The sequence below is a fragment of the Rutidosis leptorrhynchoides genome, chromosome 2 (genome assembly GCF_046630445.1).
Source record: "Rutidosis leptorrhynchoides isolate AG116_Rl617_1_P2 chromosome 2, CSIRO_AGI_Rlap_v1, whole genome shotgun sequence".
Taxonomy (NCBI): Eukaryota; Viridiplantae; Streptophyta; class Magnoliopsida; order Asterales; family Asteraceae; genus Rutidosis; species Rutidosis leptorrhynchoides.
In genome coordinates, this window is record NC_092334.1 from 595,074,494 (window position 1) to 595,146,582 (window position 72,089).

Consider the following 72,089-nt stretch of genomic DNA (forward strand, 5'->3'; position numbering starts at 1 on the left):
ATGGAACCCGAATGGTCTTTCCCTAGCAGACCCTAAAGAACTAGTCTTCTCCCCCCATTCTGAATTTTTATTTTTTTTTAGGAAATGAAGACTGCCTGTGAATTAAACCATGGTCTAATGCTACACGCTTTGATCACTAAACGTAATAATGACACACTACCGAGTGAAATAGTATCAGTAATCAGAGAAAGATTGGACGGAGTAAGAAAAGAATCCAGATGCGAAGATAATAAGTTACAATTTGGTAAAGGAAAATCAAAATCCGCAGTGAAAAGAAGAGCACGACACCTAGAACGATGTCACAAATGCGGAAAATGGTCACATGGAGGTAAATGTTCATATAATCAAACCTATTCAAATACCGAATTTGTTACTTTATGCAGAGACGGACCGTTCATATGTTTAGAAGAAAAGACACTGAATGCTCGAGGTTACGCCTATGTAGCTATGGAAAACCAATTAAATCGACTATCTTATGAATGTGATAGATCATATAACTAAGAATACTATCTCACAGGTAAGTCTGTACAGTTTTTATTTTTTATTTATTTTTATTTTTAACCTTTTGATAATAAACACTAATTTGTTCGCTATAAAGTATTAAATTGGTATTAAATAAAATTAGGTTTGGCGACCGAAATTATTGATATCGTTCAAAAATTTATTACATCACTGCGAAATTTAACGTTTATTCTTAAGGTATAAATATCTTTAATCAATCAACACAAAATATTTCAAAAATTCGTCATGAGTTAAATTAGGTCTTGGAACCGGAATTACTTTACCGAAAAGAGTGGCGTATATTTTTGATAATATTTGATTGATTAAAGTGGGATAAAAAGCCAAAAAGATTTTTAATTTTATTTTTACCATGTTTTTAAAATTAATATATAAATCTTAGATTAATATTGTAAACTTTGTAAAAACAATATATTTAAAATTGTAAATATTTGGAAAATATAATATAAGTTTGGTGTGAATTTTTAATATTAATTTTGAATTTTATGTATTTTTATTTTAAGTTTGGTGTGAATTTAAAAACAAAAATTTACTTTATCTCATTAAGTTAAAAATATGATTTTTAAAAATTCGTCGTAAGTTGAAGACTAGGTCTTTGAACCGAAATTGCTTTACCCGAGGGAGGGACGAGAACTTTTATTATCATTATTTTTAATCTTATTGAATTAAAGTATGCCAAAAACATTAAAAAAAAAAAAAAAAAAAACATGAAATTACTGTAGCCGGCACCCCATGCGATCGCATGGGGTTTGCACTTGGAACCCATGCGATCGCATGGGGACCAAGTGCAGGCCTGATACATACAGCAGCCTGTTCTGTTTCTTCTCCACAAAACACACACATTCACGAAACTCACCCAAAAATTCACCAATTTTCGCCATTTTTCCACCGTAATTCGTCATTTTTCTTGCTCTAATCATGCCTAGATTCTCATTCTTCGGCAAATTGGTAAAAATTACACCCCCAAACTCTATAAATTCCTAGTTTTTGTGATAATTACCAATTTTTTACCTAATGCAATTTTGTTAATTTCTAGTGTAATTAGTGTTAAATTGTTAGTATTTTATGTATGTATAACCTAGATTGATGCTATTTAACATGATTTGAAGCCAAAAACTTCAAAAATTTTAGAAATCTAGGGTTTGTGTTCTTGAGCAATTTGGGGCTTTTTGATATAAACAGGTTATGGCCGATTTTTGTCATGAATTATTGCTAAATTGAGTAGTGTAACATGTTTAGATAGTTAAATGATCCAAACATTGATCCTAAACATGATTTTTGGAGATTAAAGTGGACTTTTTAAGTACAAAATTCATGAACTTGATTAATTTGATATATTTGCCAGTTGAGACTTGTTTAATTATTAGTAATGAATATTTTGACATGTTATTTAAGTAAAATGCTTATGAATTTTGTATACATTTTCATATGTGCTTATTTAAAAAGTGTAGAATTGTGAAAAATTGTGAAAAATTGTGAAAAATTGTGAAAATGTGTATAAGTTTAATTTTGATTTAACATGTTATAGTGATTGTTTTAAGTTGTTATTTTGCTAACACTAATGCATATTTGGATGCACAAATTTTGTGTTTAATGTGTTTTGCAGAAAGCCGATACTGGAGGTTCAGGAGCATCATCATCTAGACGACCAGCACCAGCACCAGAACCAGAACCAGAAATGCAACACGAACAAGAACCACAACAGGAACAACAACAGCCTGATCAGCACATACCTTATTATGATCCGGTACAGTTTGTTGATGAATTCATAGTATTCCCAATGAGGCCGCCAGTAGAATTCCCAACGATTCCTGAGCACACTCTGCATCCTAATCTGAGATTTGATAGGAGATGGAGAGATTACGAGACATATCAAAGGAACAAATTCAAATTGGTAACAAAAAATGTAGAGGTGCCAAGAGTAATCGATTGGGCCCCTTTGGAAACGGTCCATCTAGCTGACCGTGTTAGACAGCTTTTAGTTCAAAGGTATGGCAGTTCTTCTTTTACAGATTGGGAACGTCTTTTCACCATTCGTAGACCTGTATATAAGGAATGGTGTGTTGAGTTGATGAGTACTGTATCACTTGATACAAATATAGTTAGAATACATGATAGAAGATTTCTTAGGTTTATCCTTGGCGGTAGGATGTACAGAATGTCCATGCTGGACATGGCCAGGGCATTACAGATATATACTCCTGGTGAGTTGCTATTACCCGATTGTACAAATTTGATTCATTATGGTGAAAGGGTAGATAGTAACTTTGACACTGACGCCATTTGGAGGCGTATGTCACATTTTGATGTTTTTACACGAGCAGGAGGACACTCCTATACACATATTGACAGAGCCGAGCTTCGTATTATTCATAGATTTTTGGCTAACTCGATTACACAGAGAGGTCATAATAAAGAAAAAATTACCTTACATGATTTATTCTACCTAAAGTGTATTCGGGATCCTAGAAGCTTTGTCAATATCCCTTACTGTGTTGCTTTTTATTTATCTAAAATGGTAGAGGGAATGCAGGACGGGAGTATAATAGGATGAGGTATTTTTGTGACTCTCATTGGAGAGTATTTAGGTGTTGATAGGAACCAAGGGGGTCCATTACAGCTTTGTAGAGAACAGGTTGAGCCCTTAGGATTGAAAATTTATGTGGGTGCTAAGGTATTGAAAAGTAGACGTAACCAGGCAGTACCCTATGAGGGATCTCATCCTCAGGTAGAGAGAGGCTCAGACGAGGAAATGGAGGAGGCGGAAGACATTAGGGATGTCTTTTGAGATGCTATTCTTGACGTCCACGTTCGTATAGATGAGGAAGCAATGACGAACGCGGCCAGACATAGTATGTATGAGCAGTGGAACTCCGAGCGAGTATACGAGGATTATAGGCGACGCCAACACGATAGCTGGTTAGTTCATCAGCACCAAATCATGAGCCAGCTATCATATCAGGTACCAAATAACTATGTACCTACTCGACCTGCTCATTTTCCGCCACATAACCCCGATATCCGACCACCCTTTAACCGATATGACTATAACCAAGCCTATCAAAACACCGATAACCAACAATGGAACCCACCTAACGAGATGAACTGGAACCCATATCCAGACTGATTTAGTTCCATTTGGTTATTTTTATGATTTTTATGTTTTTATCTTTTGACTTTTTCATGTTTAAACTTATGTTATTGGATATATTTGTGTAATTTTTATTATTATTGTGTACTAATATTTCATATTTAGAATTTGAAAGTGGGATATTAAGTCCCATTTCAAATTGCCATGCATGATTATATTTGTATGTATGTATATTGTCGATTGTACAAAACAGGGTAAAACAGCGCATTTTCAAAGACTGACATTAAGTTCAGCAAAAGCTACTAATTTTGACGACAAGATGACAAATAAATGTGATGTAACAACAGACGAAATGAACAAATGATATGCACCATTTATCATTCAGCAACCAAACGCCAATATGTTTGGAAACTTTGGTAAAATTTAATCATTTTTACGCTAATCACCCTCAATAATTTAAATTGTTACTGATTTCTTGCAATTGAGGGCATTGCAAGATCTTAAGTGTGGGAAGGGGTTAAATTCTTTCGGATTTTTTAAAATTTTTATCTTAAACACTTGGTTACCATTAAAAATACTAGTAACGTAGTAGTTGTATTAGAATCTAGTGCTCTCTGATGATAAAGAACAGCCCTAGTCTTATATACTGACTACCCAAATCTAGTAAAAATTTTCAAAATTTTCAATTAAATGAACTCAAAATCATGTTTATACATATTTATGAACGATAAAACTAGGTGTTAACACCGAAATTATTGTTAGCTCAGAAAGGACATAAATTGATAAACAAACCAAAATGTTAAAATTCATTTAAAATGGAATAGAGGACAATAAAAAAAAGAAAATAAAAGCCAAGTGTGGGAAAAATTACCAAGTTATCTTAAAACATATGTCACATATTTCTGTAACAAATAACTGAAAATACTTTTGCTTTGGACTAAACTAAACTATTTTACCCGATGAAAGAAAAGAAGAGATGGATCTACACGATGAATCAATTCCATCATTAAAAGGAAGTAAAGTCTTATGAAAAAGAAACGCGCTTCTTGATTTAGGTCAAGAAGTTGTCGTCCAGACCAGCTATAGGTTGACGAAAAACCTAGAAAAGTCATCACTAAAATCAGCAGGAAATCCACGGACCTCAGCATTAAACAGGGTTGCCAAGTGGTCAGATTTATCCTAACCATGAGAAGGATTTATCTCGTAAAATGGGGGGCACCATGCAAATTAGCTGGATAAGACTAATGAATCAGATCCCCATAAAGGATAATCTCCTTAAAAGATCAAAAATCAGCTTTTAAGCCTGATATTACTCAATCCTTGAGATTGACCTTAAAGATTGAGAATTACAAACTCATGTAATTCAATGATATCTAAACTCGAGCCTGAACGAGAAAATATTTTGATCAAAATTACAAACCGATTTGTTTTCTAAAAACCTATTTTCAATGCGTTCATTACCATTGAACGTAAAATCCTAGGAATTCACCTGGAATTCATTAGGTCACCTGAACCAAATCGGGTGTCAACCGTAAGAACGGTGGTTGCATAGCATGGTCAAAGACAGGACTTTGTGCCAGACCAAAAAAAAAAATCATAAGGGTGAGCTTTACTATTGCTCCTACCAAGGATAGTAATTGCGTCTGACACGTTATAGACCATAATTAAAAGCATGTCAGGGACATTGCCTTAACAGTTGCTTGTTCAACGCTTTCCTTTACAACCGGACGGTAGTTTACCGAAAGGTAATATACGGGACAAGTAAACTGGACGTGTTGCTTTCCAAATACAAGGTTAGCAAGTGGGTGACACAAAACTATAAGTTTTGAGCTAAAATTTTCAAATCTGAAACCCACCAAACCCACAAAAATATTTTGCAAACACCGGTGAAGGGTTATTCTGGAAAACTTATCTAGGGTAAAAACTAGATTTAATTTTCAAAAGATCAAATGTTTTCATAAAGATCCAATTTCCTTAATGGATCTAAATTTTTATAGTCATGTGGGACTGTAAACCATATCGTTACTACCATTGTATATACCGCCGTATAGAAATCACTGATGTACAAAGTGTGAAGAATAAAGAAGTGATTCTAGTATTTCAAGACGATATTGCTTGAGGACAAGCAACGCTCAAGTGTGGGAATATTTGATAATGCTAAAAACGAACATATATTTCATAGCATTATTCCTCAAGAAAGACAAGCTTTTAGTTGCAATTGTTCTATTTAAAAGTGATATTCGTTTAAATAATAAAAGGTGAAGACAAAAGACAGATTCGACGAATTGAAGACGCAAACGACCAAAAAGCTCAAAAGTACAAAAGACAATCAAAGAGGTTCCAATTATTGATAAGAAACGTCTCGAAATTACAAAAGTACAAGATTCAAAACGCAAAATACAAGATATTAAATTATACGCAAGGACGTTCAAAAATCCGGAACCGGGACCAGAGTCAACTCTCAACGCTTGACGCAACGGACTAAAAATTACAAGTCAACTATGCATATGAATATAATATAATATATAATTAATTCTTAAAATTAATATATATATTATATTATATTTATAAAACGTCGGCACAAGGAAACAAGCAACATGTGAGCTCTCCCAGCTGGCCATGCGAACGCATGGCCAGGAAGAAGAAAGTCCATGCGATCGCATGGCATGAAAAGTCAGGCCACATCTCCTATAAATTCGCAGTTTGGTGAACGCAAAAACATATATCCATCAATCTCTCTATCTATATACGTAATATTTATATTTATAATTTATATTTTAATTTTAATTTTAATTATAATTCTAATAATAAGGGTATGTTAGCAAATGTTGTAAGGGTGTAAGTCGAAATTCTGTCCGTGTAACGCTACGCTATTTTTAATCATTGTAAGTTATGTTCAACCTTTTTAATTTAATGTCTCGTAGCTAAGTTATTATTATGCTTATTTAATCCGAAGTAATCATGATGTTGGGCTAATTACTAAAATTGGGTAATTGGGCTTTGTACCATAATTGGGGTTTGGACAAAAGAACGACACTTGTGGAAATTAGACTATGGGCTATTAATGGGCTTTATATTTGTTTAATTAAATGATAGTTTGTTAATGTTAATATAAAGATTTACAATTGGGCGTCCCTATAAATTACCATATACACTCGATCGGACACGATGGGCGGGGTATTTATATGTACGAATAATCGTTCATTTAACTGGACACGGGAATGGATTAATAGCCACTAGAATAATTAAAACAGGGGTGAAATTATGTACAAGGACACTTGGTATAATTGATAACAAAATATTAAAACCTTGGGTTATACTCAGTCGACATCCTGGTGTAATTATTAAACAAAGTATTAAAATCTTGTTACAGTTTAAGTCCCCAATTAGTTGGAATATTTAACTTCGGGTATAAGGATAATTTGACGAGGACACTCGCACTTTATATTTATGACTGATGGACTGTTATGGACAAAAACCAGACGGACATATTAAATAATCCAGGACAAAGGACAATTAACCCATGGGCATAAAACTAAAATCAACACGTCAAACATCATGGTTACGAAAGTTTAAATAAGCATAATTCTTTTATTTCATATTTAATTTCCTTTATTTTATATTTAATTGCACTTCTAATTATCGCATTTTTATTTATTGTTATTGTATTTAATTGCACTTTTAATTATCGTACTTTTTAATTATCGCAAGTTTATTTTATCGTACTTTTATTATTCGTAATTTCATTATCGTTATTTACTTTACGCTTTAAATTAAGTCTTGTATTTATTTATTATTTTACATTTGGTTTTAACTGCGACTAAAGTTTTAAAATCGATAAACCGGTCATTAAACGGTAAAAACCCCCCTTTATAATAATAATATTACTTATATATATTTGTATTTTTATAAAAATAAACTAATATAGCGTTAAGCTTTGTTTAAAGATTTTCCCTGTGGAACGAACCGGACTTACTAAAAACTACACTACTGTACGATTAGGTACACTGCCTATAAGTGTTGTAGCAAGGTTTAAGTATATCCATTCTCTAAATAAATAAATATCTTGTGTAAAATTGTATCGTATTTAATAGTATTTTCTGCTAAAATATAAAGCTATTTTATATACACCTCGCATAACATCACTTAGAAAACTGAAACTAGCTAGGTACCAGCTCGCGTGTAATGCCGTGGCGCGACCAGCCTTTGTCGCGGCGCGACATAAGGCGTGTCCAGCCTCTGACCTACTTGTCAATTATATGAAAAATGTTTGGCCCGCTATGGACTTCCGATTCACATGAGACTTGTTCTAACATGCTTATATATGAATAAGTAGCACAGAAAAATAGTTCAGGACCCGACCCGAACGTGTTGACTTTTTTGTTGACTTTGACTTGACTGAGTTTGACTTTTAGTTGAACTTAATCAAACACTTATGCAATCGTTCAAATCTTATTTTATACTTGATTCTTGCATGAAAAATTGATAACGTGATTCACATGCTATATTTAATCGAGTCGCAACGAGCCATAGGACTAATTGAACACATTTCGCCCGACCTTGTGTCGTAACCGGTTAATTGATACAACTTATTTGTTTAGGTCAAGGCTAAGCAACTATCATGCACACATTTACTTTGTGAAGTACTTTTATACTCGTGCACTCGAGGTGCGATCATAGTCCCATCTTTCAACAACTTTTATGCTTTAAACTATGGGATGAGAAACATATACGTATCATACTTTTACACTTGAACACAAGTATGAAAATGAACATTCCACGTACGGGTTTGAACAAAAAGCCTCAATTCAATTATCATTAGTTACACTTGCAGGGTGTAAACGTGAACTTATATTATGTGATCACATGGGCTTGACGAGCCTCATTCGGACGGTTCGCTACCGTTAGCGGATGAAATATATTTTCGGGTCTAGTGTATGTTCTAACACTACGCAAAGGGTGCAAAACAGTTAAGTTTGATAATTGGGTGCCCGCGATACAAACAACAACTTTGGAATGCAAATGATTTTGATAATCATCTTATACTAAATCTTGTGGTTCAAAACAACATTTACAAACACCTATGATTTCACCAACATTTTTCGTTGACAGTTTTCTATATGTTTTTCAGGTTCATACATGGCTATTTGATACATGCTTCTGCATACACTCATACTTGCTTGGGGTCAAGCATACATACATGCATACGCAAGTGATAGCACCTTTGGATTCAAACAAATGTTTACGTACTTACGCTATTTATAGAAACCGTGATTTTCAACTTATTATGTCACAAGTTATTTCATTAATGCTTTATAACTTTGTAAACTTAAATGTGTTGTCGAACCGTTTGTAAACTAAACCTTGCAAGTCTTGTACTTTTCAAATGAATGCGACATAATTTTGGTCAAACGAGTCTCACATAGGGACTATGACTACGTAACGGGACCTAAGTTAGCGGCGCCGTCAATGACGATTTTGTTGGGTCGCTACAGATGGTATCAGTGCGTTGGTTGTAGGGAACTAGGATGTGCATTAGTGTGTCTGACAGAGTCGTTAGGACGCATTAATGAATCTAGACTACAACCGGATAGTTAATCATTACATTCTGACATACATTTGCTATAGATAGCACTTACTTGACTACTTGTGCATTATACTTGAATCATTCTTAGGCAAACTTCTTACTGGTACCAAACTTTCGTCATACTAATCCGTATTCTGCCACTTTCTGGTAACACACGTAAATTCAAGATTCATACGCATAAGGATGACGACGACTTCATTAGTCACCCTTGTTCGGGAACTCTGTCTCCCAGATTGTTATTCGCCACCGTTTTAACTTACTATCGGTGTCACACCGGTGTTCCTTACTATCTACCATATCGTGTTACTACCATCACTACTCCAGGTGAGTATCGTCATCAATACTTAACACTACGGTTGTGTACTATTCGTTATCATGATTCGTTACACTTCTCGCACTGAAATACATTATCGTTTGACTTAAACCGCATTAATGTGAACCATCATTTATACACTTCCCTCAGGAAACGCACCTTCAGAGTTGCACTAATTCTTTCGATTAAATACGAGTCACGTTGGTGATGTCGCTAAGCTTTGTTCATTTTAAAACTTCACGATTACACGAACCTGAATCTATGGAGTGATGTGGGGATGGAGGTATGAGTTAGCGTAATATAACGACACTCGATCAAGGTGGTTATATTATGGTAAGTCATACCAAAGTTCTAATGACACGTGATGGTGGTTGGACTCGATCAACCTAATCACCACCATGTGCCATGTACATGACTTCATTTCTTCTTGTTTGAATATCCGAAAACTCCGAGAACACTGATAACAACCATACCCAGGACACATCGTTGATTATTGTCGAACCATATTTATGCTTCCGAATGAATGACGAATTCTTTCAACTTCAGAACCTATATTACACGTATACACTATCTCGTCTTCGCACAGTTTTATCGACGAACTACAATATACTTGTTATTCTCACATCGAGGCGGAAACTTCTCTCGCATTACACTCGTACTTCTGTATATGAAAATCTTTTATCTAAATTCTCAATGGAGAGAGAGACTCTTCACGTTATACTAGTATTCACCACGAGGGTGAATGGTCCTAACAAACGTTTTCAGAAATCGATAAGAAACTTGCTCTAACGAACGTTTTCGGAAATCGATAAATCTTCCGCGGCGCGAATTTCTTAAGAAAATTGTTCTAACTAACGTTTTCAAGTCCTAACAAACTTGTTCAAATATACCTTAAAGAAATGTACCTCGTTTCGGATCGAGATCCTCGTTTCACTTCTAAATTTCGGAGTGCCTTACAAAAAGCCTCGGGACCACGTTTAGACATGAGCACCGTGTATCACCCACAAACCGACGAACAAAGAAAATGTACGATTCAAACCTTGGAAACCATAAAACGAATTCGTGTTATCGACTTCAAAATTTCTTGAGAAAAGTCTTTGCCTTTAACTAAATTCTCTTACAACGATGGTTATCATTCAAGTCTTAACGTCACACCTTTTGAAATCTTATATGACCAGAAACGTCATTCTCCTTTTGTAGAACCAAGTAAATGATAATCAAGTCACCGAACCCGGACTCATTCATGGAGTAACCGTTAAGATCGTTCCAATCCGAGAAAGGCTCGAGACGGCCCGTAGTCGCCAAAGGAGCTATGCCAATGTTAGACGTAAACCTTTCGAATTCCATGTGGGAAACCGCGTAACGTTAAAATTCGCACCTTGAAAAGGTGTAGTCCATTTTGGAAACGTAGACAGCTAAATCAGCGATATTTTTAATCCTTTTGAAATCTTGGGGCGTGTTGTGCCCGTTGCTTACCGTTTCGAACTTCCGACTCAAACAAATTCCGTTCATCCTACATTTTGTGTATCAAACTTAAAGGCGTGTCTTGCGAAACAAGAACTTGTTATCCTCTTCTATGAACTTACTATCAACGATAAACTTCACTTCCCAGGAGAACCGGTTGAAACTATAAATCATGAAACCAAATTTTAAACCAATGTAAAAATCCCGACTGCCAAAGTTCATTGAAATGCCCAAGGAAGTAACTTCACTTATCCGTAGAATTGACAACGCAAGATCTCGAGGGAGAAACAACAACTACTACTTCCAACTAAATTTCGGGACGAAATTTCTTTTAAAGTGTAGGTAATGTAACATCCCACGTTTTTCCGTTAAATTTATTTTAACACTATCTTTTTTTTTGAATAATATCTTTCGTTATTTATATTCGTAGATTCCATTGACAAACGTTCATAATATTCTCGTTATTTAATTATAACATCACTCGTTTACTTGAGCATTTTTTTAAAATATTTGTTTGGTTAATTCTCGCAACTGCTTTGAAACTTGAGGGACCGAGGTTGCCAAGTGGGCAAACTAGTTGACTAGGTCAACTAGTCAACCCACCTCATCCACCCATTCACTTCCACTCACCTCCTCATCTCTTCCTCTCCTTTCTCATCTTCCATTTTTGAACTTAAACACCCAACTCACAAAAATCATCATCTAAATCTGGATCAAGAGGCAAACATCAAAACAAATTACATATTCGTGATCCTCTCTTCATCCTCTACATTTTGGTACCAATTTCATCTCGTTTGGGTAACTTTCTAAAAACACTAGATTTTCTCTAAATTCATTTTATATGCTTGAAATGGTGTTAGTTAGTGTCTATGGCTCGTGTATAACATGAATATATGAATTGTTTGCTCGATTTGTTGTTTTGAGTAACTAGTTTGAACATTTGAAATGTGTTTGCTTAATCTTGCATTTTGGAAGATTAAATGTTGTTTAAATACTAAAGTTCATGCTTTAATTGTGTTACTAGTATCACTAGCTTCGTTTTGATGCGTAGGTTGAGTAAGAAAACTTCAAGAACATGATTAATGAGTTTGTGAAGTTTGGTTAGGGTTTGATAGCTTTAAAACGAACTTTTGATGCATTGAATGCTTGTTAATGTTATTGATAAGTGTTTAGTTGTAATGTATGTTTCATTACCTTCAAAACGGCATATCATATGTGTGAATTGGATTCCCGAATTTTAAAATGCATTTTGTGAACTTGAAACTTTAAAAATAAACCTTTAATGATCACTTGACGAGATTTCGGTTATTGCAATTGATGTTTTTTTGATGAAAAGTGGTTAGTCGTATTTCTTGTCAAAAGAGCTTTCCAACGATATAAGATACGTATTCTAAGTGTTTGCGGTTTGTGTTTTATGCATAAAAAGGTTTTGGGTTGAGACTTAGAAACTGAAACTGGCTAGGTACCAGCTCGCGTGTAATGCCGCGGCGCGGCCAGCCTTTGTCACGGCGCGACATAAGGCGTGTCCAGTCTCTGACCTACTTGTCAATTATATGAAAAATGTTTGGCCTGCTATGGACCTCCGATTCACATGAGACTTGTTCTAACATGCTTATATATGAATAAGTAGCACAGAAAAATGGTTCGGGACCCGAACCGAACGTGTTGACTTTTTTGTTGACATTGACTTGATCGAGTTTGACTTTTAGTTAAACTTAACCAAACACTTATGCAATCATTCAAATCTTATTTTATACTTGATTCTTGCATGAAAACTTGACAACGTGATTCACATGCTATATTTAATCGAGTCGCAACGAGCCATAGGACTAATTGAACACATTTCGCCCGACCTTGTGTCGTAACCGGTTAATTGATACAACTTATTTGTTTAGGTCAAGGCTAAGCAACTATCATGCACACGTTTACTTTGTGAATTACTTTTATACTCTTGCACTCGAGGTGAGATCATAGTCCCATCTTTTAACAACTTTTATGCTTTAAACTATGGGATGAGAAACATATACGTATCATACTTTTACACTTGAACACAAGTACGAAAACGAACATTCCACGTATAGGTTTGAACAAAAAGCCTCAATTCAATTATCATTAGTTACACTTGCAGGGTGTAAACGTAAACTTATATTATGTGATCACATGGGCTTGACGAGCCTCATTCGGACGGTTCGCTACCGTTAGCGGATGAAATATATTTTCGGGTCTAGTATATGTTCTAACACTACACAAAGGGTGCAAAACAGTTAAGTTTGATAATTGGGTGCCCGCGATACAAACAACAACTTTGGAATGCAAATGATTTTGATAATCATCTTATACTAAATCTTGTGGTTCAAAACAACATTTACAAACACCTATGATTTCACCAACGTTTTTCGTTGACAGTTTTCTATATGTTTCTCAGGTTCATACATGGCTATTTGATACATGCTTCCGCGTACACTCATACTTGCTTGGGGTCAAGCATACATACATGCATACGCTAGTGATAGCACCTTTGGATTCAAACAAATGTTTACGTACTTACGCTATTTATAGCAACCGTGATTTTCAACTTATTATGTTGCAAGTTATTTCATTAATGCTTTATAACTTTGTAAACTTAAACGTGTTGTCGAACCGTTTGTAAACTAAACCTTGCAAGTCTTGTACTTTTCAAATGAATGCGACATAATTTTGGTCAAACGAGTCTCATATAGGGACTATGACCACGTAACGGGACCTAAGTTAGCGGCGCCGTCAATGACGATTTTGTCGGGTCGCTGCAATATGTTGAAGCAAGGTGATGCACTAAGCAACCCTCTTTGTTGACGGACTCAAATTTGAGTGGTCCTTCACTCAGTGTTTCAAGAACACATTCTTTTTCTAACCATTCCGGAAACTCATCAAATGATTTTGGGTTAAGGAAAAATTTTATCCCGTTACTTGGAACATCCATGATGTTTCCAAATTCTTCAAGTGTCAAGGAGTAGCTTTTGCCATAGAGAGTGAATGATATCTTCATATCATCATGGAATTGGAAGTTTGCATAGAACTCATTCACATGAAGAGGATATAGAGGTCCTCGAAGATTGAGAAAGACATTCCAATTCACACTAGAGAAGTTGGCCATCGAATAGGTTGAGAGTTGATGGGTTGACACTTCTCTTCCTTCGGCAATTTGTCTCATGATTTGATTGTGGGTTTTTAGGGATTGTGATGGTGGGTATGAGTTTTAGTTGAGTGTGCTAGTTTTTATAGAGACCTACTAGGAACTACTTTTATTTTTTCGCAAGAGAGGTAGGTTAAATGAGTAAAGTCTTTTGGTTGACAAGTCAATTTTCACTTGAGAGAAGTTATTGAGCCTAATAGGACAAAATGATTTATTAGTTTATGCAAGGTTTATTTTGCAGTTGAGCTGCGGTCGTCCGTGATGTAAGCCGTGGATTAACCGTTTTGGAAAAATTTAAACTCACTGTTGGTACAGGACACACACGGTTAGGCTCACGGTCGACCGTAGTTCAGCCGTATATAAATCTGACATGCTTGGTATTTTGATTAAAAGCATGTAATAAGCACACACAAATACTTCATTAAACATACATATTAAAGTTCTCCAAACATTTTGTCTTAAACATTCAACCATTCAACCATAGAAAGTTTTCAAGAGAGTTTGTTAGAATTCTTCACTTGAATCATCATCCTCCTAATTTCCTGACCTACAGGTCAAGCTTCTGATCACTCCTTTAAGTAATTTCTTCACTTTTGATTCCTTTTTCAGACTTTTGATTTGATTCTGATAGATCTTATCCATCTTGGTATTGACCCCAAAATCCCTCACTGGTTCATTTTCTTCTTCATTTTCACTGTCTGATATCTCAATAGCTCCTTTGCTCGTTCTTGCCTCATTGGTAGTTCTTCTTCTTGGTAGTTCTTCTTCGTTTGGAGGTTGATCCTCCTGATGTTTTTGGTGGTAGGATTGGTTTATGAGTGAGTGGAAGAGAGTCATCACTTGTGATTTTGAGGTGCCTAAACAGTTTGTTTAGATGCATTCCATAAGGCAATCCTCGAGTTATTTCGGTGATGAGTCCACTCATCCTGGTTGCCATCAAATAGGCAATATTTACTTTGATTCCACTTTCCAAGCACCACAAGAGAGCAACTTGAGTAGCATGAATGTTTGAGTGATTTTCTGATCTGCAGTAGATGTTGTAGTCAATGACTTTGTTCCAAACTTCATACTCAGATGAAAGATGTCTTCCCAGTACTCCATACATCTCGAACTCATCTCGAGGAGCACTTTCGTTGCATAGTGTATCTATCACTGCCATTTTGTTGGAGATAAATTTGGGAGATATGCCAGTCCATGATGTGAACTGAAGAATTCTTCACCATCCGTTGGAACTTGGAGAATGCGACCGAAATCTATAAGAGAGTAGCGATAATTTGTCCCTTGAAGACTAAAGGAGACTACATTATTCACGAAGTTGAAATTAGCATAAAATTCGCGAATGAGAGATGAATAAATGGGACCATCAAGAGTGAGAAATGCTTCCCATTGAAGAGTTTGAAGTTGTCTCACAAGTTCTGGCATTTGATCGTGGGCAACTTTTCTTCCTTCAGTGATAGGACGTCTAGAGAGAAACCAAGCGTTGTACTTAATTCTCTCTGTAGGATCCGACGGTGGGTCGTATGAGTCCTTTCTTTTTGGTTCGTTTCCTCTTGCCATTTTCTACACAATGATACTTCGGATTAGTTCAAGGTGTATAATTCAATTGTATGCAACAAGTTTTGCAAACTTTAATCATCATCAATACTTAGACGTTTTGATGTTAATGTTCTTCACATTTTCACTCTTCATTAGTGTCAATGAGTTTGCAACTAGATTAAGATTTTCACAAAGTTCATATGTGTTCTAGACTTTTGAAATCATCATCAACACATGTTTTGACATTCAACATTATTACACTCAATTTGCAACAATGTCATTCACATCATATGAACAATGCTTCTATGAAAATCTAACCTAGATGTATAATGAACCCTAGAATTATCCAAAGTTAAATCAATACATAGATATACAATAATCATTACTACAATCGTTTCTAAATTGTTCTTCAAGAACAATTTCAATTGTTTGCATCAATTTAGGTTTTGATTCATTCTAGTTAGGGTTTCTTCATAACCCTAATTCATCATACAAACACAATTGAATGTTAGGAAAGCAAGGATTAATCATACAGAAAGTAGGAATTGAAATTGAAGGAATGAGCGTTCTTCTCCGTGCGGTCGATCTTCTCAGCCGTTTGTAGGTGTGTGTGTTTTGAAGTGGGTTGAAAAGAAATAAAAGTGAGGGTTTAGTTTAATTTAAAGCAGAATCAGACCACGCACGGTCGAAGCACCCACGACGGTGGTGTTAGCCGTGCAGATATTTTCACACATACAGGACAGGGGTCTGCGGTCGTGTATACCGTCAGCTGTGGTGCTGCCGTGGATCCTTCTGATCACTTGTTTATTCACTTCTTCTTTCTTCGAATGCGTTTTGACGATTCTTAGCTTCTATAGAATACTTGAGGACAAGTTTTCTTTTCCTAACATTGAATGATTACATCCTCCCGATGTTTTATCATCAATGACACGTAATATACTATATATATGTGTATATATATATATATATATATATATATACATAATATATATATATATATATACATATATATATATATATATATATATATATATATATTCATATTTAATCATTCATATAGTATACACAAAACGCATTAATCTAGTATTTATCATGCAATACGTATTTTCACATAAACACACAATTCTAAGGCAAGTAAGCTTCCTACACTAATCTTTTGAAATCATTTTTCAAAAACAATTTTGCATTTGTAAAAAAAACCTTTCATTAATACAAAGTCTTTTTGAGAAGGTTATTCTCATTAGTATTTTGATCATTGATTTTGATTGATTTTAAGATTACCCAATCCTTGACTTATCCCTACCATGGAATTGCTTGCTTGGTCCATTTTTCCCATATTCTCAATTTTCCTAATAATGGACAATGGACTTTGATTACAAGATTTGTGTTTGCTGGAGTCGTGACATATATTCATTTCATGTTTATCTCTTGATAAATCACAAATAGTTATCCTTTCAAGTTTTCTTTTCAAGGTGTTATTTTCATCAATTAAAACTTTGTTAATTTGTCTAACTTTGTGTAATTCTTTCTCCAAAAGTTTTACTTTTTCACGACTATTATCATACACAAATTTAATAGTCTTGTAATCATCTAACAATTCTTCATAATTAGAAGGATAGAATACATGTACCTCATTGCAATCCATGCATGAGACGTCATCTTCTTTGAATGGAGATTCAACCTCTTCTTCACTTTGACCATCTTGATCCAAATCATTCAAAGAACTCATGAGGTAAAAGTCTTCATTTCCATCCAACCCTTTTGCTTGAGAATCACCAACCTTTTCCAAATCCTTCCCAATTCCTTTACCCTTTAAACTTCTAGAGTTTAAATTTTCTTGAGAACATAGTGAATCCCAATATTCTTTAGCACATTCACATGAAATTATCTTTAACCTTTCTTCACTAGGAAGAATTCCATGAAGTAGTGAAATAGCATCAAATTGTTTCAAAACATCATTGTTTTGAAATGTTGACTTCACTAGCCTTGAACTAGCTTGTGGTACAAAGTCTCCTACTGTGATTATTCTCCACAAGTAGTAATCCTTGGATTTGAAATAAGACTCAAATCTTAATTTCCACACATTAATATTCATCTTATTAAAGATTGGTGCTTCTTTCACCAATTCTTCCAAGTATCCCATAGTTTGAGTTGATCCGAGAATCGTTGACTCAAGTTTTTGCACAAAACGAATTTTGACGCTTTCGCGATCGTTTATAGCGCAATGATTTGAGCAACCGCTCTGATACCAATTGTAAGTAACTAGAAGGGAGGTGAATAGTTACTTAATATGTTTTTAACACTTTTTCGATTGATAACCAAATTCGATTTAACTTTGATCAACCAACTCAACTCAAACTTGATGTGTGTAGTGCATAATGTAAAGAACATAGACACAAGGATTTATAGTGGTTCGGGTGGATGTTAACTAATTCACCTTAATCCACTCCCCGATTACACTAATCGGGATTTGTTGTTTCACTAAGCACTTTTCTCCAAACCCGGTGAAGATCCGATTTACAAGTCCTCAACTTCTTTGGTAGATAACAAACATAATCTTTCTATCCCTTTGAAAGATCAACTCTAACCTAGATCAACTTGTCTTCACCTTGGACAAGTATTAATCTCCAAATAAGATTAATCAACTTCCTAAGTCCCTTTAAGGAAGTGGATCACTAAGCTAGCCTATGCTTCTACTAATTGAAGTTACAAGACTTATACACTTTGTAATGATGATCCTAACACAATACTAGGACATACATTACATTAAGTAAACTCACAAGATAAATGATTTTGATTAGTAAATTTACAACAACCCAATTCTATATCTATGAGATCATAGAATCTTCTCTTGCTTGATCACATTTGAGTAGTAATTGATGCACTTGTGATCACTGGAGATAAGCCTTTGAAATATGCAAGAGGGTCAACTTCAAATGCTCTTAAATGTTTGCCTTTTATAGTGAGATTCAAAAAATAGCCTTTGACACACGGTTGCCTGCACGGTCGACCGTGGTGTGACCGTGCGTGCTCCAGTCCAAATTAGGTATCTGTTGTATAGCCGTTTGACTCAAATTTGAACACCACATTTTGACACCTTTACTCCTTCTAGCACATGTAAAAGAAACCAAACATCCTATACAAGTACTATATGCATTAAGTGTGTGAGATTTGGTCTTAATGCATGAAAGTGACTAATCATTCCAAAAGTGGCAAACCCAACATTCTTGGAGAAGTGTCTTGATTGATATTTAGGGAAATTTCAGTTTGGTGAAGACTTAGTTAGTCACATTAATGTTTTTGATTCAATTCTAAAGACTAGTCACTATGTCATTAACTTCCTAGTTTCAATTAATCACAAGTCATGTTCTTTTTAAGTTTACTTAGAGATTAATTGAACAATGTCTCTATAAGATAATCATGAAGCATGTAGAGACATCAAAGTTAAGTCATAAGCAATCACCCTTAGTTACTTAGACTAGATTAAATAGACAATTGACTATACTTTCATTGTGAACCATTTTACACTTAATCTATTGGAGTAGGTTAGTTACTTGAATCCTAACTAATGAGCACATAGCAAACATATTAATCAAGTTGACAAGTTTATGAGTATTAAGCATATTGGCAAGTAGCAAGTAATACTCACATAGCAAAAGATAGTTATTCTAGGATCAATCATATAGATACTTGCATAACTTATAATTTAAGCACTTAATAAGTTTAATGTGCAATATGACACATTACATGATTAATGTGTAAGCACACATTAATGTTCAACACATGCACAAAGGAAGAGCAATCTCTAGTTGGGACTTGGTGACCATCCTAAATGTATCTAAGTGTGTTTTAGGACTACAAGTCATTACTAGTTAATCTTGAGAGCATTGTTCCTCATTTAGTCTTAATTAATCACTAAGTCATTTTTAATAGCAATCATTGTTCTAGTGACATTGGCTTAAGTGTGTTGGTACTTGATGATCATACTAAGGATATCTAGATAAGAATTAAGATCACAAGTTGTTGATTAACACTTATGTGTTATGCCTAATCTTGGTTAATTTGTCATTAAGATGTCATTAGGCGCAATTAATCACAATTAGTATTTTTATGACCAAACCTCGGTTGAGTATGAAGAAGGCATCTATTCTAAGCATGTTGAGAAAGGTTTCATGAATTATAGATGTCGGGAACTAGTCAAAATTTATTTGGTCGAAAATGGTAACAGAGAAAACTGCGGTCGCACTGCGGTTGACCGTGGTGGCGACCGTGCAACTTGTTTTTACAAAACTGCGTTGCAATTCAGTTTGGGTTTTCACAGTTGACTATGCGGTCGACCGTACCTCGACCGTGTGTTTAGCTGAAGTTTTAATTTCATTCTTTAACTTATGTTTAACTTGGTCGTTTGCAAGATAAAGTATGGATTAGTGACCTTGCGTGTTTTATGTTAAGATGTCAGTCATCACTTATGTATATGTATGTGTCATCATCAAAACATATTCTTTGGTTAATCACACTTTGGTTAATCATACTTAAGTTTATCGTTTAGTGCATTAATCCACATTCAACCAACATACCTGTTTTTCATAAACGAACTCTGCTCGACCCCGCAACCTTGTGAATTACCTGAGCAAGACGGTTCGATAAGACTTTTGAAATCAGTTTGTATTGGTTGCTAATCAACGATATCGACCTGAATTCGTTTAGATGAATCGGTTGTTGTTTTTTGGTAAAAGCGTGATGAAGGTGGTGTTACAACCTTTGGATATTTCTATATACTTCCAAAACCAATCGAAAACTTTCATGATTTCTTCGTTTATCAACCACCAATACTTCTTGTAAAACTTCATGTTAAAACTGCCGGGTCCTGGAGCTTTAAAGCTTCCGCAATTTTTTAAAGCATTCCAAATTTCACCCTCGCTGAATTTATCTTCAAGAATAGCATTGTCTTCACTTGTGATTCGGTTAAAATTAAGGTCAAGGCAGCAGTAAATATCAGAAACATTAGCTCTAAATATGTTTGAAAAATATCGAAAGACCTCTTCTTTGATTTCATTCGGTTCCTCAGACCATATTCCATCAATGACAATACCTCTGATCGCGTTTTTGTTTCTTCTCCTGTTGATGTAGTTGTGAAAAAATCGTGAATTTTCGTCTCCTTCAAGCGTCCATATAACCCTTGATTTTTGTTTTAACATGTTGGTTTTTATTTTCTCTTTTTCGATCCATAATTTCTTCTTATCATTGGATCAGGAAAAAGTTTTTTAAGAAAGTTTTCTATTAAAAAAATGTTCTAAAAAAATTATAAAAAGAAGAAATAGCTGACGTCATGCTGACATTAGCAAAACATTACTATTTGTGTGGAACATTTTGATAATTAAACATTCCCCATTAATATTATATTATTATTATTATTATTATTATTATTATTATATTACTACGTATTACGTATGTATCTATATTTATAATATAGATATAGAATGTGTATAATTATTATATTATATTATATTATTATTATACCTACATACCAAATGGCATGGCGGATTCCGTCACCTACATACCAAATGGCTTTGCGGATTCCGTCGTTTCTGTTATATCGGATTATCTCTTTAAGTTTGCGTTCACACTACAACTAGTCCATCAACTTCGACCTAATTTACATAACGACCCCTCGAGTTTACACTTTTTTCAGGGGTAGAAAGCGTAAATATATAATTTTATTAAAATAAAAGAAACTAATTCCACCCGAATTTTAAACGGGCCCTATCTTCTCGCTCGATTCGAGTTAAATTTTTTCGAGACCACCGTTCAACTCGAAAAAAACTCACGAACACAACGGGACTAACTATGCGCAAAACGGACATCGTTAAAAAAATACTAAATATTTCAGGCTATATTTCATATCGCTCGGTGCGAGTTAAATTTTTTCGAAATCATCGTTCAACTCGAAAAAATCTAACGAACACAACGGGACTAACTACGCGCGAAACGGACATCGTTAAAAAAAACACTAAACATTTCGGGTGGTATTTCATACATATACATACACGTTCAACAAACAACTCAACCTATTAGATATATTAGGTACCAAACAACATATCCAAATTCGACCGTGCGTTGAATACAACCGCAGCAACGCGCGATCGAATTTTTTTTCTTGTTTCTATCATCGGTTGAATTATTATTTTCTCTATTAACCTCATACTATTGATTATTCACATCTACCACTCACATTTTTAAGTTTAGATTTGAATCTACAAATTTATATATCCACATTATTATAAAATTTGTTCAGTGTACTATTAGGCCTATATGGGTATGTTTTTAATTTAGTGAGCTGGCCTATAAAAAAGATAACCTTTTAAATTAGACCTACTGATTATTCACATCTATCCACTCCAAGGTTGAAAAAGACGTGAAACGGGATTGAGAGTTGGGAACTTAAAACGTCAAGACGGGGTCGAGACGGGGGTCGAGAGGAGGGTCGAGACTGACGTTGTCTGACGTTGATATACATATATATATATATATATATATATATATATATATATATATATATATATATATATATATATATATATATATATATATATATATATATATTGACACACACACACACACACATATTTAAAGTAGAAAAAACTTTGTTGACCAGTTTGTACATATAATCGCTAATTGTCGTTAATATAATATAAAAAAGTAACATTAGACTACGTCAATTTTGATCGATTTGACTGACTTTTGACCGATACGAATTTTTGACTTTCGACGGCGTTGACCTGATATTTCCCGCATTTGACACGACTTTTTACCGTTGACCGACTTATTAAAAGACGGGACAGGGTCCAGGCGGACTAGTGACCAAAACGCTACAATGGGTGTCGCAAGGGGCGACACAGACGTAGTTTACAACAATGACCCACTCTGTGCCAAATCTTAATAAAAACCCACCTTAACACCCGGTTCATCGACATAATCTTCTTCACGAACCGATAACAAATCTACGCCCATTGAATATCAGTCGGGAGAGAGCTAGATCAAAAAGTCAATGAACAATAGACATGTAACAACATGCTTAGATTTCGAAATATCAAAACATAAAGCATATAACGTATAATAAAACATCCTTATCACAAAATTTACAGCTCAACAACCTTATTAGTCTCACTAATAATCCATTCCCCCTCTAATTAAACACTAAACGTTAAAAATCCAACATCATAGGAAAAGTAGCACCCAATTTCCTCAAATGTATAATCATAACAGCATTAATTTATTTCAAGGTCATGAAGTTTGACTTTCAACATCTTTAACCATCTCTGAAACCACCACATTTTTGTCATTAGAAGTCTCGAATTTAAGGTAGTGTTCGATGTCATTTTCGGTACTCCCACTCCTCCTACGGAACCATTTCCGAACAGTATGAGTTGGTGGCTTTCGATCACTGATGGCAATCGCAATGTCGTTAGGGAAAAGATCTCTCATCACAAATGCGTGTAACATCGTGGTTATGAGCAAGGCAAACACAGTTAAGGTTGAGATAGCTGAAAGGATAACCGACAATGATTTAGTGAATATGTTTGAGACTTCAGTTGCGTATCTGGTCGTTGCCATTGCAGCTCCGGTCATTGGAAAAGTATATGCCCACCATGCCAACGAGAACTTGAATCCTCGAAAAAAGTTTACTCTAACCGCCTATACAAATAACGAGAAATGATTTTTTTTATAATTGAACTCACAAACCCTAAACTTTTTTCACAAATATATACAAATGTACACCCATGGACTTGAACCCATACCACTATTTATAATAGAAAATGATATTTTGGTTAAAGTATGAAACTGTGTAATTAGAGTATGGAGTCGGATTATTCATGTTGGGCTGCATACATCAGGGTGCGAATTACTCGCCTTCACGGATAGCCCGAACATGAAAAAACCTTTTACCCTTTTTGTTGAAACTGTGCTATTAGCCTTAACGTATTGCTATTAGCCTTAACATATTGAAAGCGAACAATTCTAATATTGTGAACGAACCAACGAGAAGTAGAGAAACATGGCAATGAAGTAAGTGATTCGAGATATGTTATCATACGATCCATTAATCTTAGCCCAAGCCAATGAAGCAACACTTGGACCAGCAACAAACAGAAAGAAAACAGGATGAAGATCTTTGGGTAAAGTTTCATTAGTTGGAAGCCTTTGATAAAGCGTTACAAACAACACGGTGTAATGAACCACTCCAACCGCAAAAAAAAAGATCGGGCCTTCTTTCAACTCCATCGATGCACCCAACAACGCTCCCACAAAATTTCCAACAATGGATAAATGGTTAACCGGGTTAGCCACTTTCGACAACCTCCTCTGCCCACCAGACATCCATTGTCCGTAAATCTTGAGTTCCAGTATAAAAATTGGCGTCATAAGAACATACCATAAAAAATGTGGTAAATTTGTGGTAACCGAAGATGGAATACCAATTGCTAATAATAGTAGTGCGCCCCATGGTGCGAAGAAGAAGTTGACTCGAACTGGGTGGTAGTATTCGCATCGAACAGCTTCAAAGTAAAAGATTACTTTTAGAAGATAAGTTGATGCTACAACTGTAAAAAGCAAAACCGAAATGCACCATAGAATTAGGTTCAAATTTGAGCTAATGTGCGTCAAATTCTTCCACATAATCGCTTGACTGCTTACTCCTAGACATATACCGAATGATGAGATTGGATACCGAAGAAGAAACGGCCATGTTTTGTCTTCTGGGAGAATTATCTTCTCTAATGACTGTCATACAAAGAAAATCAAAATATTATAATTTAACACAATAAATAATATGAAATTTTGAAAACCTTCTCAAGATAGTCTAGTGATTGGTGTCCTGATATCCTCATAAGAGATCTAGATTCAACCCCACTTACAACATATTTTGGAATGGCTAGGGAAAGGGTTGAAAACTGTCACGGGATAACCCATTTGGATCGCGTGTATATGAGTAGAATACTAGAAAATACTCTCTTCACCGGTAACTTAGAACAAAGAAAAACGTACTTTTGAAGGTTTGTAATACAAAACAGATTTACAAAGTAAAGTTTTAATGTGTTGAGGATTTTAGATAAGTGTTGATCAACAAACATATGATAAACGAAAGGGCTTCTGGCCTAGCGGTATCAAGGGAACTCGTTAACCTTAAGGGTGTGAACTCAAGTCCCATCGTGGGTAAAAGGGTGGGTGTGTGTGTGTGTGTGTGTGGGGGGGGTGTTTAAAAAACAAACATATGATACAAAAATTGTAAAAGTTTTCCTTACTCTGAGAGTTTCAAGCTCGGGTCCTTCTAACGCATCAAAATACCGTGCGACTGGCAAATTCTCTCTTCGCGGGATGATGACAGGTGACTCGCTTGGTGGTTTTCCTTGTAAAGTCGAGATTTGTCTCTCAAATTTACCCGACCATGTTTTAAACGAGTTATACCTTTCCTCTTTTAGACTACTCGTACTTGGGGTTCTGAAGGCCCGGCTCGGGGAGTTAGTGTTGTCGTCTTCGAATGCAACTCTTTTGGCTTCAGTTTCCATTGGTGACGCCGGCATACTGATGGAGACCGATGTTGTCCTCTCAACATTCGAGCTTTCGCCTTGAATTTTGCTTCCTTCAATTTCCTAAACATATCAAAAGATTAAATCTTCAAGACCATAGACAAACTTTACGACTCGATTAAATCCTCATAGTCTACAACTTTGGGCCTTACCCTAAAAGAATTGAATAACACACCTCTAACTCATACAATACTCTAGTCCTCTTAAGATCATCATCATCATCAAATCCCATAACTTCATTATCATCAATAGATCTAATCAAAGATGGGATCACATCCTTTTTCTTTCCAAGATCATGGGGGACTTCCATTGCACAAATTCAGAATAATTTCTGCTACAGAAACAAAACAAGATCATTATAAATATCAAGATCCAACTTTACATATTTCTGTTTTCAATCTAGTCCAGTAATAACAGGAAATGGGGCTTATATATATATATATATATATATATATATATATATATATATATATATATATATATATATATATATATATATATATATATATATATATATATATATAGGGGCAGGATCAATGGGGAAGTAACCAATCGGGGGGAAGCGGGGGAAGCAAAAAAAAAAAAAAAATTCGTTTTTTTTTAAATTTTTTTTTTCCGGCATCAAGATCACACGAAAATATGAACATTTAGAAGAGACACTTCATGATGAATGTTATTATTTAGGCGGGAAAACGATCGACAAAAATAACATTCAAGATAATATTGTTCGTGAAGAATATGAACGTTTTTTTTTTTTTCATATTTTGTGAAGTAAAATTTAGCCCGATTTAAAGTTTAAGGTTTAGGGTTTAGGGTTTGGTGTTTTGGGTTTATTCCATAAACCCTAAACACCAAACCCTAAACCCTAAACTCTAAACCGTTCGTGTTAAAAACTCAATCTAAATCCTAAATCTAAACCCTAAATCTAAACCCTAAACCCTAAATTTCTAAACCCTAATATCTAAACCCTATAAACCCTAATATCTAAACCCCAATAGCTAAAACCTCAAAATACGCTCGAAAAACGCGATAATTGTTATATATTACTTCTTCGAGCGTTTTCCCGCCAAAATAAAAACATTTATCACAAAGTGTCTCTACTAAATGTTCATATTTTCATCTCATCTATAATGTTCGTGAACAAAGTTTTTTCAAAAAATGAAAAAAAAAAAAAAAAAAAGTTTTTGCTTCCCCCGCTTCTCCCCGAATGGTTACTTCCCTCTTGATCCTACCACTATATATATATATATATATATATATATATATATATATATATATATATATATATATATATATATATATATATATATATATATATATATATATATACATGTCATGTTTTGTTTTCTTATTCATTCATAACGATTGAATACTGTCTTGCTGCAAAACCAAACTAGATTGGTCTGATACTTTAAGACCTAAGTTCTGTAACAATCTATGAAGCAAAATTTGAAACATGGAGTTGCACATTTAGCTATCACCAAATAACACTTGAAATATGTTTTAGACTTGCAATTGCAAGAAAAGGAGTCAAAGAACTGACCTTTAAATAATAATGTAGACTACAAGTTTTTAAAAAAAAAAAAAAAAAAAAAAAATTAAACTAAGGCATTTACTTTACACTTAATAATCTGTTTATGTATAGCTCTTAATTTGGTACCTTAATTCGGTATGTAAAATTCTTGTTTCTTTGTTACTTAATCTGAAATATAGTCTTTTTTATGAGACATAAAATCGGACACCCTTTCATTAAGAGCCAAATGAAAACATTGGCAAATTCATAAAAGGAAAAGAAAAGAAAAAAAAAGTATTCGGGGAATGATGCTTGTATTTTGTTATAATCTAAGACAATCTGCTTTGGAGATAAAAAAAAAAAATTATGAAAATGCAATCGCTCAATCACACTATGACAGGCTGTGAACTATTTAATTAACATTATTAAACATTGTGTTTGATAATAATCAAATGCAATTTAATTGATGTGATTATGATTATTAACCTTATTTCATTTCAGCCTGAATAATTTTGCTTGACTCAATTATCCTATTTTAAATCTTAAATTGAGGTTGTGTTACAGATCACCATAATATCTTTTATGAGAATGCTTATACCGCTGATATCACTTTGCAAATAACGCCGTCCTCATTCGTTCTCGGCGAAGGCGCCGATATTAGTGTGGTCGCCCTCGGTGTCTCCCCATCGAATTCGCCCTGGCCATCACGATTTGGATCACGCGTTCTGTATTGTTTTGAAGGGTTTTTTTGTGGGCGGGTGTTTTTTGGTCGCAGTCTGTTATAAAGTTTCATCGAATAAAAGACAAAATGCAAAATTGAAGAAATGGTGGAATGGAAAATTGGAGAAGACCCTGTTAAAAAAATGGTGGGTCCACTTACAAATAAATTTACACAGTTTTAATAAATAATAACGCGAGTAAATAATAAGTTGGTTCAATTTTTTTTTTTTTTTTTATTTGTTTACCCTTATATATAAGAGCTACCAGAGTTTTGGTCGTTCTGGCCAACACCCGCCCAAATCTTGGCCAAAACGAACCAACCACACCCTTCAACTTTGATCAATTTTCAAGTTCAACCCCCAAACCAGGAGTGCAAAATGTAAACTTATTATTTTAATTAAAAATTCTTAAACACACTTCACCTATATTTTCAACCGGACATATCTTTCCGCTCGACTCGCGTAAATTTTTTTTTAACCCACCGTTCAACTTAAAAAAATCTTACGAACACAACGGAACTAACTATACCCGAAACGGACACTTCTAAAAAACGCTCAATACCTCGGACTATATTCAATACATATACACACCTATAATACGCTATAATAAGCAATCAAAACGCCCCGCGGCAACGCGCGGCCCGCGCGGGCCAATGTTGCTGGTTAAAAATAAAGCATACCGTGAATAACCGGACTTTCATTCATTCAATAATGAAGATCCCAAACAAATACTGACGACCGGGCCGGCTATTGCTTCATGTGACCTACTCTACTAAGTAATTATAGTACTAGCTTTTTCTTTTTGAAATTACATTCATCATCCCTCACATTTAACAAAATACACAACGTTAGTCCTTGATGCTAACGACAGTTACAATAGCCAGTTATGACATGTGCAGATCATATCAGTGGCATTTTAGTCATTCTAAGTTTTATCCATCTATGTGCGGTTCCACTTCATCCAAAATTAAACCACCAAAATACATCCTCCTCTCCTAATTTACGTCGGTGCTCATCAAATAAACTTTTTGAAACGTTCCCCTTTATACGCCAATTATTAAGAATAAGGTTGATTTGGTATGCAAACCCACCATCAGGATTCTGATATTCCGTAACTCTATATTTAAGTTTTTTTCTATCACAGTCGAACAAGAATAAGGCCATACTCCTCTGTATTATGAGTTGTCGTGACTCGTGACTCTCCTTTACTTTCCTATGGCTATCCCTTATGCTACTTGGTGCGAAGGGCTATCTCCGTAACTTTTGTAAACAATGAGGACTATCCACCCGAAAAAAAACTAAGGAGTAAATCAACAATTTTTATATAAAGCATATAAAGGGAGTTAATTTTCACACATTACTTTTTAATTCATGTATACCTAATTACCTATAATACTCTTAATTATATTTAAAATAAAATTATAAGTTCACTTCCCATAAACTATCTTACGTAATTATGTGTTTTTAATTAGTGATGTGAATTTATTGCGTCGGTTGGGGGTATTAAGGACTAGGGAATGGAAATGATTATCAACCTTTTAGATTTAGAGGTTTATCAACCTTTTAGATTTAGAGGTTCTAGTTCTTTTTAACTGGTTTGATGTATTGAAGGTTATCTTATGGTCATCCATCTCAAGCTATTGTCATGGGCTCCATTATTATGTATGGGATCAAAACCCATACATGTTGTGTCTTTAGGCCTTAGTTAATTGCCTCCTTTTATAATCTTGTAATCCTGTTTTCTTTTAACCTTGATCTTCATGATCAAGTCAAGCTGCTTATTTGTTTCTTTTGTTTGATAGCCTTCATTATTTTAATGATGGTATCTAATTTATTAATAAAAGTTTCTCCTTTTTGCCCAAAAAAAAAAAAAAAAAGTTCCGTGCCGTCATATAAAAGTTTGCCGAACTTTTATCATTAAACAATTTTGCGAAATACTAATCTGTATGCTACAAATTACGTTATTTCCACTCCATATATGCGACGAAGAAACTTATGGCAGGAAATTATTCTTAAATAAAATTATTTTTTAGAAGGAATAATCCAGCAAAAAATAATTAGGTACCATCAACCATTGACATGTAACACTATAAAACATATCATATTATAAAACATCATTATCACAAAATTTACAGCTCAACAACATTATTAGACTTCACAAATCATCCATTCACACTCTAATTAAACATAAAACATCCAACATCATAGGAAAAATGGTACAATACCAAATTCCTCAATTGTAATAACCATGACAACATGAATTCATTTCAAGGTAATGAATGTTGACTCTCAACATCTTTAACCATCTCTGGAACCTCCACAGTTTTCTCATTAGAATTCGCGAATTTAAGATAGTGTTCGATGTCATTTTCGGTACTTCCTGTCCTCCTATGGAACCATTTTCGAACAGTATCATTTGTTGGCTTTCGTTCACTGATGGCTATCGCAATGTCGTTAGGGAAAAGATCTCTCATCACAAAAGCGTGTAGTATTGTTGTTATGAGCAAGGCAAACACTGTTAATGTTGCGATAACTGAGAGGATGATAGACATAGATTTAGTGAATATGTTTGAGACTTCCGTTGCGTATCTAATCGTTGCGATTGCAGCTCCGGTCATCGGAAAAGTATATGCCCACCATGCCAATGAGAACTTGAACCCTCGAAAAAAGCTTATTCTAACCGCCTGTACAAATAACGAGAAATTAATTTTTCTTTTTTAAGGCAAACCTAAAAAAACACTAAACAAACATTTTCCACGTGTATATATATATATATATATATATATATATATATATATATATATATATATATATATATATATATATACACTCTCCGTCACATTTTAATAGTCCACTTTTTCTATTTTTGAGTTGTTCAAAATTAATAGTCCACTTTCTTAAATTTGATAATAAGGTAAAGTTATTGACATTTTTTATATGTGGATTATCAAATTGGGACGGAGGGGTACACATTTTCAATCCTGAATCTGAACCCACAACTTCTTGGTCGAGGGTTATCTGGATCCCGCTAGTCTAATGACCCTTTGGTTAAAAACAAGAAATGATATCTCAATATAAGTATGAAACTACTTAATCAACTATAACATAGTGAAAGTGAACAAAATCTAAAATTGTGAACGAACCAGTGAGAAGTAGAGGAACATGGCAATGAAATAAGCGATTCGTGACGCGTTATCATACGATCCATTAATCTTAGCCCAAGCCAACGAAGCAACACTTGGACCAGCAACAAACAGAAAGAAAACAGGATGAAGTTCTTTCGGTAACGTTTCATTAGTCGGAAGTCTTTGATAAAGAGTTACAAACAACACGGTGTAATGAGCCACGCCAACCGCAAAAAAGAAGATCGGTCCTTCTTTCAAACCCATCGATGCACCCAACAACGCTCCCACAAAGTTTCCAACAACAGATAAATGGTTAACCGGGTTAGCCACTTTCGACAACCTCCTCTGCCCACCAGACATCCACTGTCCATAAATCTTGAGTTCAAGAATAAAAATGGGCGTCATAAGAATGTACCAAAGAAAATGTGGTAAATTTGTGGTAATTTTTGATGGAATTCCAATTGCTAAAAATAGTAGTGCGCCCCATGGTGCGAAGAAGAAGTTGACTCGAACTGGGTGGTAGTATTCGCGACGAACAGCTTCAAAGTAAAAAATTACTTTTAGAAGGTAGGTTAACGCTACGACAACAAACAGCATGACCGAAATGCACCATAAAACGAGGTTCACTTTTAAGCTGATGTGAAGAAAATGTGTGGGTGCGGTAGTCGCCAAATTCTTCCACATGATCGCTTGACTGCTTACGCCTAGACATATACCGAATGATGAGATTGTATACCGAAGAAGAAACGGCCATGTTTTGTCTTCTGGTAGAATTATATCCTCTGATGACTGTCATACAAAGATAACCAAAGTGTTAGAATTTAATCAATAAATATTAAGAAACTTCGGAAAATCATCTCAAGACTAGTGGTTGGTGTCCTGATATCCTCGTAAAAATAGTCGTGGGATGATTAAACAAGTCAAAAATGATCACAGATAACACGTTTGTGTACACAGAGCGTCTCCGGCACATGTGCTAAAGGTACAACCGAACTGGGATCCAAACTTTTAAGACCCAAAAATTGAAAAAAGAAACCTATATTATAACCCTTTCAATTACACTCTTATATAATTTTCACAAATCAAAATAATTCATTTATCAAATCATTTATTCACACCATTTTTTTATATTGATATTGATAACTTTTTAAATATTATTATCTTTAATATTATTTGCAAAAAAAAAAAAAAAAAAAAAGTTTAACGTTAATAAGTGCCTATTTTTTACGTTTTTCTGGTAAACTTTATCCATTTAGTACTGTGAACATGAATTTATAATACAAAAACATAATTATAATTACAAGTAATTTATTGTTAGCAGCATATTTTACATTTCCTTCAATTTTAGAAGATAAGCGCGCTCTTGTGAGGATTTTAGATAAGCAGAGATCAAAAAATATATGATACGGTTGTAAAAGATTTGCTTACTCTGAGAGTTTCGAGCTCGGGTCCTTCTAATGCATCGAAATATCGTGAGGCTGGCAAGTTCTCTCTTCGCGGAGTGATGACAGAGGGCTCGCTTTGTGGTTTTCCCTGTAAAGTCGAGATTTGTCTCTCAAGTTTACCCGACCATGTTTTGAACGAGTTATACCTTTCATCTCTTAGTCTACTCATTCTTGGGGTTCTGAGGGCCCGGTTCGGCGAGTTAGTGTTGTCGTCTTTGAATGCAACTCTTTTGGTGTGAGTTTCCATCGGTGACGCTGGCATACTGATGGAGATCGACGGTGTCCTCTGAACGCTCGAGCTTTCACATTCGATTTTAGTTCCTTCAGTTTCCTAAAGAAGTCAAATGATCAAATCTTCAAGATCATTAACTAATGGACTCAGTTCAATCCTCGTAGTCTACAACTTTAAACCTTGTCAAAAGAAGAAAAATTGAAAATTATACCTTTAATTCGTACAATACATTAGTTCTCTTAAGATCATCATCGAATCCAATAACTTCATCATCATCAATGGATCTAATTATAGATGGGATCACATCCTTTTTCTTTCCAAGATTGTGGGGGACTTCCATTGCACAAATTCAGAAAACTTCCTGCAATAAATAAAAAATAATAATAAAAAACAGAACAAGACCAATTATAAAGATTTTTATGATTTGATTTTAACATATTGAAATTGAAATGTATTAAAGGTAGTCTATGATTTAAACCTGGAAATGGGACCTATATACATGTCGATGATGTTCATGTTTTCTTATTCATTCATAATGATTTAAATTTGGTCTTTTCATTCATAAATATGATATGATACTTTAAGACCCATGTTCATAGATGAAAGCGATTAAATGTGCATAGATGAATTGTACCTCTATCAGTCACCAAATAACACTTGAAATATGTTTTAGCGTCGAAACTTGCAAGAAAATGACAGTAAAAAGTCAAAGAACTGAGGAAAGGAAAAGAAGAAAAAACAATAACAGTAGCACACATCTCATTGTGGGCATACATTAGTTGTATAAATACTAGTAATAAAATAATAATAATGTACACATCAAATACTTGAAAATATTTTAAACTAAGGTACTAATAGTCCAAGGTACAACTATATGCCACAAACATTTAAATTTAAATTACACACTATAAATTAATATAGTAATAGTAATAGTATTCGTTGAATGTTGCTTGTTTATCGTTATAAATTTAAGATTTTTGGAGTAAAGAATTTAGGAAATTGGAATCGCTTAATCACACTGTGACAGGCTGTGGGCTACTCGTATTTAACAATATTATATTGTTGTATATTAATCAAATGCAATTTATTTGATAGACTCTGATTTACCTTATTTCACGCTCAATAATATTGCTTGACATAGTTATGAAATTATCCTATTTTGAATATCATATTGTGGTTGTGTTACAGATCACCATAGTATCTTTTATGAGAATGATTATCAAAGCTTTTAAGGCTATGATTAAGTGTATGGTATATATAATCTTAAATAAATGTGATTGAATTAGTTAGAGGGTGTAAACGAGTAGAGCCAAGCTCGAGCTCGGCTTGGTTCGAGCCTTAAGCTCGAGCTCAGCTCGTATAATATTTTATAAACTCGAGTGCGACTCATTAATTACATAATATTATTTACTTTTATATTATATAATTTAGTTTAGTTTTATATTTATTTTTATGTAATTTTTATTATATTACATATACTAATATTTGGTATTATTATTTTGACAAATATTCTACGGAGTATAATTTATAATAGTAAATATAAATATGTATTATTTTATTAAAAAATTTTATATTTAGTGTATATAAAAGAAAAGCTCGTTTAGACTTGCAAATTTGTTCGAGGTCGAGATATATATAAAGCTCGAGTTAAAATCGATTGGAAACTTAATAAAAAAAGAAGTGCCAACGAACATACAACACTAACAAACAAGCTCAACCAAAAAAAATCACACCAGAGCTCACAACTAACAAGCAAAGCACAATAGGACAATGGAACACCTAGAAACCGTACTCCGTTATAATGACAAGAGGATAACCAATAAAATAATAACGAAAGATTGAGAAACCTCTAAAAAAACAAATAGCTAGGTATAGCCAACAACCAAATAGACCAAGCTTTAAGCATCTAATAAATTACAAAAACAACCTCATTTCGGCTCCTTGAATCGGAGAGATTTGTTAAAGGGTTTGTGATGAGAAAAAAATAGGGGATCATTAATTATTTTTTGTTTTTATTTTAGTGTTATATTTATTTAGGCATAAAATAAAAATTGACTAGTCAAGTTATAAGAGAGAATCATATTCATTTATGTATAGATGCGAATAGTGAACGCTCATCTTATAAATGTATGTTTCAGAAAATATTAATATACTTTTGTTTGAATATGAAACCAAAGGTTTAATTGTGTTTATTTTATTAAGTTGTTTAATAGAGTACTTTTTTCTGGGCACCAACACGTTTATGTAAGATGTGTTTTTATTTCCGAAACTTTAAATATTGCAGCTGTCGGTGTCGACCTTCCTATGTAATGAGGTAACATAAATTAGTAATAGATTTACATGTATTATCAGAATCGATCTGTATACGTAGTATATATTTATTTGTGTTATACGTCACACAAAACAAAAGTCAACGCGCTATGTATCGAATGAATTAGCAAACATATATACTCCGTAATATATTGTTCTGTAATAATACTTGGCCTGTGCATGGTACGGGACCGGACCAAACTAGTTCGGTTCGGTTCGGTTCGGTTCCGTCCTGAGTCCCAAATTATTGAAAAAAGTCGTACCGAGGACTGTATCAAATAATTTCGATTTGGTTCGGTTGGGTTCCATAAGTTTCGGTTCGGTTCCGTAGAAAGAACCGTCTCACTTCAACCTTTTTTTATTGTGATTTTTTGCTGTAACTAGTGATCATATATATGCTGTAACCATTCGTGGTTAAGCTTGTAATACATACAATATCCATATTATTTTATCGTCATATATTGTCCATCTTTATCATAATACACTACCCATATTAATTTTGTTATCATATGTACCTTTAAACTTGTAACTATTGTTCACATACTGGATATGTTATCATATATGTACACTATATAGTTTACATTATAATTATAATTATAATTATAATTATAATTATAATTATAATTATAATTATAGTTATAACTAGAAAAGCGGCTCGCGCGATGCCGCGGTGCCTTTCGAGTTACATAATCATAGTTAACGTAGCGTTATGTATTTACAAAAATAAAAACGCTTTGCTACGGGTGTTTTTTAATACACGTAGTTAGTACCTAATATACCTAATGGCATATGAATTTTTAACATCAGGAAGATTGTGTAAAAGATGGAAACATAACCATCGATATGACGTAGGTAGTTTGGGTTGTATATTATAAGTGTATGTGTATGTATTGAAGATAGTTCGAGGTGTTTAGCATTTTTTGAGAAGTGTCCTTTTCGCGTATAGTTAGTTCCGTTGAGTTCGTAAGATTTTTTCGAGTTGAATGGTGGGTGCGAAAAAAATTTAACGTGGGACTAGCAGAAAGATATGTCCCGATAGAATTTTGGGTGGGATTAGGTTTAATTTTTTAATAAATTATTAATTATACATTTGTTACCCCTGTTTGGGGGGTTGAAGTAGTGACTTGTTTATAGTTTGAGGGGGGAAATTTTTTTTTTTTAGTTGTCGTTTGGTTGCTTAGGAGGGCTAAAACGACTATTTTGGCCATGTATTATATAGGAATAATAAATAAATAGAATAATAAAATAATGTATTATATAGGAATAATAATGGTTAATTATAATAGTAAAAAGTCATTCTGCCTTTAATAAAAAAATATCGATATTATATTATACTTATATATTAAAACACACCCGGATTTTCGTCGTTTCTGTTGTTTTGAATTATTGTTTTGAGTTTGCGTTCACACTGCAAACGGTCCCTTAACTTCGGCTCAATTTACACAACGGTCCCTCAAATTTACACTTTTCCAGAGGTAAAAAGTGTAAATATATAATTTATTAAAATAAAAAAACCAATTCTACCCGAATTTATAACGGGCCATATATTCTTGCTCGGTATGAGTTAAATTTTTTCCCAGGCCACCGTTCAACTCGAAAAAATCTAACGAACCCAACGGGACTAACTATGCACGAAACGGACACTTTTCAAAAAACGCTAAACACCTCGGTTATCTTAAATACATATACATACACTTATAATAAATAACTCAAACTACCTACATCATATCGATGGTTATGTTTCCATTTTTTACACAATCTTCGTGACGTTAAAAATGCATATGTCATTAGGTATACTAGGTACTAACAACGTGTATCCAAAAACACCCGTAGCAAAGCATTTTTATTTCCGTAAATACATAACGCTACGTTAACTATGATTTTGTAACCCGAAAGACACCGCGGCATCGCGCGGGCCACTTTTCTAGTTATATAGATAGATAGATAGATAGATAGATAGATAGATAGATAGATAACTAATGTGCTGTAAAGGCATATGGTGGTTGAATTCTATAAGGAGGTTAATTAGTTCAGTAATTATTGAAGTTATATTTATTTCTATGAAAATTATATTATATTATATTATTATTATTATTATTATTATTATTATTATTATTATTATTATTATTATTATTATTATTATTCATTATTCATATATATACACTTGGATACGGAAGTGCTATTATGGGTAGAGTATATGAGTAGGCTCAATAATAAAATAAATAAAACTACATAATATAACAAAGCTTCTAAGTCCGATAAATTCCCGAACACTAAGATTTACGAACAAGACTAAACTCAATTTTAAATAATTTTTTGTCCCATAAAGATACATCCATTGCTGAACAAGATAAAGTGAACAAATTAGAGGTACATAATATAAATATTTCGGTTTGGTCCGTTTTATGTTTTTTCGGGTTCGGTCCGTCCCGTACCAAGGACCAAAAAATATGAAATTTAAGGACCATGGACCGTACCAAAACTCCGCGGTCCGGTTCGGTTGCTGCCCGGTTCGTTCCAGTCCATAGTTTTTTTCGGTTTTTTCCCGAACCTTGCACACCCCTAAATAATACTACTCTCTTCTTCTCATCTTAAGTCTCCACTATTAATTTTTCAAAGTTTTTCTTCTCATCTTAACTCCGTAAATATTTTTATTTGTATTATATAATATTTGATAAAAATTATATGAATGAATTGAGTTTTAAATGTGCTTTCATTCATATAATTTTCATCAAATATTATATAATATAATATTTACGGTCAAAGTTGACAAGAAAAGACTTTGAAAAGTCAACAATGAATACTTAAGATGACACGAAGAGAATATAATATTTAGTAGGTACCATTTCTATTATTCTTATCTTGTATTCTGTTAGTATTAGTAAAAAAATCTATGCAAAAGAAACCCTCAATATCACTAGTAAATTTACAATCAAAAATTCTAAAAGCTCAAAATTCCTTTTACAAACTACTATTCAAAATCAGTGGTTGTCATATTTAGTGGTTGAGTGCCTCCAAAATTATAATAGTATAAATAAAATGGGTTATGTAGTTAAATTTAAGGGGAGTGATTCTCACATAGCACTTTTTGATCCATGTACACTTTTGTCACATATAATCACAGTTATACCCCTAGAAAGTTTAACTTATATTATTATTATATGTATAATTAAGGTTAAAATACGTAATTAGATGTACATGGATCAAAAAATAGTGTGTGAGAATCATCTCCATAAATTTAAACGGTGTTAAAGACTATTTTATATAAAATTATTTCTATATATTAGTGTCACTAAATCCCACAAAGGATAGAATCTCCACCACTCGTAGATAGTGAAGTGGTGTACAAACTCAATCCTCTAAAATTTAAAAACTTCATCTAATCAAACTCATTCAATCTTTTTCAATATACCAAATTTCATGTAACTTGTAATCTAAGTCAACATAATCCATTGGTTAACCTATCTAATACATAACAAGAAATTGTTAAAAATGTAAACCATGTAAATGACAATATCCAGTTTTATATGAAACGACACTCAAATCGTTCTCAAGAGATAAACGAGCTGTGTGTCCGTCACAACTCGAGAGACAATCAGCCACTCACAAGCGAAAATACTGGACTAACCAGGTATCTCTAGGTTAACAAGTAAAACTATGGTAGGAGATACTAAGTAGCTACAACTTTATGCTTATAAAGGACTGAAACTTTCTTTCACTAGCCGATGTGGACAGGGTTGTTACAAACTCCCCCACTTAAATTCTTGACGTCCTCGTCAGGCCGAAACATAATCATTACCCAGAATCCATACCCCATGAGATGCACTCGCATTGTGCACGTCACACCCCGTGAGGATACCCCATAAGATGCAACAAGGTTTCCGTCACATCCCGAGAGGCCTATGGCTCTGACACCAACTGAAACGACCCTCAAAGTGTCCTGAAGAGATGTACGAGCCGCATTCCCGTCACAACTCGATGGACAATTATCCCTTCACAAGCGAAAGTAGTGGACTAACCTGGTATCTCCAGGTTAACAACTCAAATAATTGTAGAAAATACAGTTAGCCACAACTTTATGATTATAAATGACTGGAACTTTCTTTTACTAGTCAATGTGGAACATGGTTGTTACATTATACATTAATCATATTGAAAAGTCTTGGATAGAAGCTCGATATGATGTAGGCATGGATTAGTTGAGCCAGGTTCAAGTTTACTCTCTATAACCATATCAAGTATTTAGATGAAAGTAAAACATAATTGACCTTAAGCTCGCAAACGAGATTAGGTTAATTAATCTAGTATATTATTTACCCCCAACTCCAGTTTTAACGTGTAACTGTCGACAGGGTCGGTTCTAAGTTTTTTAATGCCTTGTCCAATATACAAAACGATCAAATAATACCCCTATCCTAAATCGACGTATATAATTTTTTCTTACGTTGATATTATTAATTATTAATTAATTGATGTGATCATTTGAAGAGATAAACGAGGAGTAACAGTAATGACTTAACTAAAGAGTCTAATCAAACACCCTTCGACTGACTTTTTACATGCTCATATATGATTAGACTTTTACATAAATGATACTTCTTCCCAATTTAATAATTCACATAAAAAAATGCATTTTACGTCGTTACCTTCGGTTAAACTATTCCTCAAAAGTCTATACCTAAATAAAAAGTAAAAGTAACATTTATTTAATAAATAGAGTAAAAGTAACATTATGTATTATTGTTTATATATGAAGCTCACATATTCATATATAATAAAATAATTGATTATTGAACATAGCACGATAATTTTAATTTATAAATATAAAATTGTAACACTTACCATTTTTTATAATAAATATAATCACAACGGAAACATATATTATATTAACAAACCGTAGTTAAGTAAATAACTTCAAACACAATTATTACAATAATTCATGTATTACGTTATTACATAAACTTTAATATGCAAATAGTAACGAAATATAGCCTTGAGAGTTAGCCATGTTAAACATATCTATCAAACAAGTTTCTCCTAAAATCTCAGCATTACATAGCTTAACATGCAAGGGAGGAGTTGTGTGTGTTAGCACAAGGTTAACTGAATGGAAACACCCTAAAAGTTATAGGCATCTAACATCAAGCTAAGTACAATTGCATGACATAATAATTAAACAACCAATATATTAATGATGCGGCCAAAACGGACGGTTTATTTTGTGGCGGTGTCGTTAGGTCGTCAAGCGTCTATCGAGGTTTATCAGCAGAAAATCTGGGATTTAAATTTATAATATGTGGGGCCTAAATCTACTATTCCTTCCTATGTGTGAGCACGGGAAGTATGACCCAGAGTCGTTCGTTTAAAAAGACAACAGAATCGAACATTTCGCAGTAGCAAACTATTAATAGACTTATTATTTCTAAGGAGTAGTCTGGAACAATTTTGGGTTTTCTAAATTTCAAAAGTAAACAAATAAATAAAGGAAAGCGATAAAGATAAAATTTGTAATTCAGATAAGGTTACAACAATTGCGTGTTATGATTTCATCAGTTACATAGCTGAGAATGTGCAATGTTGGCTCATGAATAGGTGATAACCTTAAACCCCTTATACTGGTCCTACCGCCCCTGCCAGATGAATGACATGTCACTGGGTAAATACGTTTGGTTTGAAGATTCTGAATAGTCAACAATGTCCCATACCCTGACGTCCGAGAAATATGAACTACATGCAAACACTGATGGCTCATCAATAGAAGCGACCCGGTGAGGTGACATATTAATCATCCTTAAGGTCTAAACTTTATTAAGCATAAACAAAGATAGAAGGCATCCCTGATTCGAGAGACATGATGTGTTTTCGATGCTTTCGTTAATGATTGGACTTATTAAATCAGATAGGCCCTTAATTAAAAGAGAAGAACTATAAAGAACACCATGGCCAAGTTACAGAGTAACCTCCATAAACACGTTCGGTTATCATAACGGTCCAATCCTTTATGGGTTTAAACAAATAGTTCCTGAATTAACTAAGAATTCCTCAAGCGGAGTGCATTGCTTGAGAAAGCGTTATGGTGCAATGTATTATATCCGCACTGAAGATTAGCTTCCATGGCCATACATGACAGAGGCATAAAGTACTACAACCTTCCTGCCTCCTCATATTCTTACAATGTTTAAATGCTAGTGACTACACAGGCATGGCTCAAGGCCAACCACGTACTAAGTATCTCAGTCAGCGTTTCCATTACGAAAGATCAACTGCTGGAATCCATAGTGCAGGTTGCCTTACTACAACCATTGTGCCTCTGAAAAACGCACTATGTATCTAACAAAAGTTTCTTACTAAGGGGTGACACAGATAGTGTACTCTGAATCGGGGTTCGCGACTTCCCAATAACAGAGTCGATAACTAAGTTTTATTAGTTGAAAAAGCGATTGTGTTTAAATTATAATCGGAAAGCATCTCTACAACATCACACTACATAGTCATTATTTCAGCATCGTAACTGGTTACGTCATAACAAACACTCAAAATAACTACTCGCAAATCATGACAATAATATCATCTATCCTAACAATAATGGGAAACATTATAACACATAAAGTAAAAGGGATAAATGTACCAGTAAATTGAACGAGTTCCGAAAGTACAAAAGTGACAACTTTAGCCTCTAAACAGCTTCTACTACAATCTTCGGCGTTCGCCTCCGGGTACTAAATTTCTCTCTCGGAGGTGAGAAGGCCTCGAAAGTATCTAACTAGGAAGAGAGAATTGAGAAGTGTGAAGTGAAGTGTGTGTTGAAATGCATTAAAAATGGACCTATTTATACTAAAAATCCTGTTGGGCAAGCCGTGTAACACGACCATGTAAATATGGGCAGACCGTGTACACGGACCGTGTAAGCAGGTCGTGTGCCAGCCAGGCTGTCATAACCCGTCCTTAACCATAAGAACGAGTTAGATAACGTATGATTTCATTGCGAGGTATTGACCTCTATATGCGACATTTTTAAAAGAACAACTGCATTTATTTTACATTACAAACCATAACTCTTATTTTAATACAAGCTTTAGATAATAAAAAGATGATTATCGTTTAGCGATAATCTTAGACTTACAAACTTTACATGTGATGATAACAATACGATTTCTAGCATATTTTACATTACAAATCCTCCGATATGCAGTTTTATTTTTGACACAAATATGCATACTCAAAATCTTGTTTAAATTCAACATGTTGCAGCGGAAGCTTCTAATTATCACCTGAGAATAGACATGTTTAAAATGTCAACATAAAGTTGGTGAGATATAGGTTTAATGCCGGCAGCAATATATATATATAGACCACAAGATTTCATATATAAACATTTTAATAAAAATATTCTAAGTGGTTGAGCACTTGGTAACCATACTTAACATTTAATCACGTCGCATATTCCCTTTATTATGAAATCTTACTACACCGTACCAAGTGTAGTCACCGAAACGAAGTACTGTGCAACCGTTGAATACTGGTCGTCCAGTCCGGTTGGGGTTGTCAGGCCCGATAGATCTATCAACAGGATTCGCGTTTACAATACCGCTGTAAATAACAGTTACCAAGCTACAGGGAAGTATGCCAGTGGTACAACTCAACGTAGAATATATTTTTCAGTTACTTGTGTCCATAACGTAAAACATAAAATACATGTATTCTCATCCCGAAATACTTAGAGTTTAAAAGTGGGACTATATACTCACTTTCGTCTTGAAGATATGTAATTTTGACTTGGTCTCCGATTGATATCACGAACCTATCCATATATAATATATCAATACCTTTTCTTTTTAAACAAACGTCACATATATATACTTATAATACTTTTAATACTTTTAATAATTCCTTAGTCCGTAGTTAGCAGTCCGATGTTAATAATTCAATTTTAAATGGTTCATTTTTAGGTGTTTAATAAACCCCCAACGAAATAAATAAAACCCCCATCGTATATGTATTGGTCGAGATTAATCTTGACCCACGGTACCGGTGTTGTCAAATGACGTGTTGCGTACATAAAGTACCGGTGTTGTCAAATGACGTGTTGCGTACAATCATGGGATCTTATGATTAATCTTCTCGTATTGTTTACGGGTGATCCTGAACCATATAAAATTGAATTATAAGTACATATATATAAAATATCATGTTATCTTAAAAAGGTGTGATTTATTTAATTTTTCCCAATTATTTTCGTGGCTAAACTAGTCTTGGATATCCGATTTTGTTTCGGTCATAGTTTCTTCGTTACAACTCCGTTTTCGTTGATTCAACTTGCCATCTCCTTGGATCGAGTCCCTCTTTAAGACTATGAACTGTAAATACCTTAGTTTGTATTCAAAATCACAGGTCATAGGTCAAACTTTAGTGAAACTTATGAAGTTAATCATTTTTGTTACAAAAATATCATTTAATGACCATTTTTCTAAAAATACTTATACTTTGAATTAAATCATAAAATTTTTATGTGTCATCATATTCATAAGAAATATCATTTTTCCAGAATATAAACCTCCAATTCAAAGTTCAAGATGGTTTTTAATTATCCAACCCAAAACAGCCCCCGGTTACACTCCGACGTCGTAAAAACAGTTTTTAAGGTAATCTTTGAAAAACCAAATTATACCTTGTTAAATTAGCATATATTTAAGTTATATTACAGGTCTTGAAGTATTTTAAAAGTTAAGTTAGAAGGATCTATTTAGTTTGCAAACAAGTTTGAAAACATTCAAACTATGTTCTTGTTGTTAAAATTTTATACCACAAAATAAGATAGCTATATATATATGAATCGAATAAGGTTATGAACAAAGTTACTACCTCAAGTTACTTGGACAAGATTGCTGTAAAAGAGGAGTAAGAACCTAGAACCAAAAGGGTGATGGAATTGGATGAAAGATTGGAAGTAAGTTTGTGTTCTTGGAAGGATTCTTGAAGTGTTTTTGTAAGAGTTTTCTTATGGTGATTAAGTGATGTTTTTATGGCTAGATCTTCATGGATATTAGCTGAATGGTTATGGAGTTTAAGACTCTTAAAATTGTGTGTGTTTTTAGCTAGAGGTTTGAGGTAAAAATGAATCAAAAATTGAAAATGGATGGAGTATAAATGGTGATGTAAAAGGTGTATAAGTTTGTAATTTTGTGAAAAAATCTTTTAATCATGTGAAATTGTCATACTAGATAACAAAAGTAGTTACCTTATACATAAGACATTGAACAAGGGCTGGTTGGTGGTGATTTGATGTGTATATACCAATAGTAAATACGTATAGAAGCTAGGTATGATACGAGTACATGTACTCTAGATATACGTATAGAAATTTTGTGAAAAATGGAATGAGAATTCAAATATAGCTATCTTTTGTGAATACACTTATATTGTTTTATGTATTTAAGTCCTTAAAAAGTGATTAAATACATTACTTATACGATATATGTATAAACATTATAGGTCATAAATATTTATGTCAAATAACGTTACGTATGGTTATCGTTTTGAAAACTTAAGTTAGTAGTTTCAAAATATACTTATAACTTATTGTTATTAATACAAAATGAGATATTAAAACATTCTTGGATCATGTTAAATATGTATATATACATATATATACACAAACGTATAATTATCATATATTGTATAGTTCATGATATCATCGGTCAAACTAGACGGTCAAACGTTGTGTAAAACTCATTTCAAAAACATAAGTCTCAACAATTTGGATTGCTTATCATGTTGGTAAGGTTTAATTTATGTAAATATTAATCTTATAAGTATAGAACGATCGAAAAAGTGCGGGTCATTACAGTACCTACCCGTTAAATAAATTTCGTCCCGAAATTTTAAAATTGTACCTATTTTGCGTCATCGAGAAACAAGTGTGGATACTTTTGTTTCATCTGATCCTCTCGTTCCCAAGTAAACTCAGGACCTCTTCGAGCATTCCAACGAACCTTAACGATTGGTATGTTGCTCTGCTTGAGCTGTTTAACTTCACGATCCATGATTTCGATTGGTTCTTCGATGAATTGTAGTTTCTCATCGACATGGATTTCTTCAAGAGGAATGGTGAGGTCTTCCTTTGCAAGACACTTCTTAAGGTTTGAGACGTGAAAGGTATTGTGTACTCCGGTGAGTTGTTGCGGTAACTCGAGTCGATAAGCTACCGGTCCAATGCGTTCGATGATCTTGAACGGGCCTACATATCTTGGGTTCAGTTTACCTCTTTTACCGAAACGTATTACACCTTTCCAAGGTGACACCTTTAGCATAACCATGTCCCCAATCTGAAACTCTAATGGTTTCCTTCGGACATCGGCGTAGCTCTTTTGGCGACTTCGGGCTGTTTTCAATCTCTCCTTGATTTGTACTATCTTCTCAGTCGTTTCGTGTATGATCTCGGGACCAGTTAATTGTCGATCTCCTACTTCATTCCAACAGATAGGAGATCTACACTTCCTTCCATACAATGCTTCGAATGGTGCAGCTTTAATGCTTGCATGATAACTATTATTATACGAAAATTCTGCTAACGGTAGATACTTATCCCATCCGTTTCCAAAATCGATCACACATGCCCTGAGCATGTCTTCAAGAGTCTGAATCGTTCTTTCACTCTGCCCGTCGGTTTGCGGATGATATGCGGTACTCATATCTAAACGAGTTCCTAGTGCCTCCTGCAGTGATTGCCAGAACTTTGAGGTAAATCTACTATCACGATCGGATATAATGGAAATAGGTATTCCATGCCTTGAAACAATTTCCTTTATATACAATCGTAATAGTTTCTCCATTCTATCCGTTTCCTTTATAGGCAAGAAATGTGCAGATTTGGTAAGACGATCAACAATTACCCAAATAGTGTCGTATCCCCAGGCAGTCTTTGGTAACTTCGTGATGAAATCCATGGTAATACTGTCCCATTTCCATTCTGGGATTTCTGGTTGTTGAAGTAATCCTGACGGCTTCTGGTGTTCTGCTTTGACTTTGGAACAAGTTAAACATTCCCCAACATATGTTGCAACGTCTGTCTTCAAATTAGGCCACCAATAATGCGTCTTAAGATCTTGATACATCTTTCCAACTCCAGGATGTATCGAGTATCTTGTCTTATGTGCCTCATTAAATATTAACTTCCTTAATCCACCCAACTTTGGTACCCAAATACGGTTTGCAAAATATCGAATTCCATCTTCCCGCATAACGAGTTGCTTCTCATACTTCTTCATTATTTCATTTCCTATATTTTCTTTAGTAAGTGCTTCTCGTTGAACTTCTTTGATTTGTGAGTTGAGATTCATGTGAATTTTTATGTTCATCGCTCGTACTCGAATTGGTTCTCGTTCCTTTCTGCTTAGTGCGTCAGCCACCACATTCGCTTTCCCGGGATGATAACGAATTTCACAATCATAGTCGTTTATTAACTCGACCCACCTACGTTGCCTCATGTTCAGCTGTTTCTGATCAAAAATATGTTGAAGGCTTTTATGATCAGTAAACACAGTGCATTTAACCCCATACAAGTAGTGTCTCCATATCTTCAATGCAAACACGACTGCTCCCAGTTCTAAATCATGCGTCGTATAATTTCGCTCATGAATCTTCAATTTTCGGGATGCGTATGCAATAACTTTCTTCCGTTGCATAAGAACGCAACCAAAACCTTGTCGCGAAGCGTCACAATATATTTCAAAATCATCGTTCCCTTCTGGTAACGATAAAATAGGCGCCGTAGTTAACTTCTTCTTTAGTAATTGGAATGCACTCTCCTGCTCAGATGTCCATTCATATTTCTTCCCTTTTTGCGTTAACGCTGTCAACGGCTTAGCTATTCGGGAAAAATCTTGAATAAACCTTCTATAATAACCGGCTAAACCCAAAAATTGGCGTATCTGCGTTGGTGTCTTAGGAGTCTCCCATTTTTCAATGGCTTCAATTTTTGCTGGATCAACCTGAATTCCTTTGCTACTAACAACGTGGCCAAGAAATTGCACTTCTTTCAACCAGAAAGCACATTTAGAAAATTTAGCATATAGCTGTTCTTTTCTTAACAACTCTAATATCAACCTTAAATGCTGCTCATGCTCTTGCTCACTCTTGGAATAGATAAGAATATCATCAATGAAAACGATAACAAACTTATCTAGATATGGACTACAAACTCGATTCATGAGGTCAATGAATACAGCTGGCGCATTCGTCAATCCAAACGGCATGACCAAAAATTCGTAATGACCGTAACGTGTCCGAAAAGCAGTTTTCGGTATATCTTCTTCTTTGACGCGTAATTGATGATAGCCCGATCTTAGGTCAATTTTCGAGTACACACATGATCCTTGGAGTTGATCAAATAAGTCGTCAATTCTCGGTAGTGGATACCGATTCTTGATAGTTAACTTATTTAATTCACGATAATCTATACACATTCGGAAAGATCCGTCTTTCTTCTTGACGAATAAAATTGGAGCTCCCCACGGTGAAGTACTTGGTCGTATGAATCCACGATCCAGTAATTCTTTTAACTGACTCTGAAGTTCTTTTAACTCGGACGGTGCAAGTCTATATGGAGCACGGGCAACCGGTGCAGCTCCTGGTACAAGATCTATTTGAAATTCTACAGATCTAAATGGAGGTAATCCCGGCAACTCTTCCGGAAATACTTCAGGAAAATCTCTTGTCACAGGCACATCATTGATGCACTTCTCTTTTTCTTTCTTTTCGACTTTATTAACATGTGCTAAGATAGCATAGCACCCTTTCTTCAAGCACTTTTGAGCTTTCAAATAACTAATGAGTTTTAGCTTTGAGTTACCCTTCTCTCCATAAATCATCACCGGCATTCTATCCTTACAAGGAATGCGAATTGCCTTCTTGGCACACACAACTTCAGCTCCTACTTTGGACATCCAGTCCATGCTGACTATTACATCAAAACTTCCTAATTCTACGGGTATTAAGTCAATTTTAAATGTTTCTCCGGCTAAATTTATTTTACAATCACGGCAAATTTTATCGGCTTTAATTAGTTTACCATTAGCTAACTCAATCATGTACTTAGCATCTAGAGGTAATGATGAACAATTCAATTTAGCGTGAAAGTCTCTACACACGTAACTTCTATCAGCACCAGTATCAAATATAATAGATGCGGATAAGTTATTAATGGTAAACGTACCCGTAACAAGCTCCGGGTCTTCACACGCCTCTCTAGCATTAATAACAAATGCTCTTCCACGTGCAGATCCATTATTCTTCTCTGGATTCGGACACTGGCTCTTATAGTGACCTTGTTTTCCACACCCATAACAAGTAATGGTAGCCAAAGCAGTTCTATTTGCATTGGTGGTAGGAGTCTTGGTACCATTTGTATTTGTAACGAGAGCCCTACAATCTTCAGCAAGATGACCCTTTCGATTACATTTGTTGCATACCACATTACAGTAGCCAGAGTGATGTTTGTGGCATCGGTTGCATAAAGGATTTTGTCCTTTGTAACCAAAGCTTGAACCACCACCTGCACCTTGTATGGTTTCTTGTTTCTTAAAAGATTGTTGTTGGTTACCTCGATCATAATTTCCATTCCACTTTCTTTTGTTACCTGATACCTTCACATCAGTATTGGATGCTTTCTTATCCATGATGACCTGATCCATTAGCTCGTTTGCCATGGTTATAGCTTCATGAATTGTCTTAGGTTTCGATGCTGTAACGTTTGCCTTGACCTTTTTGGGCAAACCATCTTTGTACATTTCAATCTTCCGTTCTTCGGTTGGAACCAATTCAGGACATAGCAAAACTAATTCCATGAATCGCTGATTGTAGTTGGTGATTTCAGTACCAATAACCTTCAGACTTCGTAACTCATCTTCCAACTTCCTAACCTCGTTCCTTGGACAATATTCGTTGATTAACATTGTTTTGAATTCTTCCCACGGAGTATCATAAGCTACATCTCCTCCTACAGCCTTCACATAATTTTTCCACCACGTGAGTGCACTATCTTGTAAAGTGCACGATGCATACTTGGTCATGTCCTTTTCAACACAACCACTGATTTTAAACACAGTCTCCATCTTTTCTATCCACCGGGTTAAACCGATTGGTCCTTCTGTTCCACTGAATGATGAGGGCTTGCAAGCTTGAAAAGTTTTGTAAGTGCACCCCACACGAGGATTTGGGTTAACTGCAGCACCTCTTGCAGCCTCGACCCATAACATTCTGTCGTTCACTCGTTGATTGATGAGTTCCTGGATTTCTTGTTCCGTCATTCGGTTCAATCGCGCCATATTCTTCTATAAGAATGAAAAGAAAATAATTATTCACATGGAATATTATAGATGTAGTGTATATTTACAGTACATTATAGCTTATTAATTATATGAACCAGGTATTATTATAAAAGCCTTTTCTTCTTATTAGCGTTTTATAATTATATCTAGGGTAGTACCTACCCGTTAATGTCCATACTTAATAGCTTAGTACAGAATCAATTACTACCATCTAAATAATACTTAACCATGGAAAATTATTGCATTTCACACTTCACTATTTTACATATGCTTTTCTTACATCGAACATTAAGCAAACCACACTAATAATATTATACAAAACATTATATGATCCCATGGTTTAATACGGCAGTGCATCGTTTGGTCTATTTTCTAGGACGTTTAGGTTCAAGGAATGGCCTAACGCTTATCCTAGCTGTCTGCCTATATTTTGGCGGTGGGACTGAAGAACTGGATGCCGGGACAGCACGAATAGGAATAGCGGGAATAGGGGTGGTAGTGTCTAGTGGAGTTGGTGCCACATCATCCTTACTAAACTCGGGATTTGAATTTTCTAATTCATTAGCCTTTCGTTTCTTTCCTAGTTCGAACTCGTCTTTTGTAATTTCCTGTATTTCTTCCTCGGGTTCACTTTCCTCCTCGGGTTCACTTTCCTCCTCGGGTTCACTTTCCTCCTCGGGTTCACTTTCCTCCTCGGGTTCACTTTCCGGGTTCTCTATAGTCGGTTCATCCGGAATTTGTGAGTCTTCCCCAAAGATATTATTTTCGTCATCGGATAGGTTAATGACTGGAACACCATCTGAAGATTCTGGTTCGGAGTCGCTGAATGTGATAACAAGTTTTGAGCCCGACATCTATCATACAACAACTAACCCATTAGTACTACATAATATTTACATATAAATTTTAACCAACAATGATAAGCAATGGTTTTTAAATCAAACCCGGTCAAAGTTAAATCAAACCCGGTCAAAGTCCAGACTTACTAATGTATCCTAACGACTTATCAGTTAGACACACTAATGCAAACCTGGTTCGCTAAGACCACCGCTCTGATACCACATGTCATAACCCGTCCTTAACCATAAGAACGAGTTAGATAACGTATGATTTCATTGCGAGGTATTGACCTCTATATGCGACATTTTTAAAAGAACAACTGCATTTATTTTACATTACAAACCATAACTCTTATTTTAATACAAGCTTTAGATAATAAAAAGATGATTATCGTTTAGCGATAATCTTAGACTTACAAACTTTACATGTGATGATAACAATACGATTTCTAGCATATTTTACATTACAAATCCTCCGATATGCAGTTTTATTTTTGACACAAATATGCATACTCAAAATCTTGTTTAAATTCAACATGTTGCAGCGGAAGCTTCTAATTATCACCTGAGAATAGACATGTTTAAAACGTCAACATAAAGTTGGTGAGATATAGGTTTAATGCCGGCAGCAATATATATATATAGACCACAAGATTTCATATATAAACATTTTAATAAAAATATTCTAAGTGGTTGAGCACTTGGTAACCATACTTAACATTTAATCACGTCGCATATTCCCTTTATTATGAAATCTTACTACACCGTACCAAGTGTAGTCACCGAAACGAAGTACTGTGCAACCGTTGAATACTGGTCGTCCAGTCCGGTTGGGGTTGTCAGGCCCGATAGATCTATCAACAGGATTCGCGTTTACAATACCGCTGTAAATAACAGTTACCAAGCTACAGGGAAGTATGCCAGTGGTACAACTCAACGTAGAATATATTTTTCAGTTACTTGTGTCCATAACGTAAAACATAAAATACATGTATTCTCATCCCGAAATACTTAGAGTTTAAAAGTGGGACTATATACTCACTTTCGTCTTGAAGATATGTAATTTTGACTTGGTCTCCGATTGATATCACGAACCTATCCATATATAATATATCAATACCTTTTCTTTTTAAACAAACGTCACATATATATACTTATAATACTTTTAATACTTTTAATAATTCCTTAGTCCGTAGTTAGCAGTCCGATGTTAATAATTCAATTTTAAATGGTTCATTTTTAGGTGTTTAATAAACCCCCAACGAAATAAATAAAACCCCCATCGTATATGTATTGGTCGAGATTAATCTTGACCCACGGTACCGGTGTTGTCAAATGACGTGTTGCGTACATAAAGTACCGGTGTTGTCAAATGACGTGTTGCGTACAATCATGGGATCTTATGATTAATCTTCTCGTATTGTTTACGGGTGATCCTGAACCATATAAAATTGAATTATAAGTACATATATATAAAATATCATGTTATCTTAAAAAGGTGTGATTTATTTAATTTTTCCCAATTATTTTCGTGGCTAAACTAGTCTTGGATATCCGATTTTGTTTCGGTCATAGTTTCTTCGTTACAACTCCGTTTTCATTGATTCAACTTGCCATCTCCTTGGATCGAGTCCCTCTTTAAGACTATGAACTGTAAATACCTTAGTTTGTATTCGAAATCACAGGTCATAGGTCAAACTTTAGTGAAACTTATGAAGTTAATCATTTTTGTTACAAAAATATCATTTAATGACCATTTTTCTAAAAATACTTATACTTTGAATTAAATCATAAAATTTTTATGTGTCATCATATTCATAAGAAATATCATTTTTCCAGAATATAAACCTCCAATTCAAAGTTCAAGATGGTTTTTAATTATCCAACCCAAAACAGCCCCCGGTTACACTCCGACGTCGTAAAAACAGTTTTTAAGGTATCTTTGAAAAACCAAATTATACCTTGTTAAATTAGCATATATTTAAGTTATATTACAGGTCTTGAAGTATTTTAAAAGTTAAGTTAGAAGGATCTATTTAGTTTGCAAACAAGTTTGAAAACATTCAAACTATGTTCTTGTTGTTAAAATTTTATACCACAAAATAAGATAGCTATATATATATGAATCGAATAAGGTTATGAACAAAGTTACTACCTCAAGTTACTTGGACAAGATTGCTGTAAAAGAGGAGTAAGAACCTAGAACCAAAAGGGTGATGGAATTGGATGAAAGATTGGAAGTAAGTTTGTGTTCTTGGAAGGATTCTTGAAGTGTTTTTGTAAGAGTTTTCTTATGGTGATTAAGTGATGTTTTTATGGCTAGATCTTCATGGATATTAGCTGAATGGTTATGGAGTTTAAGACTCTTAAAAGTGTGTGTGTTTTTAGCTAGAGGTTTGAGGTAAAAATGAATCAAAAATTGAAAATGGATGGAGTATAAATGGTGATGTAAAAGGTGTATAAGTTTGTAATTTTGTGAAAAAATCTTTTAATCATGTGAAATTGTCATACTAGATAACAAAAGTAGTTACCTTATACATAAGGCATTGAACAAGGGCTGGTTGGTGGTGATTTGATGTGTATATACCAATAGTAAATACGTATAGAAGCTAGGTATGATACGAGTACATGTACTCTAGATATACGTATAGAAATTTTGTGAAAAATGGAATGAGAATTCAAATATAGCTATCTTTTGTGAATACACTTATATTGTTTTATGTATTTAAGTCCTTAAAAAGTGATTAAATACATTACTTATACGATATATGTATAAACATTATAGGTCATAAATATTTATGTCAAATAACGTTACGTATGGTTATCGTTTTGAAAACTTAAGTTAGTAGTTTCAAAATATACTTATAACTTATTGTTATTAATACAAAATGAGATATTAAAACATTCTTGGATCATGTTAAATATGTATATATACATATATATACACAAACGTATAATTATCATATATTGTATAGTTCATGATATCATCGGTCAAACTAGACGGTCAAACGTTGTGTAAAACTCATTTCAAAAACATAAGTCTCAACAATTTGGATTGCTTATCATGTTGGTAAGGTTTAATTTATGTAAATATTAATCTTATAAGTATAGAACGATCGAAAAAGTGCGGGTCATTACAGAGGCCGTGTAAACAGGTTGTGTATTGGGCCAAATGGGCAGGCTGTGTAGGCCATTGGTAGGACGTGTTGGCAGGCCGTGTAACAGGTCTTTCTTGGTTGTTTTTACTGATTTTTTGAATCGTAACTTGTTTTCCAGGGTCATAACTTGAGTTTCATCATTTTCACTCTAGATTTTTCGTTTTAAGCCTATTTTCTTTAATTCTTCTAGCATCTCCATTGTAATTACTTGATCTATCAAATAAATCAATTAAACACTTAGTTAGGCGATAAAGTTTGTAACTTTAATGTTTTGGGCCTTAATATCGGGTGTAAAAACATGACTTTTTAGCCGATATCAATTAGCTCACACTTAGACTTTGCTTGTCCTCAAGAAAATTTCTATTTTTTAACTTCAAGAAACCTTTTGAAGATTTCGTTCTTTATGTCTAAGAAGTTTGCTTTTTCTTATAAGAGCGAAAATAAGGATGAGTCTTCTATGTTAGTTGAGAAACTATCTCTGCAAGCATAAGAGGAGGTTACATGACTTTTAGGTTATCTTGCACGGGTCATTTAATCACACAAGTGTTTGGATTGTAACATCCCGCATTTTTTCGTTAAATTATTTTAACGCCCGTCTTTTTATTTTAATAATATCCTTCGTATCTAGATTCGTATCCTCCGTTAGCTAACATTCTTAATATTTTCATTATCGGATTATAACGTCTCTCGTACTCTCGTGTAATTCAAAATAATTCGTTCGGTTAATTCCCGCACCCGACTACAAACTTGAGGGACCAATGTTGCCAAATGACCAAAGTTTTGACTAGGTCAAATGGTCAACATTCACCACCTCCACTCATTCATCTCCTTCTTTCTTTCATACTTCCATTATTTTCTCTCGACTTTCAATCCTTAATTCATCATCTAAATTCGATTTTGGAGGCTAACATCAAAACAAATTATATATTTGGAATCCTCTCTTCATCCTCTACAACTTGATACCAATTTCTACTCATTTGGGTAATTTTCTAAAATCACTAGATTTTGTGTTCTTGATGTTTTTAACTTATAAAAGTGTTAATTAGTGTCTATGGCTCAAGTCTAACATGAATATATGATTTGTATGCTCGATCTTGTTGTTTTGAAGTAACTAGCATGAACTTGAATTTTGGTGTGTTGTTCTTGAGATTTAGTTGCTTAAAAGTTGTTAGATGTTAAAAGTTCATGTTTTAATTGTGTTACTAGTATCACTAGCTTCAATTTGATGTGTAGGTTGCTTTATAAAACTTCATAAACTTGATTATTGATTTTGGTGATGATGGTTAGGGTTTGATAGAACTAAATGTGAACATTTGATGCATTGAATGCCGTGAATTGTTGTTGGTAAGTGTTTGGTTGGATTGTATGTTTGATTACCTTCGAAACGGCATATCATACATGTAAATTGGTTGTCCGAATCATGAAATGAGATTTATGAACTTGTATACAATTAAGGATGAGCATTTAATGCGGTTTTGGTTATTGTAAGTGGTAGATTGATTGATGAAATATGCTTAGTTGTTTTCCTCGTCAAAATACCTTTCCGATGATATAAGATACATGTTTTGATGATTTGCGAATCATAAATTGTGAATGTTTGAAGTTTGGTTCGTGCATTTGTTTGTTGCAGCAAAACAGGGCCTGCATACTGATCTGGACGCCGTCCAGGCCTTCACATCTGGACGCCGTCCAGCAAATCTGGACGCCGTCCAGATGAACTACCAGGGACTGTTTTGCTTGGTCGGTTTACGAAAAATGTTTGCTATGCTATGGACCTCCGATTCACATGTAACTTGTTCTAACATGCTTATATATGATTAAAAACCTCAGAAAAATAGTTCGGGACCCGACCCGATCGTGTTGACTTTTTCGTTGACTTTGACCCGACCAAAGTTGACTTTTAATCAAACTTAACCAAATACTTATGCAACCATTCTAACATGTTTTTATACTAGTACCTCGCATGAAACTTGACAATCTGATTCACATGCTATAATAATCGAGTCGAAACAAGCCATATGACTAATTGAACACTTTGACCAATCGTGTTTAACGTTATTGATACAACCTATTTGTTTAGGTCGAGACTAGCATTCTTTCTTGCATACGTTGACTTGTGAAGTACTTTATTACTCGTGCACTCAAGGTGAGATCATAGTCCCACTTTTACTCTTTAAAACTTACATTTGGGATGAGTGAACATAAACGTTTTGTTTTACTAAGTGAACACAAGTATGAAAACAAACATTCTACATACGAGTTTAGAACAAAATCCTCAATTCGATTATCATTAGTTACACTTGTAGTGACCCGAACTTTTCCATGTTTATATATATATTAAATGAAATTGTTATTTACATGATTAAGTGTTTCCAACATGTTAAGCAATCAAACTTGTTAAGACTTGATTAATTGAAATAGGTTTCATATAGACAATTGACCACCCAAGTTGACCGGTGATTCACGAACGTTAAAACTTGTAAAAACTATACGATGACATATATATGGTTATATATATAGTTAACATAATTTTATTATAAGTATGTATCTCATTAGGTATTTTAACAATGAGTTATATACATAAAAATGAGACTATTAATTTAAGAAACTCGAAAACGATATATATAACGATTATCGTTATAACAACGTCTTACTAGGTACATATGAATCATATTAAGATATTGATACACTTGGTTAATCATGATAAATGATAAGTAAACACATCATTAAGTATATTAACAATGAACTACATATGTAAAAACATGACTACTAACTTAAGGATTTCGAAACGAGACATATATGTAACGATTATCATTGTAACAACATTTAACTGTATATATATCATACTAAGATATATTAATATATCATAATATCATGATAATGTAATAATTTAACATCTCTTTAGATATAATAAACAATGGGTTAACAACATTTAACAAGATCGTTAACCTAAAGGTTTCAAAACAACATTTACATGTAACGACTAACGATGACTTAACGACTCAGTTAAAATGTATATACATGTAGTGTTTTAATATGTATTCATACACTTTTGAAAGACTTCAAGACACTTATCAAAATACTTCTACTTAACAAAAATGCTTACAATTACATCCTCGTTCAGTTTCATCAACAATTCTACTCGTATGCACCCGTATTCGTACTCGTACAATACACAGCTTTTAGATGTATGTACTATTGGTATATACACTCCAATGATCAGCTCTTAGCAGCCCATGTGATTCACCTAACACATGTGGGAACCATCATTTGGCAACTAGCATGAAATATCTCATAAAATTATAAAAATATTAGTAATCATTCATGACTTATTTACATGTAAACAAAATTACACATCCTTTATATCTAATCCATATACCAACGACCAAAAACACCTACAAACACTTTAATTCTTCAATTTTCTTCATCTAATTGATCTCACTCAAGTTCTATCTTCAAGTTCTAAGTGTTCTTCATAAATTCCAAAAGTTCTAGTTTCATAAAATCAAGAATACTTCCAAGATTGCAAGTTTACTTCCAAGTTTTCTAAATCCATTCCAAGTAATCATCCAAGATCAAGAAACCTTTGTTACTTACAGTAGGTTATCTTTCTAATACAAGATAATAATCATATTCAAACTTTAATTCAATTTCTATAACTATAACAATCTTATTTCGAGTGGAAATCTTACTTGAAATTGTTTTCGTGTCATGATTCTGCTTCAAGAACTTTCAAGCCATCCAAGGATCCTTTGAAGCTAGATCTATTTTTCTCATCTCCAGTAGGTTTATCCAAGGAACTTGAGGTAGTAATGATGTTCATAACATCATTCTATTCATACATATAAAGCTATCTTATTCGAAGGTTTAAACTTGTAATCACTAGAACATAGTTTAGTTAATTCTAAACTTGTTCGCAAATAAAAGTTAATCCTTCTAACTTGACTTTTAAAATCAACTAAACACATGTTCTATATCTATATGATATGCTAATTTAATGATTTAAAACCTGGAAACACGAAAAACACCGTAAAACCGAATTTACGCCGTCGTAGTAACACCGCGGGCTGTTTTGGTTTAGTTAATTAAAAACTATGATAAACTTTGATTTAAAAGTAGTTATTCTGGGAAAATGATTTTTATTATGAACATGAAACTATATCCAAAAATTATGGTTAAACTCAAAGTGGAAGTATGTTTTCTAAAATGGTCATCTAGACGTCGTTCTTTCGACTGAAATGACTACCTTTACAAAAACGACTTGTAACTTATTTTTCCGACTATAAACCTATACTTTTTCTGTTTAGATTCATAAAATAGAGTTCAATATGAAACCATAGCAATTTGATTCACTCAAAACGGATTTAAAATGAAGAAGTTATGGGTAAAACAAGATTGGATAATTTTTCTCATTTTAGCTACGTGAAAATTGGTAACAAATCTATTCCAACCATAACTTAATCAACTTGTATTGTATATTATGTAATCTTGAGATACCATAAACACGTATACAATGTTTCGACCTATCATGTCGACATATCTATATATATTTCGGAACAACCATAGACACTCTATATGTGAATGTTGGAGTTAGCTATACAGGGTTGAGGTTGATTCCAAAATATATATAGTTTGAGTTGTGATCAATACTGAGATACGTATACACTGGGTCGTGGATTGATTCAAGATAATATTTATCGATTTATTTCTGTACATCTAACTGTGGACAACTAGTTGTAGGTTACTAACGAGGACAGCTGACTTAATAAACTTAAAACATCAAAATATATTAAAAGTGTTGTAAATATATTTTGAACATACTTTGATATATATGTATATATTGTTATAGGTTCGTGAATCAACCAGTGGCTAAGTCTTACTTTCCGAAGAAGTAAAAATCTGTGAAAATGAGTTATAGTCCCACTTTTAAAATCTAATATTTTTGGGATGAGAATACATGCAGGTTTTATAAATGATTTACAAAATAGACACAAGTACGTGAAACTACATTCTATGGTTGAATTATCGAAATCGAATATGCCCCTTTTTATTAAGTCTGGTAATCTAAGAATTAGGGAACAGACACCCTAATTGACACGAATCCTAAAGATAGATCTATTGGGCCTAACAAACCCCATCCAAAGTACCGAATGCTTTAGTACTTCGAAATTTATATCATATCCGAAGGGTGTCCCGGAATGATGGGGACATTCTTATATATGCATCATGTTAATGTCGGTTACCAGGTGTTCACCATATGAATGATTTTTATCTCTATGTATGGGATGTGTATTGAAATATGAAATCTTGTGGTCTATTGTTACGATTTGATATATATAGGTTAAACCTATAACTCACCAACATTTTTGTTGACGTTTAAAGCATGTTTATTCTCAGGTGAATACTAAGAGCTTCCGCTGTTGCATACTAAAATAAGGACAAGATTTGGAGTCCATGTTTGTATGATATTGTGTAAAAACTGCATTCAAGAAACTGATTTCGATGTAACATATTTGTATTGTAAACCATTATGTAATGGTCGTGTGTAAACAGGATATTTTAGATTATCATTATTTGATAATCTACGTAAAGCTTTTTAAACCTTTATTTATGAAATAAAGGTTATGGTTTGTTTTAAAAATGAATGCAGTCTTTGAAAAACGTCTCATATAGAGGTCAAAACCTGGCAACGAAATCAATTAATATGGAACGTTTTTAATCAATAAGAACGGGACATTTCAACACTTGCCGAGTGTAAGCGTGAACTTATGTTATGTGGATCCATATGGGTTTGACAAACCCTCATTCGGACGGTTCGCCACCGTCATATCGGATGAAATATATTTTCGAGAATCAGTGTATGTTCTAACACTATTGTGATGGGGTTCTATGGAAGGAAAGTTAAGCCTTGATAATTGGGTGCTCGTGAATATTAACTTTTGAAATGTATTACTATTATTTCAATCTTGCAAATCTTGTGATTCAACTTACTTATTTACTCACTTACTTACTTAAACCTATGATTTCACCAACGTTTTTGTTGACAGATTTCTATGTTTTTCTCAGGTCTTTGAACGATATGTGATACATGCTTCCGCTCATTATTTTGATACTTGCATTGAAAGTCGAGTATATATGCATACATGGAGCGTCTTTTGACTTTATTTAAAACTGTGTCGCATAGGTTTCATTTGTACTTATAACCTTGTAACGTAACTTTTGGTTGAACAATTCTTGTAAACTTTGAAACAAATCTTTACATTTGAAATGAATGCGACATATCTTTGGTCAAACACTATTTTAAAGACTTATGACCACGTAACGGGACCTAAGTAGACGGCACCGTCAATGACGATTTTGTCGGGTCGCTACAGTGGATTCCCTATAGATCTAAGAAATGAATTCGCTCAAAGCTAGTCATGTTGCACTTTTCGTCATAGACTTGATCAAGACTCAAATTATCGTTACTAGTGCAACGACGGTGATAACCATAGCTTCTAGGTCCTTTGCCAAATGGTGAAAATGTTGAGTGGAAAAGGGTGATTTTATTATGGAGTGGTGGTGAAGTTGCTTATTTTGGAAAAAGGTGGAAATGTAAAAACGGTAAAATAGTCTTTTTGAAGATTTATTGATGAAATGAAAAGGGATAGATATGAGTGCTGACATTTTTGTGAAGCACTCATAGAATTTCGATAAACTTTCTTTCTTCGGAATTTTCTTCTGACGAACAAGCATCGTTTTGATTTTAAGTTCTTCGGTCTTCCAGCGGTCTTCAATTTTTGACTTTATAAGTTCTACTCCTTTGCTTAGAACTTTTTTTGGGACGAAAAACACATGTATTATATATATATAAAAATAAAAAAGATCTGATGATCTCGTAGTGTTACATGTGGTGATGAAAATTATATCATCTGAATGAGCGACCTATGCGTACACAAAGAGCCGCAATTGACAAATAACTCCCTATTACAGTTGATTACACTTGAGATTGACTATTGAAAAACAATATAAATTGATCGGGACAACAAACTCCGAAGCATACAACTCTAACAGTGACGTACCACCAAATGAGACCGCTAAACCAAAAAAACCACCGACCTGAACCGTAGTCTGCAACACCAACCACACATCACACACCTCTTAATCAACTGTCCCCACCCTCAGGAATATATACCTGTCACCAAACCACCCACTGGGCAACCCAAGAACACCTGCCTCGAGACCGCAACCAGAAAGCCAAAGAGAACCCTCGTCAGCTAGAAAATCCAAGAAAACCAAACGATCCACCCAGAAACCCAAGCTAGTCGAAACCCTACCTATTAAAAGTCGAGAAACAACAGAAAGAAACCCTCCAAAAACCAATATATTGGCGCTTAGTAGTACAAGCCCACTAAGGCGGCAACAACGCCATTTCATTCAACATCGAAGATGACGATGAGGAACATGGAACATGCAGAAAAGGGCACATGGAGCAAAAGCAAAAGGAAAAGAACACAAAAAGTGACCAAACACCCAACTCTGTTAGGAAAAACTACGGTCAGACCCACCGGAATACCGGCTCACCAAACCCAAAAACAACCTGTCACCATGGACAAGGGACATGGAGGTACAAGGACAGAAGAAAAATAAATAAATAAAGAAATGCAACCCGAGGTCAGGACCGAGTGGAGCAGCGGATCTACAAGAAAGGAACAAAACTCACCATTTTTTGAAAAAGATAAGAAAATCCGATATAAGTGTGATGACCCGTCCAAATCCATTTGGACGAATACATCATTCATTGATTTCATAGTGAGGTTTTGACCTCTATTTGATACATTTTGTAAACATTGCATTCTTTTGAAAAGGCATACCATAAATGAATATATAAATCCAAGGTTTTCGACATCTGATGATTTCTACTTATAGACAATCACCGTATATAATAGTTTTTAACAATACATCTGTTGACAATACAGTCAAATAAGATACATGGTGATGATTTTGTGAATGCAAAATTTTCTTGAATAAAGCATGTATGACTCCATGCACATAGCTTGTATAACATATAAGCAAACAGCGGAAGACTTCTAGGAACCTGAGAATAAACATGCTTAAAAGTGTCAACACAAAGGTTGGTGAGTTCATAGTTTTAATGTTGCGTATAATCTGTATATAAAGGTGGATCACAAGATTTCAGTTGTTTCATCCAGAAACGTTTATCAAAATATTCTACAAGATTGAGCACCCTTGTAACTAAACTTTAACATTATTATAAGTACCCCTGTTTTAACATACATGCAACCAACATGTATAATACACGCAATCCAACATGTATTAACCTCAAATAGCATACGTCTGTTTTATAGTTTAGGCTAGGGTTTCTATACCTGGAACAGATGGGGATGTCAAGCCCTATGGATCTATATACCACTATTCGCGCCTACCGGTTCTTATAACTGGCAGCTACTAGTTACCAAAGCTAAGGGATTTTCAGTTCAAACTCGGTGTAGAATTTAGTATGTACTTGTATCCATTGCGTTTAAAATAAAGTGCATTTATTCTCAGCCCAAAAATATAGATTGCAAAAGCAATTAAAAAGGGAGCATATGAAACTCACCTTAGCAGCACATAAGGTCATTCACCGAAACGTGATCGAAACTCGGAATGCAAGATAACCGTAGATCTCAACCTAGAGAACATATGTTGGTCAATACAGGTCTAACAAGCTAAGTCGGGTCATAGTATATCACAATCCTAATGCTCGAGACCGACATGCAAAAGTTAACAAAAGTCATCTCAAAAGTCATCCTGACCCAATATGATCTTTAAATCTATACATGTTTATCATATTAACATAGTATCAGTCTTGAACGAATTTATAGTTTATCAAACTCAAAATATTATTTATTTCAGGAGCTATATTATATTTGAATTATCATGGCTTTCACAAAGCTTTCCAATACTTATAAAATCAGATTATAGTGTTTATAAAGCTTTAAAACATGATAAGACAGTCAACTTTGACAATTGTTCAACAAAACGAGACGTGCCTTATATAGAAATTCATTTACTCGATTAGTAATATCTAAAAATCCAATTTATCAATCTCATAGACAAGTTGTTTAAATATTAATTTACAGTTTCAAACACAATTTCAATTAACATCATACATAATTCAGTTGGCCATATCTTTTAATCCGTTCATCGAAATCACGCGATTTCTAAATGAAAAGTTATTAATTTTTCGATAGCTTTCCAACGACATGCATATCATATACTCTATATCAGTAGCATATGTATCAAATTCGTGATTCATCATAAACTGTTTAACGATAAAATTAAAGCATACAAGCATGCACAAACATATATACTCGAGCACTAGACATGGATACACTATTAATATATAAAAGGTAAGATATGAATGCTCACGTATCAATATTGTGATTCAATATTGCAGGAAAGTACGTAGACGCAACGGAGATGATAAACACTAGGTTGACCTTTGACTCATGATCATAACCCCCAAGCAATGCTCATAACCTCCATAGCTATAAACCATAATTTTCTTAGTTCTATCCCGCTCTAAAAGCTTGTTTTGAAATCGTTTGGACATAACTTCATCGTAATATTTTATGTATAATAATACTAATAATAATACTCCTAACTATAAGATTAATAATAATATTAATCTTAATAATAATAATAATAATAATAATAATAATAATAATAATAATAATAATAATAATAATAATAATAATATAAATATGTATATTTTCTTTAATAATAATAATAATAATAATAATAATAATAATAATAATAATAATAATAATGTAAATATGTATATTTTCTTTACAGAGGGAGAGAAAGAATTGTGAAGGTGCAAACAACTCGAGCAGAATTCGTGTCAATTTATAGGACTTGGCCAAACTTTGGGGCCATGCGATCGCATGGCTGTGATGTCCAATTCCCATGCGATCGCATGGGGTGCTGATCCAGCTCACATTGTTTTGTACACTAGCTTGTCGACATATTATTTAATGATATAATATAATATATATAATTTATATTAATTATATATATATATATATTATGTTATATTCTCATGCATAGGTGACTTGTAACTTTAGTTCCGTTGTCTTGTACGTTGATGCCCAGTTTATGTCTCGGTTTCGGTTTTTCGAACATTACTTCGTATCTTTTAATAACTTGTACTTTACGTTTCGCGACGTGTACCTTTGTCAAAATATAGACTTACATTACCAATAACTATGTTACCCGAAGTGTATCTTGTACGTTCGAGTGTTTTGGTCATTTGCATCTATAAATTAACGTCTTAATATATAATAATATTATTTTAAATCAAAACGTTTTATATCTAAGTTAATATTATATTTTATAACATTTATAAAATATATATACATTATCATTTTGAAATAGTGTTTTACTGTAGCAAAACTATTTTTACTGTAGCAAATAGTGGTTTTCGAAAATACTGTAGCTTTTCGGGTACTGTAGCAATTCGAAAATACTGTAGCAATTTAGTGTTTTACATGTTCATCTTAAACGTTTTAGTTAACTTATCTAAATATCAAACGAATCAATAAACGAATGTTACTATCATTTACTAAATAACTTGAAATTATATATATGTATATATCTTTATTTAATATACATAAATCAGTTTTTAAATACACATTGCAAGTTATTTATAATTAATTTTAATAATTAATATTTCAACTTATTGTATATATATATATATATATATATATATATATATATATATATATATATATATATATATATATATATATATATATATATTTATAAATAGATGTTTGTGAATCGTCGGTCTACAATCAAATGTTAACTGAATATATATAACATTAGTTCAAAAATTTTGAGAATCAATATTACAGACTTTGCTTATCTTGTCGAAATCATATAAAGATTAAGTTTAAATTTGGTCAAAAATTTCCGGGTCGTCACAATAAGCCTCCGGCAAAAATAACGCCGAAAGAATTCCGACCCTCGGATCCAGCTGACCGAAGAAAACTGACACAAAGCCGGTATAAGCATCCGGCAAAAATACCACTTGATAATGTAATTTATTTTCGTAACACCATTGAAATAAGCTATCTAGTAAAAAAAAATTGAAATTATAGCATGTGACTACTATTGTTAGATCCACCACTGAATATAAGTGGTGTTGTGAAGTCTCTTGAGAGCCAATTGAAGTGTTTGATTTTATGGAAGGTAGAATAGTTTAATTATGTAATGGTTGTGTAATTTAGATTTAGGTTAAGGTTTAGATTTTATGTTAAGGTTTGTTATTTAATTTGGGGAAGAAGTTAAAAATGATAAAGAAAGTGAAAATGGAAGAAGGAAGACAAGGTTTCAAGAGATAAAAATGAATGACAAAAATACCCTCACATGTTAGTCATGTGACCATAATAAATGAGAGAAAACTAACGCCAGTTAGAGGGTCAACTGTAGTGACCCGAACTTTTCCATGTTTATATATATTAAATGAAATTGTTATTTACATGATTAAGTGTTTCCAACATGTTAAGTAATCAAACTTGTTAAGACTTGATTAATTGAAATAGGTTTCATATAGACAATTGACCACCCAAGTTGACCGGTGATTCACGAACGCTAAGACTTGTAAAAACTATATGATGACATATATATGGATATATATATATATAGTTAACATGATATTATGATAAGTAAACATATCATTAAGTATATTAACAATGAACTACATATGTAAAAGCAAGACTACTAACTTAATGATTTTGAAACGAGACATATATGTAACGATTATCGTTGTAACGACATTTAATGTATATATATATATCATATTAAGAGATATTCATAAATCATATTATCATGATAATATAATAATTTAAAATCTATAAACATTGGGTTAACAACATTTAACAAGATCGTTAACCTAAAGGTTTCAAAACAACACTTACATGTAACGACTAACGATGACTTAACGACTCAGTTAAAATGTATATACATGTAGTGTTTTAATATGTATTCATACACTTTTGAAAGACTTCAAGACACTTATCAAAATACTTCTACTTAACAAAAATGCTTACAATTACATCCTCGTTCAGTTTCATCAACAATTCTACTCGTATGCACCCGTATTCGTACTCGTACAATACACAGCTTTTAGATGTATGTACTATTGGTATATACACTCCAATGATCAGCTCTTAGCAGCCCATGTGAGTCACCTAACACATGTGGGAACCATCATTTGGCAACTAGCATGAAATATCTCATAAAATTACAAAAATATGAGTAATCATTCATGACTTATTTACATGAAAACAAAATTACATATCCTTTATATCTAATCCATACACCAACGAACAAAAACACCTACAAACACTTTCATTCTTCAATTTTCTTCATCTAATTGATCTCTCTCAAGTTCTATCTTCAAGTTCTAAGTGTTCTTCATAAATTCTACAAGTTCTAGTTTCATAAAATCAAGAATACTTCCAAGTTTGCTAGCTTACTTCCAATCTTGTAGAGTGATCATCCAACCTCAAGAAATATTTCTTATTTACAGTAATATATCTTTCTAATACAAGGTAATACTCATATTTAAACTTTGATTCAATTTCTATAACTATAACAATCTTATTTCGAGTGGAAATCTTACTTGAACTTGTTTTCGTGTCATGATTCTGCTTCAAGAACTTTCAAGCCATCCAAGGATCCTTTGAAGATAGATCCATTTTTCTCATTTCTAGTAGCTTTATCCAGAAAACTTGAGGTAGTAATGATGTTCATAACATCATTCGATTCATACATATAAAGCTATCTTATTCGAAGGTTTAAACTTGTAATCACTAGAACATAGTTTAGTTAATTCTAAACTTGTTCGCAAACAAAAGTTAATCCTTCTAACTTGACTTTTAAAATCAACTAAACACATGTTCTATATCTATATGATATGCTAACTTAATGATTTAAAACCTGGAAACACGAAGAACACTGTAAAACCGGACATACGCCGTCGTAGTAACACCGCGGGTTGTTTTGGGTTAGTTAATTAAAAACTATGATAAACTTTGATTTAAAAGTTGTTCTTCTGGGAAAATTATTTTTCTTATGAACATGAAACTATATCCAAAAATCATGATTAAACTCAAAGTGGAAGTATGTTTTCTAAAATGATCATCTAGACGTCGTTCTTTCGACTGAAATGACTACCTTTACAAAAACGACTTGTAACTTATATTTTCGACTATAAACCTATACTTTTTATGTTTAGATTCATAAAATAGAGTTCAATATGAAACCATAGCAATTTGATTCACTCAAAACGGATTTAAAATGAAGAAGTTATGGGTAAAACAAGATTGGATAATTTTTCTTGTTGTAGCAACGTGAAAATTGGTAACAAATCTATATTAATCATATCCTAGCTAACTTATATTGTATTATACATGTATTCTAATATATTATGTAATCTTGGGATACCATAGACACGTATGCAAATGTTTTGACACATCATATCGACCCATGTGTATATATTATTTGGAACAACCATAGACACTCTATACGCAGTAATGTGGGAGTTAGCTATACAGGGTTGAGGTTGATTCCAAAAATATATATACTTTGAGTTGTGATCTAGCCTGAGACGTGTATACACTGGGTCGTGGATTGATTCAAGATAATATATATCAATTTTTTTCTGTACATCTAACGTTGGACAACTAGTTGTAGGTTACTAACAAGGACAGCTGACTTAATAAACTTAAAACATCAAAATGTATTAAAAGTGTTGTAAATATATTTTGAATATACTTTGATATATATGTACATCTTTGTTATAGGGTCGTGAATCGACCAGTGGCCAAGTCTTATTTCCCGACGAAGTAAAAATCTGTGAAAGTGAGTTATAGTCCCACTTTTAAAATCTAATATTTTTGGGATGAGAATACATGCAGATTTTATAAATGATTTAAAAAATAGACACAAGTACGTGAAACTACATTCTATGGTTGAATTATCGAAATCGAATATGCCCCTTTTTATTAAGTCTGGTAATCTAAGAATTAGGGAACAGACACCCTAATTGACGTGAATCCTAAAGATAGATCTATTGGGCCTAACAAATCCCATCCAAAGTACCGGATGCTTTAGTACTTCGAAATTTATATCATATCCGAAGGGTGTCCCGGAATGATGGGAATATTCATATATATGCATCTTGTTAATGTCGGTTACCAGGTGTTCACCATATGAATGAATTTTTATCTCTATGTATGAGATGTGTATTGAAATATGAAATCTTGTGGTCTATTGTTACGATTTGATATATATAGGTTAAACCTATAACTCACCAACATTTTTGTTGACGTTTAAAGCATGTTTATTCTCAGGTGAATACTAAGAGCTTCCGCTGTTCCATACTAAAATAAGGACAAGATTTGGAGTCCATGTTTGTATGATATTGTGTAAAAACTGCATTCAAGAAACATATGTCGATGTAATATATTTCTATTGTAAACCATTATGTAATGGTCGTGTGTAAACAGTATATTTTAGATTATCATTATTTGATAATCTACGTAATGTTTTTAAAACCTTTATTGATAAAATAAAGGTTATGGTTGTTTTAAAAATGAATGCAGTCTTTGAAAAACGTCTCATATAGAGGTCAAAACCTCGCAACGAAATCAATTAATATGGAACGTTTATAATCAATATGAACGGGACATTTCAGTTGGTATCCGAGCGTTGGTCTTAGAGAACCAGAATTTTGCATTAGTGTGTCTTATCGAGTTTATTAGGATGCATTAGTGAGTCTGGACTTCGACCGTGTTTACTTGAAAAATGATTGCTTAACAAATTTTGTTAGAAACTATATATTTTTAACATGTGAATATTAAGTGATATATTAATCTCTTAACGCGTTTGATATTATGTGATAGATGTCTACCTCTAGAACAAGTCTCATTGACTCACCTAATAATAATGAAGAGTCAAATGTAAATTAGAATGATTCGTGGACTGATTCACAAGTTCCCGAAGAGGAACCGGAAGAAGACTCGGAACCGGAAGAAGAATCGGAACCGGAAGAAGAATTGGAACCGGAAGAAGAAATAGAACCAGTAGGGGAAATAATAAAACGGTTAAGTAGAAAAAAATTCTCAACCAACCGACCAAAGTTAATTATGGTCAATGGTGTTTCCGCCAAGGAAGCAAAGTATTGGGAGGATTACCAATTATCCAATGAATCGGATCCCGACAAGGATTCCGATGATGTTATAGAAATTACCCCAACACAATTTAATAAGGAAAAAGAGAACAATAAGGAAAAGGGCATAAAAATAGAGAAATTTGATTCCAAACCCGATGAACTTTATGTGTATCGTCAACACCCGTATTTCTTAAGTTGTGACAATAACCCGGGAACCTCTAAACCACCAGGTTTTTCTAAACCAATGTGGAAAACGATGGCTCGTATTAGGGGAACATCATATATCCCTAGAAACTTGGCAAAACGAACCAAAACCGAAGAAGAAGAAACGAGCGAGTCGGAATAAGATAATTTTATTCGTGTGGTGTAATATATGTAATATAGTGTGCTTATGCTTTATGATATATGTAAAAATTGCTTGTATTAATATTTTTTTTATGAATCTAACTCTTGTCTATTTTACAGTATAAAAACACAAAATGGATAGACAACTCAATATTTTAAGAGACCTACCCGAAGACATGATTGATGAAATCTTGTCTAGAGTCGGTCAGAATTCCTCGGCACAACTATTTAAGGCGAGATCAGTTTGTAAGAAATTCGAAGAACGTTCCAAGAATGCCTTGGTTTATAAAAGGCTTTCGTTCGAAAGATGGGGGATATCACATTGGGAAATCCATAAGTTACGATGTGTTTACTTTGACGCATATATTGCGGGGAACCCAAATGCTATTTTACGCAACGGGTTAAGAAATTATTTTGACTCAATATATCCGAATATAGGACTTCGTGATTTAGAAAAAGCGGCTAACATGCAACATAAAGAAGCATGTTATGCTTACGGGTTAGTAATGTTCGCTTCTCACCAAAGTGAGAACAAGAACATCGGGCTACAACTATTAAACAAAACGTTCCCACAAGTGACGGAGTCGGTAATTGGGGTAAGAAATGAGGTTTTTAGATTGTTACGGGACTGTTGGACATTACGTAACCATCGTTCCTTTGACGACGTTACAACATGCTGTCTTATCAACGGCCATAACGGTTATGTTCCACAAGACCAAGGATGAGAAGTAGTCCTAGTAAAACCAGAATGCATGATTTGTTTCTGGACGTATGAATTACGTGTCTTTGTTGCCTTTGCTGAACGACTTGTGTACTAGCTAGAATTATCTTCACAACTATCTTGTATCAAAGTTATTGTGTGCTATATTTCATGTTATATGTAAAATAAGCGGTATTGTAAGTTTGTAAAATATTGTGAAAAAGTTTGAACGCGAAATATTATTATAATCAGTTTTTCATATAGAATTGTAGTAGTTGAATTGCATATTAGCTACTAAGTATGAACTTAACGGGTAGGTACTACCCGAATTTAAACTTATAAAACGCTAATATGAAGAAAAAGCTTTTAAAAATGAGTTCATATTATGCTACGAGATACTATTGACTATTCTTAATATTCTGTATGATTAACTTGTTTCATTTGACTATTTGAAGGAAATGGCACCGACTACTCGACACACCTTGAATATGAGCGAAGAGGAATTTCGTGCCTTTCTTGCTTCAAACATAGCCGCAGTACAGGCTGCGCTACATACCAACAATGACCTTGGATCTAGCAGTACAGGAAATTGTGTAGGATGCACCTACAAAGAATTCACTGCCTGCAAACCTTTGGAATTTGATGGAACCGAAGGACCGATCGGATTGAAACGGTGGACCGAGAAGGTCGAATCAGTGTTTGCCATAAGTAAGTGTACTGAAGAGGATAAAGTGAAGTACGCTACGCATACCTTCACAGGTTCTGCATTAACATGGTGGAATACCTATCTAGAGCAAGTGGGACAAGATGATGCTTACGCACTACCGTGGTCAGCATTCAAGCACTTGATGAACGAGAAGTACCGTCCCAGAACCGAGGTCAATATGCTCAAGACAGAACTTAGAGGGTTACGAACCCAAGGATTTGATATTACCACGTACGAAAGACGATTCACAGAATTGTGCCTATTGTGTCCGGGAGCGTTCGAAGATGAGGAAGAGAAGATCGATGCGTTTGTGAAAGGATTACCGGAAAGAATCCAAGAAGATATAAGTTCACACGAGCCCGCCTCCATACAACAGGCATGTAGAATGGCTCACAAACTAGTGAACCAGATTGAAGAAAGAATTAAAGAACAGACTGCTGAAGAGGCCAATATGAAGCAAGTCAAAAGAAAGTGGGAGGAAAACGGTGATAAGAATCACCAATACAACAACAACACCAATTACAACAATAATCGCAACAACTATCCCAACAATCGCAACATCAATTGCAACTACAACAAACGGTCCAACAACAACAACAACAACAACAACAACAACAATAACAGCAACTACAACAATCATCCCAATAATAATAATAACCGCAAAAACAACAACAATCAGAAGCAGCTATGCCAAAGGTGTGAAAAGTATCACTCGGGGTTCTGCACCAAATTTTGCAACAAGTGTAAAATAAATGGTCATAGCGCGGCGAAGTGTGAGGTCTACGGACCAGGGGTTAACAGAACGAAAGGAATAAATGGTGTCGGAACGAGTAATGGCGGAGCAAGTAGTGTCGGAGCAAGTTATGCCAATGTAGTTTGTTATAAATGTGAAAATTTGGGCCACATTATTAGAAATTGCCCGAACCAGGAGAACACGAATGGACAAGGCTGTGGAGGAGTTTTCAATATTAATGCGGCAGAGGCACAGGAAGACCCGGAGCTTGTTACGGGTACGTTTCTTATTGACAATAAATCTGCTTACGTTTTATTTGATTCGGGTGCGGATAGAAGCTATATGAGTAGAGATTTTTGTGCTAAATTAAGTTGTCCATTGACGCCTTTGGATAGTAAATTTTTACTCGAATTAGCAAATGGTAAATTAATTTCTGCAGATAATATATGTCGGAATCGAGAAATTAAACTGGTTAGCGAAACATTTAAGATTGACTTGATACCAGTAGAGTTAGGGAGTTTTGATGTGATAATCGGTATGGACTGGTTGAAAGAAGTGAAAGCAGAGATCGTTTGTTACAAAAATGCAATTCGCATTATACGAGAAAAAGGAAAACCCTTAATGGTGTACGGAGAAAAGGGCAACACGAAGCTACATCTTATTAGTAATTTGAAGGCACAAAAACTAATAAGAAAATGTTGCTATGCTGTTCTAGCACACGTCGAGAAAGTACAAACTGAAGAAAAGAGCATCAATGATGTTCCCATCGCAAAAGAATTTCCCGATGTATTTCCGAAAGAATTACAGGGATTACCCCCACATCGATCCGTTGAATTTCAAATAGATCTTGTACCAGGAGCTGCACCAATAGCTCGTGCTCCTTACAGACTCGCACCCAGCGAGATGAAAGAACTGCAAAGCCAATTACAAGAACTTTTAGAGCGTGGTTTCATTCGACCAAGCACATCACCTTGGGGAGCTCCTGTTTTGTTTGTCAAGAAGAAAGATGGTACATTCAGGTTGTGTATCGACTACCGAGAGTTGAACAAACTTACCATCAAGAACCGCTACCCACTACCGAGAATCGACGACTTATTTGATCAACTACAAGGCTCGTCTGTTTATTCAAAGATTGACTTACGTTCCGGGTATCATCAAATGCGGGTGAAAGAAGATGATATTCCAAAGACTGCTTTCAGAACACGTTACGGTCATTATGAGTTTATGGTCATGCCGTTTGGTTTAACTAATGCACCAGCTGTGTTCATGGACCTTATGAACCGAGTGTGTGGACCATATCTTGACAAGTTTGTCATTGTTTTCATTGATGACATACTTATTTACTCAAAGAATGACCAAGAACACGGTGAACATTTGAGAAAGGTGTTAGAAGTATTGAGGAAGGAAGAATTGTACGCTAAGTTTTCAAAGTGTGCATTTTG

General features: G+C 34.0%; 2 protein-coding genes across 3 annotated transcripts; both read right to left on the reverse strand.

The window, feature by feature from the left end:
* Positions 1–22,966: 22,966 nt before the first annotated feature.
* On the reverse strand, positions 22,967–25,556 carry LOC139889917 (S-type anion channel SLAH3-like). The gene is made up of 4 exons (XM_071872830.1): positions 25,448–25,556; positions 24,988–25,335; positions 23,720–24,466; positions 22,967–23,377 (listed from the first exon to the last, which is right to left on the reverse strand). Exons 1-4 carry the CDS (start codon positions 25,502–25,504, stop codon positions 22,967–22,969), a joined length of 1,563 nt encoding a protein of 520 aa, XP_071728931.1. The 5' UTR covers positions 25,505–25,556.
* A 4,038-nt stretch (positions 25,557–29,594) lies between these two features.
* LOC139894606 (S-type anion channel SLAH3-like) lies at positions 29,595–32,916 on the reverse strand. 2 transcript variants are annotated; one of them, XM_071877998.1, is made up of 5 exons: positions 32,785–32,916; positions 32,518–32,667; positions 32,058–32,405; positions 30,648–31,418; positions 29,595–30,188 (listed from the first exon to the last, which is right to left on the reverse strand). In XM_071877998.1, exons 2-5 carry the CDS (start codon positions 32,644–32,646, stop codon positions 29,772–29,774), a joined length of 1,665 nt encoding a protein of 554 aa, XP_071734099.1. In that variant the 5' UTR covers positions 32,647–32,667; positions 32,785–32,916; the 3' UTR covers positions 29,595–29,771. The 2 variants fall into 2 exon arrangements, with proteins under 2 accessions (XP_071734099.1, XP_071734100.1); XM_071877999.1 differs by lacking the exon at positions 32,785–32,916 and having other exon boundaries at positions 32,518–32,732.
* Between the last annotated feature and the right edge of the window lie 39,173 nt (positions 32,917–72,089).

Bases quoted from the DNA above. Each gene is read 5' to 3' on its own strand.
- LOC139889917 (XM_071872830.1), bottom strand. From the start codon at position 25,504: ATGGGATTTGATGATGATGATGATCTTAAGAGGACTAGAGTATTGTAT. The intron at 24,467-24,987 runs GTAAGGAAAACT...TTTGTATGACAG, and splicing joins CCGAGCTTGAAACTCTCAGA to TCATTAGAGAAGATAATTCT. The intron at 23,378-23,719 runs GTTCGTTCACAA...TTATTTGTATAG, and splicing joins TGTTTCTCTACTTCTCGTTG to GCGGTTAGAGTAAACTTTTT.
- LOC139894606 (XM_071877998.1), bottom strand. From the start codon at position 32,646: ATGGAAGTCCCCCACAATCTTGGAAAGAAAAAGGATGTGATCCCATCT. The intron at 32,406-32,517 runs GTATAATTTTCA...TGACTTCTTTAG, and splicing joins ATGTATTGTACGAATTAAAG to GAAACTGAAGGAACTAAAAT. The intron at 30,189-30,647 runs GTTCGTTCACAA...TTATTTGTACAG, and splicing joins TGTTCCTCTACTTCTCACTG to GCGGTTAGAATAAGCTTTTT.